This window comes from Medicago truncatula, chromosome 6 (genome assembly GCF_003473485.1).
Source record: "Medicago truncatula cultivar Jemalong A17 chromosome 6, MtrunA17r5.0-ANR, whole genome shotgun sequence".
NCBI classification, from domain to species: Eukaryota; Viridiplantae; Streptophyta; class Magnoliopsida; order Fabales; family Fabaceae; genus Medicago; species Medicago truncatula.
Window position 1 is genome coordinate 1,273,670 of NC_053047.1, and position 60,948 is coordinate 1,334,617.

The window sequence follows — 60,948 nt, forward strand, 5'->3', positions numbered from 1 at the left end:
CTCTCATACCATAGTTCTCTGGAATCTGGAAAAAGGATTAAAAAGAAAGAAAAATATTATTACCTGCAATCTGGAATGGAAATGAATCTGCAAAAAAGGAAAGCAATTTTCATCAACGAAAAATAGAGCATAGAAAAACAAACATGAACATAGGGCATAGGAAAGCAAATTTTGGTGTCCAACACCGTATACGTATATGGTATAGATACAATTTTGTTTTTTAATTAGTTTTTTCTTGGTCTCCAAGTCACATCCATCGTTATAAATGTATTATTATATTGTGTCAAATTTTAGATGTTTAGATAACATCACTCATTGTGAAAATCACTCTAAACAAATACAGTTCAGATCACTCTAAACATATGGATTCACTAGCAGCATAATCACCAGCATGAGAAGCTTGTCATTGCAATTATTACTTCCATTTCTTAATTCAATCACTAACAAATTAAAAACACACGCAACATTTTTCACTCGAAAATCAATCTAGTAACAAAAAGCTTTTAAAATTAACATGGCAATGTTGTAACAAACAAAGGGTTGGCTTATTTTTGAGCTTATGAAAAATAGCTTTTGCAAAGTAATAAATTTTTATTTTAATACATAAATTCTCACTAATGAAAATCGTATCTTCATAAGTTGTTTTTTTCGTAAATTACCTTGACAAGCTTATGAATAATACATAAAAGCTTATTTATTTGAATAAGAAGAAGTTGATGTCAACAATAAACAGCAAAAGAAGTTAAATGCTATAAAATAGTTGATCTAAAGAAGGAAAGATCAAACCTTTAAGCTAAACTTAGTTACCCAGTTCTTGACTAAGTGAATAATGGATAGTAGAATATAGAAACAGAGCAAACAAAAAAAATGAAGAACACAAGATTGAGAAGAAGTGATGTTGTTACCTGCAACTTGGTGAAAAGCCCTAACTTTGAGTAGAAAGAAGGGTACTGAAGAGTAGGAATGGAACAGTGACAGTTGGATGCATAAAAGGACAAAAAAACTAGCTAGCTAACGTTGTTTGAATCAAAAAAGAAAACATTCCAACAATTTGGAATATGAGACAGGTGGCATCAAAGGATGTTACTTTCTGTCTCCTCTCTTCCCACACAACATAAATACTACTCCCTCCGTCCCTGAATAAGTGATCTATTTGTAAAAAATATTTGTCCCACAATACTTGAACTTCTCAGATTTCTAAGCAAAATTTGACAGATTTACCTCTTATAAATACTTTTTGTGGTCCCCATATTAAAGTTTGCAGTGGAACAAAGAAAGTAATCATTACTTAAAATGAAAAAGTTTCAAAATAATGACAAGGGCAACTCAGTAAAAGTATCACTTTCTTTCTTTCATTTTTACATTTTTCTTAATTTGTGTGAAATGATGAAATAGATTACTTATTCAGGGACGGAGGGAGTACTATATTCTTTCTTAAACTTGCTTGTTTTTTATTCTTTTGTTTACATTTATATTTTTTTCCCCCTTTCTCACTCATCTTCATTAATAAGATTAATTTGAATTTATCAACATGTTAATGTCTGGTTTAGAAATTGAAGTTGATTTTGACGTGTGTGTTAGAATGATCATTTATCCTTTGTTTAAATATTCAGAAGTCCTAGCTCAACTGGCAAAATGCCGAAATTGTTAGGCCGGATGTCATGACCGGGGTTCGAACCCCGCTACCTCCACTTGTGTGTGTGAGTTTATAATGGCTTTGCCATTCCGTCTATCTACAAAAAAAAAAAATATATATTTTAATGTATTTGAGAGAGTTGACCCAACAGTGGATCCTCCTATTTTAATTGTAAATGATTGATTCATCTGAACTGCATAGCTTACATGATCACCACAAAATCATATAAGGAAATGATTAAATGGAGGTATTCATGAACATATTACATGTATGTATCGACAATTATAAATCATGTATGTACCCTTACATTGCAATTGAAATTATAAGAATATGAAGGATGGATGTTGTTTTCATCTTTCATGTCTTACAAATTTAACGTTTGGAAATAATTAATTCAGGATCATTAGGATACAAGAAACTGCTGGGACTTGGGAAAGAGTCCCACATCCAGAAACCTAGAAAACAACTGAGTAGATATTAGTATAAAAGAAGTAGAGAGTGATGAGTAGTATTATCAATTGATAGAACTATGAATAGTATTATTTGTTTATCTATCTTCAATTACATTTGATTAATTAGAGAGATTAGTGATGAGTTCCATTAAAGTACTATTGCTGCAATTTATCAATTCATGATAGATGTTACTCAAAAAAAGCATTGAAAATATGTAACAATGTTCCTGGTCAACAAATTAAGTACTATTGCTGGATTATATGTTAGGAAACTATTCTGAATTTTATAACATCTTTAAAAGTTCTGTTGAAACGATTGTTCTGTGAGCAAGTGTATCATACGAAATTGAAGTGTGTAACAAAGAGAGATTGTTCAATTGCAATGCCACAGTTTTAACATGTCAAGTATGGTACAATCGGAATTTGAAGTTCTGAAATGTGCAGAATAATAATTAGAGCTGAGTCATCTATTGGATATATAAAAAGATAAATTTCTCCAATTATGTTACATGTTTTTAATCATTTTGGCAATTGTTTCTATCTCAAGTACCAATGCTAGCTTACAGGATCACAACAAAATCATACAAGGAAATTGAGAATGACTCTCAAGAGATCAGTGAAAGGAAATAGGGGAATACATAATATCATGTGTCCTTGTAATTTAAAAAGCATAGATGATCTTTCTTGATGGCAAACTTAGCATGGTGTGTGACAATTATAAATGAGGATTAGCTTGACTAAAGTACCCCTTACAAGTTACAATTCAAATTATAAAGATTTGAAGTATTTTGTTTTCATCTTTCATTTCTTATAAATTTCACTTTTGGAAATAATTCAACAAGTATTCATGAAGCATATATATATGCTTGGGTAAATTAATAAAAATGATAAGGATACATTAAGATTGACCAAGTGAGTGCCAAGCTGCTGGCCATGAGTCCCACAACGAGGAACCTAGAAAGCAACTTGGGTAATATTTGATATAAAACAAGCTGCGAGTTAAGTGTATCATCATATCATTTCATAAAGTCTCATAAGTTTTCAGGGTTACACATTTCGGAAGTGAAGAAAAGCCGAGGAATATTTAACCATTGCTTGAATATTCCTTTACTTTTCTTTCACTTTTGAAATTTGTTGTTTGGAAATAGTATTGGAATTGTTACCACCAACATTGGTATGGTACTACACCCCATTATTAATTCTAAAGTTTTTTTTTTCATGCCATGCATTTGGCTTAACCGTGAGTCACCCTATCAAAATGTAATATGTTAGTTTAATTATTAAAGAGAGTAATTCAAAAATCTAATACTTCAATTTAAGATGCATTGAATGCATAAATTTTGGTAAAAACTTAATATCTAATGTTCTTAGAGTGTCTTTAAGGCAAGGTGTCTCATGCGCCCCAAGAAAACAACCAAATACGTTTACCTGATTGTCATACCTCAATTTTGCCTTAGTCAAAACTTTCATTCTTTCTTCTTGTTTTCTAATTTTTTACAAAAAAAAAATTAACATTTGACCAAAGTCAACAGTTGACCAAAAATCAACTTTTCTAAACAAAAGTCAATCAATCTATTTTTTTGCATCAAATGCATTAGTTGTGAGTTAGAGTAGATATTATATATGTTGAATTCATAATTAGACAATAGTCATGTCTATAGAGATGTAAAACTTAGTTAGTTTAGTTATGAGTTAGTTGGTCTAAGTAGCTACATAAGTATTAATGTATTACTTGATGTAACAATTCTCTCAAAATCTAAGGTGTATTTTCATTTCACTTTTCTATATTTTTCTCTTATTTATAAGTACTATGAAGAATTGTAATAATGCCCGTTAGTTTTAAATTCAATAGCTTATACAGATCTCTCTCGCATACCAGCTTCTGAATCTCTGGACGTTATTAATGAGAAAGTAAGATTAACTTAATAACTAATACATGTTTCAATGTGGACTGTGACCAAAAACACATTAGTACGTAGGAAAAGTGTGAAAAAACTTCACTAAGTTCATGATAACAAATTTATTGAAAATTCAATACCATAAAAGTTCATGTCTTACAAATTTCAGGTTTGGAAATAATTCTAGAAATATTGATGAGGCATGTCATATGTTGCATAAATTAACTTAAAATAACCATACACACTTATCTTAGTCACTACCATTAAGAAGCTTAAGTCAAAAAAGACGTGTAGAAGAGTAAATTAAAAGGATATGAATACATTAAGATTATTAAGAGTCTGTATTATAATTAGTTGTTTTTTGGATAGGTAAGAAAAATGTTTTGTCTTATGGGTTAAATGTTTTTTCTTGTGGATCCATCAACAATTATTATGGATAGATTCCTTGTTGTAGTAAATTTTGGCTTCGAGGGTTAGATTTTAAAATAAATTTTATACATTAAAACAACACCAAATGTGAACATCTCCCGGAACTCGTCCTATTTATGGACTATTTTTTGTGTATAAATGATTAAAGACAAGGATAATGTTTCATGTACACATTTTTTTTCATACACACATTGTACTACTTCATATGAGAGTGTTCGAGAGACAATACATGTGAGTTTTTTTGTGTGTGGGGGGACCACAAGGACACTTGCCAAAATTGTGTGTGGATGTACAAGTGGTACATGCCACTTAAGGTGGTCTATGTATCACTAAATGGAGTAATATGCATCATAAAATGTATAGAAACCAAGAGAGTACTATAAGACATAAGAATTTCCGTCATTGAAGTTAGGCAAATTCTATGGTACATCCACTATATTTGAGTGTACCGGTACACTCACTCTTTAAATTCATAGTTAAATGAGTTGTTTTTTTGAAGAATTTTTTTTTTTTTTTTATCATTTATAATTATAATAACTAAATCTTATTCATCAAACGTGTCAACGAAATAATTTTTTATTTTCTTAAATTTTTATCATCATAATTGAGAACATTCATTATTTTTTACGATAATATGTAAAAAAAAGTTACTATGATTCTTATAAACAATTAAATGATGTTTTTTTCTTATGAAATGTTGTTCTATGAAATATAAATATTGATAAATAGCTATTTACTACATAAAAAATTATCGTTCATTTATAAAATTAAGAAGGAAGAGTATCGGTACACCTTATTTTGTGAGTGTACCAAGTTCCCTTGAAGTTAAGTTGGAAACTCTACACATATTGCCAGAAATCAACTAACATACCTAAACCATGCCTCTAAAAGTAACTCCCACACTAGACAAATGCCCCCTCCAAAAATTGTTACCATATCTATACACTCAAGTGATGATGTTGAACAAACATTTTAGGAGTACATACAACGTCCCAATAAATAAGGCTTAGAAGCATTATCTTGATCTCCCCATATAAACTTTATGCAAATCCGACCAATATCTTCACACACAGATTGAGGTAAAACACAGTTTGCATAACGATCCTGTGAGCTCTACGGTCTTGCGATTGTCCGACTTCGATCAGCAGCTTCCTTGTCTTATGAGCGAGGTAGTGTGAATTCAAACATTCCGACGATCAAGTAAGAACGCCAAATATGTAGAAAAGGGTGTAACTCGAAGTAGGCAACGAGTTGGCCTTTATAGTTGTGAACTATGGTTATTGGTCCCTCCAAGCTCCAACCATACTCCATATAGCTGTCTAAAGGGGACACTTGTGGACACATTGGAGGAAACGAGCCTCGGATCCGGAATGAGCTGTCGAAATTGGCCTATGTGGCCATGATTTGATGGATTTAGAGGAAGCCCATAGTGTGGTCTGTGTGTGCATTAGTGGCTTGAGGTGATTCGATCGGTTAAGGAAATAGGCCTTGAACATAATTGAAGAATAACAAGTCCAATCAACCCCAAATATCATGCGACAAATATTTCTGAATCGGAAATGCTTAAATGCACGACAGGCTTTGTCGTGTGACTTGCATGACTTTGTATTCCACTTATTGCTTTTTCATATATTTTTATTTATTTTAATTAAAACAATTATAAAAAAGGGAGTGAAGCCACGTATTGGTCGTGTGGTTTCGTGGGCAGGAAATTGTCGTGCCCTTTAGCACCGCTCTTTCTGAATTTCTGCTTAGAAACATTTGATATTGTTCTTGCGTAGCTTCAGCATATTCATAATCATAACCATAAATAGGCTGAGGCTCCACTTTTATGGTATTGAATATTCATTAAATCTGTTACCATGAACTCTGTAAAGCTTTTTGAAACATTTATATATTAATTATTAAGTTAACCTATATAATAACCAACATGATTGTAAAAATATAGTAACCAACATTCTATATATAATAATAACCAAAATGATTGCAAAAATTGTCACAAAATGATTGTAAAAATATCATTTCTTTAATATAATAACCAACATTCTATTTTAATCTTAATTTCAGATCTTTATGCTTCCAATTTTTCTGATAAATGGAATATAGAGTTAAGAACTTATCCTATAGCCTGTATGATTTCCTCTTAAATTGGATCTGTCACTCGTATACAAAAGAAAGTGATGACATTTTCTCAAGATCTGTTGGGAGATACCATCGATCCCCAGATTTCTCTCAATGGAATCAATCCAAAAATGCCTTCCTAATTAGTGGCAGACTTAGCCTATAAATGAGGATTAGTGATGACATTGTCGATATTATTAAGAGCTTATGTCAAAGAATATGTGTAGACGGGTAAATTAAAAGGATAAAGATACATTAAAATTATTCTTTCATTTTTTTTTTCAATTATAAAAACTCGATTTTCGGCCTAGAATCGATTAATTTGAAGGATCTGTCCCACTGTCTACCAGCGGGAGGCGCAATTGAAGCTAGAAACTTTTTTTGTATGGACTAACCCAACATAATAATTGTTGGCACCATGAATTCGAATATGTGAGTTAAAGAGGGGTACACTCTTAAGTCTCAAGTGTTCCCCACCATACAAATCCCTCTTGATTAGTAGATATACAAGTAATGTTATAAAATGGAGTTTTTATGTGCTTATGTTATCCCTTGAAGTCCCACATCGGCTGATGCAACATGTAAGCAAGCTAGTAAGGTTATAAAAAGAAAGAAAGGACTTCTTGAATCTCCACTCATCGATGCATATCTTCAATCACTTGTAGTTGCATATTGCAGCTTATATTAGACTTTCAAATTTGAAAAATTTGCATTTTTCACTATATTTGAATATCTTTTTGTTGGCTTCTTTATGCAACTGCTTAGTTAGTTTATTGTTTTTAATGTTCATTTGTTATATTTTTCTGTTTGTATGTTTTTTTTATTGAATTTTATTATTAAATATATTTATATTTTTTCAATGGAATCAAATCAATAAAATTTACGTAAAAGATAAATTTTAGTTTCGTACTGCGATTGTTATGACATTATACAATAGAAGAACATCGTTAAAATTGGTCACTGAAAAGATTTTTTTCTTTCTTTTTATGATTAAACACCAAAAGGAAAATCTAGCACTAAACATATGAGATAGAATAATTTTTTGATTACATGAGAAATATATATATTAAATAAATTGTCAAAAAACACTAGACAATACAAGTAACTTAAGATTGCAATTGGTTTTAGAGCTTTGTTTTAGAAAATGTGTTTTAAAAATGGTTTGGGGTTGAAAGGAAACAAGACCTACATTGATGCACAACTTATTACGGGAACATTGATTTTACATAAGTCCTACACTAAAAAAGTTAGATCAGAAGACATTATGTTAAACCATTTTAACCAAAAATGCTCTAACAAATCTACCTGGTACTTTGGTAGTGCGGATAGAAGAAGTTTTTCAAATTGAAATTGAGTAACTTTGTTGAGAAAAAGTTACCAAGACTTTCCCTTTATCGCTAGAGTGACTTGAGAGATCTCTCCAAATGCTTTAATGCTCTCCAAAAATGATTTGGAAAAGGGTTTGATGAAGTTACTCAAAAAAGCATTGAAAATATATAACAAAGTACTATTGGTGGAATTGAAGCACAAATGGGAGTTATGTATTATATGTTAGAAAACTAGCTTACAGGATCAACATTAAATCATATAAGGAAATTGAGAATGACTCTATCACAAGAGATAGATGAGGGTAGTTAAAACTTGTACAAATCATTAGCACACTACATTTATTGAATTTTCAAATGAAACCCAATGTGAAGTTAAAAATGACTAACCAAGTAATGCTTTGAACTTTGATCTAGGAGTGTTTCATCATAAATTGAAGAAGTCTGTAACAAAGAGAGATTGTTTTAACATGTCAAACATATTACAATCCGAATTTGAAGTTATTTATTGGGTAAAATAATTATAGCAGAGTCATCAAATTACAGTAACATATTTAATGAAAATTCAATACCATAAAAGTTGATGGCTTACAAATTTCAGGTTTTGAAATAATTCCAAAAACATTCATGAAGCATGTCATATGGTTGGATAAAATAACTTAAAATCACCATACATAATTATCTTAGTCACAGCCATTAAGTAAAAAAAATGTGTAGAAGGGTAAATTAAAAGGATAAGGATACATTAAGATTATTAGATATATGTATGTAGGAAAAGAGAGATCAAATACTCTACCAAGGGAGTCCCACATCGGGGAACCATTGAAATCGACTGAGTATATAGTTGATATAAAAAAAGCAGCGAGTAGCCAATTTAAAGCTACACCAAACTAACTCCCAAACCAAACTGGATTTTAGCTAATAAGCTATGGGTTAAAATTGGTGTGGATTAGACTCGGCGTTAATTTTAATTAAATTTAATTGGTGCCGAATCAAATCAACATCTATTTTAACCCATTGATTAAAATTAAGTTTGGGAGTTATTACTGGAGGGTAGATGCAAAATATTTTTGTCATGGTTAATTGCCATTATTTAATATTTAATAGATGTTTTGCTCCTTTAATTTATTTTTGAATTTTATTTTAGTCTCTTAACTTTAAATCGTCTCAATTTGGTCCTATAATTTTAACTTTAAATCGTCTCAATTTGGTCCTATAATTTTACCTCTGGTTATCTAAGTGGTCTCTTCTATTAGGTGAAGATCCTCTCCATTTGGCAAAATAAATGGAGTTTTGTAAGTTGGAGAGAGACAGACAAAAAATAGATGGTGGGTCCTACCACTAAGTGGGTCCCACCATCATTAATTATATTTTACTTTTTTCAAGATTTTATGTGTCTTTATCTTTCCAAATTGAAGAAATGGAGAAACACATAAATGGAGAGGATCTTAACCCCTTCTATTAAGACAATTTAAAGTTAAGGGATCAAAATAAAATTTAAAAATAAGTTGAGGGACCAAAATATGTATTAAGCCTATTTTGTATTAATTCTCGGAGATTTGTATTCCAGATGTGCCACTTTTCAAGTTCTAAAGATTTGTTAAAAAGCAGAGGCCTATATAAAAGGTTAATGATGTGTCAATTATTTGTGGGACACATAACCCAGATTATTTTGTTTTACTCTTTCCATTCTTTTTTAAATGTCACTTTTGGAGAAATTTTTGTTCCAATTTAACTGAAAGTTCAATTCAATTTTAAATGTTGTTTTATCAATATTACCCTTAGTTATTTATTGCGGAGAGAGAAATATATGAAATGAAATATTAAATGAATGAGACAATTATAGTAAAAATATCAATTATTGTATCAAAAATAGTAACATTTATTGATTGTCTTAGTTTATATAAAATATCATAAAGTGACAATTAAAAAGGAACGAATGTAGTATATGTTTGCTTACATGAACAACATTAAATCACAAGATCCCTCAAAAGGAACTCATGAAATGTAGAAATTAAGCATAGATGATTTTCCTTGATGGCAGACTTAGCATGGTGTGACAATTACAAACGAGGATTAGCTTAACTTTATTTTTTTGACGGAAGGATTAGCTTAATTAGGTACCCTTACAATTGTAATTATAAATATTTGAAGTATGTTGTAAAACAACTGAGTATATATATATATATTAGTTTGTAATTTATCCTTATAAATAAAGGATATTTTTCTTATAAATTGCTTTATAATATCAATAAAACACGATATTTTTCCCTTATACCTTCATTATTTATTACTCTTATTCAGTTCTTTAATTTTATCTTTCACTCTTTAATAATTTTGGCACAAGAAAGGCAGAATACTCTACCAAATAACTCCCAAGCTTATTATAAACCCCATATAAGCTCTTCAGGATTACTTATGATAAGAACTTTTACTATAAACACTTAGTTAAGCTATTTATAGTAACAGTGGTCAAATGTATGGTGTATTCTGATTCTTTTCTTCAGTGTTTGGTTCTTGTTTTCCAATTTAGAAGAACTTCAAAGTGAAAACTGTCCCTTGATTTTGTTAATGAGAGTTGAAACCTTAAACAAGCATTGAATGTAGAGTGAATTTCGATTCTTTTTTCAAGCGTTTAGTTCTTGTTTACCTATTAAGAGCATGTTTGGATTGGTTTATTTTAGTTTATCAATCTCACATAAACCACTGCGAGTCTGTTGGAGAGATCTTATAGAAATAGCTTATGATCATGTTCATAAGTTTATTGTGGCTTATTTGAAGATGGTCAAGATCATGCACAAGCTAAGTTTGCATGGTGCGTGAAATTACATGACACTTATACAATGATGGGAAATATCGAGAATTGTCAAAAGGACTTGAAATTCCAGGTCAGGACTTGGGGGAAACTGATCCTAGATTCGGTGAGACATGTATGCACGTAGCTGAGGCACATGTTCAAGCAGTGCAGATGTCAAAAGGCCCTTTTCCTATACTACGCCTAAGACCTGTAAAATGCTAGGAACGGCCCTGGCAGTTGAAGAGAGTCTAAGAAGCTATGTCAAAAGGCTCTAGATATTCAAAAGACTAAGGCCGATCGGGGATCGGAAGGTGATTATGGAAGTGTTTTAGAAAATTATACGTTGGCATGTATGGTTATAGCAGATAGAGCGCTTCAGTTTAAGGAAACACACATCGGATATTCGGAAAGTTGAAAAGAAAAAACCCTATAGTTTCAGTACACGTGTATTCTGGATATGCCATTTATACAAGTTAGTTTTGTGAACGATGCATTTCACTTTCATAATATCAAAGCTTGGTTAACCACACCTCCGTATAAAGAAGGTAAAATTTGTATTAATGAATGGTATGAGTACATAAATATTCCTTAGTAAAATGGATCTAAAATTTTTGTAGAGGGGTTTTGCAACCAATATGTTGTTTTTCATCAAATAGTAACAATCCACCACAATCCATGACCCCAGCTGCTAAAGCAATATCAGATTTTTCAAAACAAAATACATCAATAATTAGGACCATTTTTTTTTGAGAGATCAATAATTAGGACCATATAACTTACTTTAATATAAAAAGGTAAATTTCTCGCAAATGGAATTTATCATGTGATCAACTAATAGGGGAATACAAGACCACCGCAAAAAGTATAGATGATCTTTCTTAATGGCAGACTTAGCATGTGGATGAGCTTGACTCAAGAATGTACCCCTTACAATTCAAATTATAAAGATTTCAAGTATGTTTTCTTCATCTTTCATTTCTTACAAATTTCAGTTTTGAAATATTTCAAGAAACATTAATAAAGTATATCATATGTTTGGATAAAATAACTTAGAATCACCACCATACTCTCTCTGGTCTCAAATGTAGGAAAAAAAAAAACACGCCAATTAAGAAAATGAATTGATTACATTGAAGTCATGTTAAAAAATGTACAACTTTCCAATTTTGCCCTTGTCATGTTTTAGTAATAATTAATGAAAGTGACTTTTGAACTCATGGAGATAGGGTAACGTGAAACAGTATGGGAGCATGCAGCTTTGAATTATGAGAATATGATTTTTAACAAGGGTAAAATTGGAATAGTAGCATTTATTAGGTTGCTTTTACTATACTTTTTCTTACATTTGAGACCACAATTTTTTTTATGTTTTTTCCCTACATTTGAGACCGAAAGGAGTACATAATTATCTTAGTCAATTCTATTAAGAAAGCTCTAGTAAAAAAAAAGAATGTGTGGATGGGTAAATTAAAAGGATAAGGATACAAAGGAAAATTTGAAACTCCCTCTATTCCTTTTTAAGTGTCATTTTTGGAAAAAAAATTGTTCCTATTTAATTGTCTTTTTCAAAGTTCAATGCAACATTAAATATTGTTTTACCAATATTATCCTTAGTTGTTTTATTACGGAGAGAGAAATATATGAAATAAGATATTAAATGAATAAGGTCATTATAGTAAAAATATAGTTTATTACATCAAAAGTAGTATCAATTGTTGATTGTCTTAGTTTATATAAAATGTCAAAATGTGATAATTAAAAATGAACGGAGATAGTATAAAACAAGCTGCGAGTTAAGTGTATCATTATATAATTTCTTGAAGTCTATGAAGTTTTCGAGGTTACACATTTTGGAAAGCGAAGAAAAGCTGAGAAATATTTAACCATTTCTTAAACATTCCTTTACTTTTCTTTGACTTCTGAAATTTGTTGTTTGAAAAACCGTATTGGAATTATTACCACCAATGTGTTACACTATAACATTGGTATGATACACCTCTATTAGTTCTAAGGTTTTTTTTTCTTCTTCATGCCATGCATTTGGCTTAATCTTGTGTCACCCTATCAAAATGTAAAACTTGAGTTTAATTATTAAAAAGGGTAATGCAAAAGTCTAATACTTCAATTTATGATGCATTGAATGCATTAATTTTGATAAAAACTTAATATCTATTGTTCTTAAATAGTATCTTTAGGGCAAGGTGCATGGCAAGGCGTCTGTTAGTATTTCCTAAAAAATATTATTAAAATAAAAACCGTATAAAAATTCGGTGAATTAAAGGGGGTTCAAGCCCCAACAAAACAACCAAAAACCTTTATTTGGTTAGCCTCTTTTGAGACCAATTAACCTATCTTTATCACGCGTTGGAGAAAATATGGATTTTTCGAACCATTGCACGACTACAATTACTGTTGTTTTTATTCATTTGAAACGGCTGAAGCTGGTTTCGGCTAGACACAATGTTATGAACCATAGGCCATAGCCATTACCTGGTGGAAAATTCCAAGGCAACTCACACCAAAATAAGAGGGCAATGGACTTCATTAACATAACCAAAATTTTTGATATTCAACATAAGCCATTCCTTCCACTCCACATCATCAAAAAACTTCACATCATAAAATTGTTGAAACCTGAGCCAAAAAATCCTAGCTTTCACACAGACCTAGAACATAGTTAAGGAACTAGGCCTAGAACATAATTGAAGAAATTTATCTTTTATCCAATATATGACTCAGCTTTAATTATCAATCTGCACATTTCAGAACTTCATATCCTGATTTGTATTATGCTTGAAATGTTAAAACTGTGGCATTAGAATTGAACAATCTTTTTGTTACAAACTTCAATTTCTGATAAAACACTTTCTCACATATCAAAGCACTACTCAGAAACATTTGATATTGCTGCTTTTGTGTGTAGTATACTTGTTCTTGCGTAGCTTCAGCATATTCAGTAAATCTGTAACACCCCGTTTTTCCATTATAAAAATTTCATAAATTAATTAGAGTAAAACACCTTAAACGGAATGTTACACTTCTTTTTCTTAAAAATCATAAATGGAATAATTAAATAATTATCCTTCAAATTTCAACAACGTAATAATTAAAACTTTGCAGCGGAATTAATTCAACGACAATAGAAGCTCCAACAACATGTTCCAAAATTGATACATAAAGGAATGATAAACATCGTAACAATTTCTCATCCCGTTACGTATCAGAGCCCTAAGACACTTGAGCCACCTCTCCTACTAAGCTTCATTACCTGCAAGTTACCCATACGAAGGGCAACATTTTCAAGTAGAAGGGATGAGATCTCTTAAACAATAATAATAAGCATATAATTCATCAATTACAGTTAACAACATAGACATCATCAAATCCACCCAATAATAATTCTTCTTAACATCCCCTTAGTACTCATGAATAGAAGACAACTTAGCCACTATATATGCATCAACGTTATCAATTCATAACAATAATTATTCATCAACCATCTCATTAACAATACATGAATAAGGAACAACTTATCAACTTAACATAACCATCATCAAGTACATTTAACAACTCATAGTACTTCTAGTTTTGAGCTTTGGAATTATTCCATAAGTTTTGGATTAACTTAGAAACGGTTATACTGAATTTTCATAAGATTTCACTAAGACCTCCTTAGAGTATTTTCATCATATCTCAAAAACCAAAAATCATTTTCAAGTGAAACCAAAGCCATTGGAAAGCTAACAAAATTATCTACAACTTTCATGTTTACACCAAAGGTCAACTCAAAACAGAAATGTGTGAAAAAGACGCAAGATTATGAAACAGGGTAAGCATCAGACATACTGAAATTTACAGATTTTCTGTCAAAATCGCCTCACGATCACTGGGATCGCCTCACGATTTCGACAGCATCATACATGCTGATATTACAGATTTTTCTGCGATTTTCTACCATGGGAGCATCCTTGGCTCCGTTTTTTGACCCTAAACTCTCCAAAATCATCCATAATCATCACCATATGATTACCCTATCATTGAAACATTAATCCATCACTAACCTACCCGATTAACCACTCTTTTCACCGTTCAATTCTATGGTTTCTACACTTTTTCATTCAAAAGTCAATAATCAAAACCTAATCCCAATTCTCAAATTTAACCACAACCCCTTGCTAAATCAAAATCAGAATTATACAAACTATAATCATTGAGAGTTAGCCTCACCCTTACCTTAGATTGATGAACAAAGCTCTACACGATCTTCTCTCGGATACTCTTGGCTCCCTCTTGGTTTTTCTCCCAAAAAGCTGCTTCCACGTGAAAATGTTTTATGACTTCTCTCTTTTCTTTTCTAAACCTAGTTCAACTTCTTCTATTTCCGCTTAATCCCACACAACTCTCCTTATTTCTAAATCAGCCCCTTGAACTCCAAATATTCTAAATTCCCACTTATTCTATTAAATAGTAACATAACTCATTTAATAAAATATAACACACCACATAATCAACAATATTTATTTAAAATCATATATAAAAAGACTTTAAATCAACCAATAATAATTAAATAAAATTGGAGCGTTACAAAATCTGTTACCATGAACTCTGAATCTTTTTGACACTTTTCCTATGTACTAATGTTTATTTTGCATCAGTCCACATTGAAATATTTATATATTAATCATTAAGTTAACCTATATGATTTATTGGACAAAAACCATATGAAGATTTGTTCCAAAAATTGTCACAAACTGTAAAGCACAAACACCTTTAGGACTAGTTGTGCCACGGTGTCCAACACTCATGTGACACTCGTATGACACGTGTCAGACAACTAAAATCGGCGTCTTAAATAAAGTTATTTTTTCTTTAATTCGACACTCCTAGAACTAGTATCTGACACCTATATAACACGCATACGAGCTGTGTAGGGGCAACTCAGACAAATATCAAAACATTATTTTTCTCTCTTGCTTCCACAAATAATAGATACAAGAGCTACATAGGTTTTGAGGAATGTTGATCAATTAGGGGGTTATAGACATTACAGTTGATTATAACATTTTTAGCTTTTTTGATAGCAGATACATAAATAAATGTCAAATACTACGATATCTTGTTTTAGAACTTTTTCTAATAAAATAACTTGCTCAAGTTAAATGCTTATATATGTATTTTGATTTTCATTTTAGACCGTCTACAAATAAATTAACATATATGTAGTAGCGGTGTCGGTGTCCCATATTTTTTACACTAACAGTGTCGAAGTATCTGTGTCAGTATCGTATCAGGTGTCTGTGTTAAAGTCCATACTTTATCACAAATAATTGTACAAATATCATTTCTCTAATATAATAACCAAGAGTGCAATTGCTTTTCGATTTTAATCTTAGTTTCAGATTTTTATGGTTCCAATTTTTCTCATGAATGGAATATATAGTTAAAATCTTATGTTAGCCTATAAAATTTCCTCTTAAATTGGATCTGGTGGCAGATAGATACCATCTAGACTTTTTTTTTTTTTTGGATTCTCCCTAGACTTCACAATGGATTCAATTCAAAGATGTCTTCCTTAATGGCAGACTTAGCATGCTCCTAACCTCAGCCCTAGTATCAGCATATAAAATGTCCAATAATCTGGTCATTAAATTAATCGCACAGTTCCAATCCATTGCCTCGTCGTGGTCCAGCATGCGGTCGTGAAAAGGAATGTATAGGAGATTATGCACATCGTCCAAAGTGATCGTCATCTTCCCCACAGGTAGATGAAAACTACTGGTCTCCGTGTGCCACCTCTCGCACATAGCACATATAATGGCATGGGTCACAGTAGAATACCCCGTGTATATCAAATCATGTAGGCCAGACCCCTCCACAGGCACCTCAAAACCTCCTTCGACTTACCAAACTCTTTCATCTTTTCCCTGCATTTATACACTTGTAATCTGCTTCATCATACCACATATGAAATTCAAATTAATTAAGACATTGTCACTATTTTATATAATTAAAACACTTACGCTACATAATATTAAATAATTAAAACACTTACGCTACATTATTTTAAGGCTTAAATATGTAAATCGTCCTTGTAATTTGGCGTGTTTTTGGTTTTCGTCCCTGTATCTTTTTTTATTCTAAAACAACCCCTATAAGTTAATAACTTTTTACTTTTCGTCCCTCCCGTCAAACTCTGTTACAAAAATGCCTTGCTGACTAACGGTGAGTGACGTGGCAGGTGCTGACTTGGCCAAACACGCTTATGTGGACTGACAGATGATCCCTGACTATATTACAGGGACCAAAACCAAAAACGAAAAGGTACAGAGGGACAAAATTAAAAACACCTAAATAACAAAATATGAAATTTAGGTGGCCTTCCAGAAGATTCCTGACTATATTACAGGGACCAAAACAAAAAACGAAAAGTTACAGAAGGACGAAATTAAAAATCACGAAGTTAAAAATTTAAAATTAAAAACCCTTGTTGTTTCCATCTTCTTCCTCTCTCTTTGACATATTCTTCTTCTTCTTCTTTTGTGCTTCTGAAATCAAATGTCTGGCAACAATGTCTTCATCATCCATTACGTTGTTTTCTTCAATTGAATCATCGTATGGAATGAAATTAAAAATCACGAAGTTAAAAATATCTGCCATCTTATTCATCTTCTCTCTGTTGTATGGATTCCATTCCAACTTGGATTGATTTTGTTACGATAATATGGAAAAAAGATGGATGTACCAATTCATATACCCGATTCCTTTCTTGGTCACCCCACAAGAAATTTAATAATAATAATAATAACAATAATAATAGTAATAATAATAATGTAAAGCACAAGAATGATGTTTCCATTGTTCTTCTTATCCTTACAATTGTAATCTCACCCTTCTCATTTGTCATGTGCTTCAAACTTTGTCATAATTCCACTAACAAGAAAGCAAACACGACGACAACAAAGAATGAGAATTTGTTTGACATATGGAATTATGATGGAAAAATAACATATGATGACATTATTAAAGCAACACTTTGACATTAGATATTGCATCGTGACATAAGCATATGAAAGTGTATACAAGACTCAATTATCATGTGGCCAATTTGCCACCTTAAAGAAACTTCACAAATATGAAGCAGATGTGTCATTTTTTGATGCGAGTTTCAGAATTGAAGTGAGAATATTATCAAAAATAAAGCAGATAAATATTGTTAAACTTTATGAATTTTGTTTGCACAAAAGAATCATGTTTTTAATCTATCAATACATGAAAAAAGAAAGTTTGTTCTCGGTTTTGTATGAGGATTTAGAAGCTGAGGAATTCAATTGCAGAAAAGGACTTAATTGATGATGAAGACATTGTTAGCAGGGCATGCAGTTCAATGGTGCAGAATAAGAAGAATATGGCAGAGAGAGACGAAGAAGATGGAAACAACAAGGGATTTTAATTTCAAATTTTGTAACTTCTTGATTTTTAATTTCGTCCTTCTGTAACTTTTCGTTTTTGGTTTTGGTCCCTGTAATATAGTCAGTGATCTTTTGGAAGGCCACCTAAATTTCATATTTAGGTGTTTTTAATTTCGTCCCTCTGTACCTTTTCGTTTTTGGCTTTGGTCCCTGTAATATGAGGTCAGGGATCATCTGTCAGTCCACATAAGCGTGTTTGGCCAAGTCAGCACCTGCCACGTCACTCACCGTTAGTCAGGAAGGCGTTTTTGTAACAGAGTTTGACGGGAGGGACGAAAAGCAAAAAGTTTATTAACCTATAGGGGTTGTTTTAGAACAAAAAAAGATACAGGGACGAAAACCAAAAACACGCCAAATTACAGGGACGATTTACATATTTAAGCCTTATTTTAAACAATTAAAACACTTACGCTACATAATATTATCTTTTAAATAATTAAAACACTTACGCTACATAATATTAAATAATTAAAACACTTACGCTACATTATTTTAAACAATAAACACACTTACGCTACATAATATTAAATAATTAAAACACTTACGCTATATTCTTTTAAATAATTAAAACACTTACGCTGCATAATATTAAATAATTAAAACATTTACGTTACATTATTTTAAATAATTAAAACACTTACGCTACATTCTTTTAAATAATTAAAACATTTACGTTATATTCTTTTAAATAATCACTTTAAAGCATTTAAAGAATTTTAAAGAATTTAAACACTTACATTATGATGGTTCACCCAAAGAGGGTTCGCCACGTGTCTCGCGTAGTCGGACAACAGTGACGTGGTCTCAGGTCCTCCAGAAAAGGGAGGCCCTCCAACAGGATATGGCGGTATCGTCGGAACACGGCGACGTCGTTGCTGAGTCTGAGGCTCAGGCTCACTCTCAAGAACAACATTTTATGCCTCAAGATAATCCGCCACAACATCCTCTGGCACCTCCTCATCACCTGCCACCTCCTCATCCTCTGCCTCGTCCTGCGGCTGATAAAAAATTCTATCCTCCTCCATCCGATCATATTCAACAAAACCCTCCTCATACACAGCATCATCATGCGCTGGTGTCAGATCAAGCACCTGGGAGGAGTAATCCATATGTACCTGTGAGCTCTATACACCTAGCCTCGCGTCCTTACGCCTCCCAGTCTTTGGGACATACGAGTGTTAATCCACCTTCTCCTTTCGAGCGCTAGCGGTACTCGCCACTTTACCTTTGCGCATCTTATCCTCTCTAATAACCCGTTGCCGCTCATCCTCATCCCTAGCCATATCTGTACAAAACAAATTAAAAATAACATAAATAATTATTACATACCACATTATGTCATTCTTCAAACTTAGGCATATATATAACATACCACATTATGTTATTCTTCAAACTTGGCAAAAAATGTAAAAATTCAAGCTTATAATAATTATAACATATATACATTATAAAATTAAACATATTTGAACAAAAATTACACAAAAAAAGCAACATTTTCTCACTTACGCATTTCATCAAACACCTTATGTGCATTCTAAATTAGGAGCATAATTAGTGTTATTTGAACATCTAAACAACTACATTGTACCTACACTTACTCTAAACAACAATTACAACATAAACAATCCATCAAAGCATCTAAATCATGCATAATTTGCAATTTTCTAACTTAACCTAAAACTATCTAAAACTAACATTTTGCTCAAAATTATAAAAACTAACACCCTAAACAAACTACATTGCATATAAATAGGAAGGAAAGAACTTACTTGTGAATTAATTGAAGAAATTGGGCGCAAATTCGTGGAGTAGAAGTTTGGAGAAATTTGGAAGTTGTGTTTCTGGAAAATGTAAAAGTGAGGGTTCTATTCTTGTTAAAACGCAGAACTCTAATGGTAGTTTACTACCGCTGAGGATAAAAACGTCATTTACTTCTATCAATAGAAAGTATTCATTGTAAAAAAAAAATAAAAAAAAAAACAATTTTCATACCCTTTCCTCATCCACTTAAAAGAAAAAACGAAATCAGAGTTATTTTTCTCTTCGCCCGCGACGCCACAACACCACGGCACCACCGTCTTCTCCGCCGTCAATAGAGCTACCGTTGCTTCCTGAGGTTAGTTCTCTTACCCCTTTGGTTTCAATTGCATAATTTGTGCTTCAGATTTCTCTAATTTTACAAACCTTTTGCTTTCTGTGTGTTTGTGAATTCCTTTCGTAAATAAATTATTTCATAGCAAAAAGTTATTATATGCTAATTGCTATATGGTTCAGTGCATATTACTTCTTAAAAAAAAAATTATTTGCTAATTGCTACTTCCTTCGTTTCAAGATACATATCGCCGCAGTTTTGCAATGTGCATTGTTCAGATAACTTTGACCATATTTTTTAACTAATATATAAATACAATTGTTAGCACGTAAGATTTTGTCCGGTTTGTCTAAATGAATATTTTTTTTTCAAGATATCAAATTTTTATGATTTTTTGTCATAGATAGTTAAAGATATTAATGATCAAAGTTGTGTGACTGCGGCATGTAGTTTAGAAAGGAGGGAGTAATTATCTCTTAATTTTAGAAAGTTGTGTATTAGCTCTATTAAATGGTGAGAAATATGATAGAGATTGGCTTGTTTATTCAAAAGAACTTGATAGAATATTTTGTTTTTGTTGTAAAGTTTTTAAAAGAGGGATTGGTAGAAGTCAATTAGCAACTGAGGGTTTTAGTGATCGGTCACATGTTGGTGTAGCATGAGACAAGCATGGAGCATGTTAAGAGCATGACTACTTGGATTATATTTGTGTTACTTACAATGATGGCTAATCTTTATGTTTACTGATGTTATTTTTAAATAGAAGATTGCTTGTTTAAAAAAAATTACATTTTTAGTTTATCAGGCCCCATCTTTACTTTGAGAGTCAAGCCTCCAATTTGATTGGGACGACCCTGGTTGAGAGTCCTACATCAACCAGAGATGTGGCCTAGTAGTGCTTATGGTTTGGCGTGGGCAGTCCTTATCTTATAAGCCGATTTTGTGCGGTTGAGTTTGGTTATAAGCTATTCCTTACCTATTTTAGATTTGTTATTGGGACAAGATGTTTGTTATTCCATCCTCATCTGTACATATTCTAGATAGTCTGTCTTGGGCTTTGATATATTTCTTGTTCTACCTGCATTAGTTTTGGACACGTGGGTGTATGTATGTTCGCATGTCGAGAGTTCCACGCCGACTAAAGTTTTGGTCTAGGTAGTGTTTATAAGGTTTGAACATTCCTCACTTTACAAGCTGAGTTTGTAGGGTTTAGTTAGGCCCTAAGCCTAAACACTAAGAATGACTTTGCAACTCAGAAAGATCCAGTATTGTTCTTCCTTATTCAGCACCTTAAGGTGTATAGGTAGTATCAATTTCTTAATTAAACACATGTATTGAGTAATTTCATGCTTTTTAACTATAGCAGAAGAATGGTCTTCTATAAACACCTTTAGGTTTTCTTTACCAGTTGTAGGGAAAAATGTTATCATGTTATTTGTAGTCTAAATATCAAGAATTTATCGTTTTAGTCTTTTATGCATCGTTTGTTGCCTTGTTTTTATCTTTTCCTTACCTTGTTCTGTATAAGTTATACATGCTGGTTTTCAATCTGACAGGGTATAAAGGTTGATGATTCATGATCTTGAGACAATCATTTTGTCCTTGTGCAGGAGGAGGCTTCGAGGCCTGGTGTTAGAACGTTATAATACTTCTTCAAGAAAGTGGTTATAACATAGCTGGAGTTCATCCATTTGATACAAACTACATTACAAGTCTCTAAGAATGACATTCCAGTAACTTGGCTGAAGAAATTCTGAAGGTACAGAAGTGCTGATTTTATTAGTTTCTGATTTTGTAACTAATGAGCTGTTCTATTCTATCTTTATTATATATCTCATCCGGCTATGTTTGATTATTTCAACGGGGGAGATAGGATGAAATGACATCTTTTCAAACATATGTTTCTTATAAATCAACAGTGGTTAGTGATTAGTGATTACTTCACTAAAGTCTAATACTTTTCATTTGAGGGAGCATAGATAGAAAGTATAGGATGTTATTAACGTACATAGCATATACTGGTTTGAGAAGCACGAGTTCACGATTCTATTCTCCATCGTAGTTTCATTTGGCACATAGAAGTTGGTTTTTCATTCTGATTCCTTTTTCAAATATGCGATGGAGTATTACTGAAAAAGAGTTGAAAGTACTTTTTGCTTCCACTGTTAAGGACACAAAATCTTAGACTGCTAAATGCCTTAGTTGTGTTATTTTATTTAAATACTTTGGCTTTAATATTTGGATTCTTGTCACACATGCCTCAAAGATCTACCTGCCAAAGGTATCATAAGACTATAAATACCTGGGAAGAGGGGGAGTTGGTTAAGCTTATATGGTTTGATATAATTATGTTTTCATCGATCATAATTGTAACATCCCCAATGTTTATATAGTATTAGTAGTTATAGTATAAATGTCCCTCCTTATTTTATCAGGAGCTTACACACCAATTAAAATAGAATGAAAATGAGAAAAGGGGTAAAATAGTAATTGTATCCTAGTCATATAAGTAGGAAATCTCACTAAAATAAATAAATAAATTACATCTTCTCTCTCAAACGAAAGAAGAGGGGAAGAATTTCTTCTCCCAATTCTTCTCATTCCTCCATTAAATCTTTCAACTAGGTGAGTTTTCTTCTTAAATTTTCAATTCAAACCTAGAAATTTCTTTTGAAAATGAGAAATGGATGTTGAAATTGGGGTTTAGAGATTCTTATGGGTAAGGGAATAGAGATGAGTTATGGGCTGAAAATTCATAAGTTTAGAATTGTTATTAGTAATTGCATGTGTAGGAAAAGTGATGGGTATGATGAATATTGCTATGCTCATAAGTTTAAATTTTAGAAGAGTTGAAATTCCATAATTTCGGTAATTGAATGATGATTTTAGGGACCTCAATAGATTTAATGATTAAACTATGTTTTATACCTTTGATTGAACACTACCCTTGACTCTTGATTGATGATGGTAAATTGATTTGGGACTGAAATTGAATTGTGGAAACTGTTGGGACTGTTTTGGATGTGTTATGCAGAAAAATAGTGAAGAGCCTGCAGATTTGCATGTGGGCATCGATGTCAACACTGGTGGCTTCGATGCCCAGGCTCTGACTGCTCATTTTTGTTGTTTTGATCCGGTTTATGGTGTTCAATGATCTGTTATAGTTCTGATGAGTCTGAAACATTTCTAGTGCTTGTTAAAATCACCTTTATTCTTTTAAAAATGTAGGAATGGACATTGGTTATGTGATGTACTGATGATGAATGAGAATTATTATGTTCCTATTAAATCTTAGGTTAATTAGATAGTAATAGAAGATATATAATACACAAAAATCATGGATTAGGTACACACACACAAAGTATGAATGATTTTCATAGATTAACTCAAGAGGTGTGGAGTCTTATATTGATATGAATGAGTTTTATAGATTAACTCAAGAGGCGCATTTTCATAGTTAATATGTATGAGCTTTCTAGATTAATTTACGAGGAATAGGTTCATATATTCATGTGTGTATATATATAAAAGTTATGGCAGATTGTGATGTTCTACACTATAGCATTGTTCAAGCATTTGATTATATGTTGTTAAGTAATTATTAACTTATGAATTGGAGATGTATGGTAACTGTTTGATGTTGATGCTTAGCCTAGGACTAGGATATTAGTCTTGTTTTTAGTACTTCTGTAGACTTTATGGGAACGCACTTTATGCAATCCCTTAATGTTGTTGTACATATGACTTAATCAAGTATATAACCTTCAAGTATGTGTATTATCCTTTGGTATCCATTATCGATGTGTAACAACTTAAATAGTATTTTAGATTATTGTTTGGGTGTTTTATTAATATTCTCTAAACTTAAGGATTTCATGCACAAAAAGTATTTATAATTTATTCTCATCGACAGGTATTTTTTTCTTGCTTAAACTTCAGGTGAGAAGTGAGGAAAAGGAACTTAGTGGTAGGAGAATGGTGATCTCTAGTACCAATCCCCACTATAAGGAGATAGCCATCAGGAAGAGAATCGCTAGCATGTATATTTTTCTTTCTCACATTGTATCTTGCTTGTTTTGTGTATGTGACACAAGAAATACTAGATGAATCATGTCTTTGAAGTTTCTAGATTCTACTCGTAGTATGGATATAATGCAAAAACATTCAATTTAGAGTCATAAAATCCTGCAGAATTTGATTGATAGATTATTACATTTTGTTCTGGATGAAAACATTATTGAAGTTGGGTCAAGAAAAAAAACATTATTTAAGTTGCAATAGTTAGCAAAATTTGTGTAGTAAAGAAATAGGTATCATATTCTAAACTCTGGACTCTCACTTTTTGGGGTCCATGTTATATTGAATTCATTCAAGTAATTAATTTATGCTTGATTGTAAATATATAGATTCAATAAACGGGAAGATGATTTTCCATCTTTGAAAGAGTACAATGATTACTTGGAGGAAGTAGAGGACATGAGTAAGCTTCTATAGTGACGCTGACTTAAATTTCCGTTGGTAATTTTTGCTTTATTTTGATGAAATTCCTCCCCTTTTCCCTGCAGCGTTTAACTTGATTGAAGGAATAGATGTAGCTGCTATTGAAGCTAGGATTGCTAAATACCAGGAAGAAAATTCTGAACAAATAATGATTAATCGAGCCCGAAAGGTACTTATAATAGTCTCCATTGGTTCAGTCTCTTCTATCTGCCCTGTATCAATTTGTTATGCAAGTGCTAGTTTCATGCTATATATTTTGATGTGTTGTTGTGCTTGTAATAATTAATTAGGCTGAGGAATTAGCTGCAGCTATGGCAACAAGCAAGGGACAACCTGCCCAAACTGATAATGATGTAAGTATTGGATTTTTTTCTTATATGTATTCATTAAGATTACATTTTTGGCACATATCGTCGAACCTAATTAAGTTTGGCCTATAATTTGAGATTGAAATGTATTTAAGTGATTGACCTCTTCTGAGTGATACTTCCAATTAAGCGTTTTTTTTTTTTTTTTTTTGGTTTGAACATCTATTCTGTGTCGCCTAGCCTATTTATAAGACAAATTTATGCAATAGATTATTAACTTTGTTCATTCTCGAAACAGGATGCAAACCCAAATTCTCAAGCAGGGTTTGGTGCTGTTCCTCAAGGGCAATATGCACCTACAATTGCAGGAGGACAGCCTAGACCCACAGGCATGGGACCACAACCTTTACCGCTTGGTGGAGGTGACGCGGGCTACGTAGTTGAGAACGAGGAAACATTGCGGCGACAAGCAAGGGCTGGAGGATGGAGTATAGAAATAAGCAGGAAGAGGGCACTTGAAGAAGCCTTTGGAAGCATTTGGATTTCTTAGAGACACATTCATTCTGATACATGGGATGCCTTGGAAGGTGTCACATGGTCATTCTGATACAAATGGTGTAGAATGTAAGATTTGTCACAATTTTGTTAAGTTAGCACAAATTTATAATGGGATGCCTTGGTTCATCTTTCTTTTGGATTGTTAGTTGTATTTATTTGTAAAATTATTCCTCAATTTTCCTTGTTGTAGGTCTAATCTTGTTTAGTTGATATTTGTCAACGCAAACACAACTCAAACTGAGATTTATTTGGAGGAATAGAGACTTTTTGAAGTCTAGGTGAAGAAAAAATATTCTAAAACAATGTAGTTTCTCATTTTATTTTTTTTGGTAATCATGTTCAATCCCTTGAATCACATGTGCTTGTTGGTTTTATTCGATTCTCTGGGTTTTTTTTTCTTCTAGATATTGGCACATCTGAGATTGCTTTTAACAACTAAATAATGTTGGGAGCAACTTTCTCCGCCAAACTACAAGTTCTTTCGATCTAGATCGAACTGTTAATAGTCAAGCTCAGTAAATAAAAAGTAAAATCTGATTTTCTTTGAATAGTCTGATCAAAATCGGACGGTCATTGTTTTGAATGCGCAATCCACCTGTGAATCCGATTTCAAACTACACATATCTTTAGAAGTGTATTATTTTAGTTGATATATTCTGCTAATTTGATATCTCATTTAGATCTAAAATCTTTTGATATCTCACACCTACAACTAAATTAAACTAATTCATTTCATTCTAATTATCGAAAAACGAAGATGATATATTCTGCTTTAAAATGTACTTTCAGATGTACAAAATTCACATTTTTTTAAATGTGTACATCTAAAATGATGTAGATGTTTGTTTACATAATTAAAGTCTTGTATGCATCAGTTTTATTTTCTAGGAAAATATATAGTGCTTGCGTATAGGTAAAATTACATTTGAGAGAGAAAAATGGAGTCATACTTCTTTAAGTTAACGTGGTAAATCACACTTTTACGAGGTGATTTTATGCTTTTTAAGTATTGATGACTAACAATTTCTTTCATGACAATTCTTTTCCTCATTAGAAAATGAAGTTGAGTTTAGTTCTCAACCAAACTTGAGACTGACCCAAGTTAAATTCCACATCTTCTAGACTATATATAAGTCTCACATTCTCATGTCTCTTTGCTTCATTTTTTTTAATAGATGAGATGGCAAAACTATCATAAACTCACACACACAAAATGGAGGTACTGAGGTCCGAACCCCGATCATGACGTCCGGCCTAACAATTTCGGCATTTTTACCGGTTGAGTTAGGACTTCTGGGACTGCTTCATTTTATTTATACTACGTGTATGCTTCATTTCAAGCATTATTTTTGATTTAGTGATTTGGATGACGCACAAGTGAAACTTAATAATAAAGTATATACTAGATTAGTAGATTCCTTTATTCAAAGCTGCAAAATAATGAACTATGCAAAACTCTGCCACAAAAGCTACCGCAAAAGTGTTAGCAAAATAATTGGAAGGTGATGTATCAAAGTCAAGTTTTTTGTACAGCTTTCTCTTAAAAGTTCACAACCAAATAAATATATTATCTTTATATACACTAAACTAAAATAATATCAACTAGCCAAAACCTATCCCAAAAAACATAACAATGCTCTTATTTAATTTGATCCTTTAATTCAAGTTTTTATAGCAGTTTAAATGGAATAATATAAGCAATTTTATTAAAACCTTGATGCTAGCCTGAGCCTGATCATAAGATACTCACACACGAAATTCTCTTTAAGCTTAGGTTGTTAACAAACACATGAAACGTTTTGTGTCAGTTTTAAGAGAGGAGTGTGGAACTTATATATAATTTGTTTGTCATTTGTGGGGTTGCGTCAAGGGTGTGGTACTTGTGTCTAGATAGTTAGGATGAGAGTGGGTTTTACGGGAGTTTGTTGGAGTTATTCCATATTGTTAGGAGGTAGGGATGGCAATTAGATCAAAATCTAATGGTTACCTGCAAAAAATATCTACAATGGGTAAGTTAAACCACGCTATGATGAGTCCAGACTTAAGTTCGAGTAATTACCCACAAATTTAGATGGGTACGGACACGGACACGGATAAGGGTGAGACTTTGTGAAATCAAAGTTCCCTAAATGAGTTGCGCATCAATGTAGGTCTTCTTTCCTTTTATCCCCAACACAACTAATTCACTATCCATTTTTAAGATAATTTATCTCATACGGCATTGTTATATTGATCGGGTGTACCACGCCAATGCTTTAGTGCAACACTCGTGGTTACATTTCCCATTCGCTTATCCAGGGAACAAACTTCCAACCGAAAATGAGAGCAATATTCAAGCAATGAGTAAATATTACTTTCCTTTTCAAATTGGAAATGATGGGGATGCCTTGGTTCATCTTTCTTTTGGATTGTTAATTGTATTTATTTGTTAAATTATTCCTTAATTTTCCATGTTTGTAGGTCTAATCTTGTTTAGTTGATATTTGTCAACGCAAACACAACTCAAATTGAGATTTATTTGTGGGAAGAGAGACTTTTTAAAGTCTTAGGTGAAGGAAAAAATATTCTAAAACAATGTAGTTTCTCATTTTATTTTTTTGGTAATCATGTTCAATCCCTCATTCCCTTGAATCATATATGCCTGTAGATTTTATTGGTTTTTTTGGTTTCCTCTGGATTTTGGCACATCTGATTTTGCTTTTAACAACTCAACAATGTTGGGAGTAATTTTCTCTGCCAAACTACATGTTTGTTCGATCTTCGAACGATTTATAATCAAGCTCAATATTTTAAATGATAAAATAAAAAGTAAAGTATGATTTTCTTTGAACGATCTCTTATCAAGATCCCACAGTCAATATGTGAATGTATGATCATGTTGACGGTTGGAAATGCAATTTCAAACTACACATTTCTTTAGTAGTGAATTATTAGATGATCTATATATTTTATTTAAAAATGTACATTCAGATGGTACAAAAGTCACATTTTTGTGGATGTGTACATCTAAAATGATGTAGATGTATGTTTCCACAATTAAAGTCTTGTTTGCGTATTGGTAAAATTACATTTGTGAGTGAAAAATTGGAATCATACTTATTGAAGTGTTATCGTGGTAAATCACACTTTTATTTTATGCTTTTTAAGCGTTCATGACTAACAAATTCTTCATTGTAATTCTTTTCCTCATTGGAAAGAAAATGAAGTTGAGTTTAGTTCTCAACCAAACTTGAGACTGACCCAAGTTCAAATCCACATCTTTTAGACTATATATATAAGCCTCACATTCCCATCTTTGTATGCTTAGTTATAAACCCTAATATCCACCTCAAGCATACATTATTAATATAAAACATATACATTTTGTTTTAAGAATAATATAAAACATATACATCATTTACATAAAATACAACAAGTCAATAGTATAATGCAGTGGTGAAATATAATTAAATAATTACATGAATGTTATACTTAAATGTTAACATTAGAAGGTGTGTGATCGGCCTAAGTGGACATAATATCGAAAGAAATAATATTATACAATTATTTTATGATAATTTGTGGAACAACTCTCTCATAGTCTATTTATCATATTTTCATTATATTTTTACTCTCTTTCTATTGCTTTAATTTTTCATATCAAATAACTATATATATATTTTTTTATATATATATTTGGTTGTCGGATAAATCATTTCAAAAATAATTGGTCTATAACATTTTTTTGGGCAAGTTGTTTTTTTTTTTAAGATTTTTTTGGACAAGTTGTTCAAATAAATTACTGTCTTTATTAAAAAAAATATATATTTCTATCTATCATCTAGGATAGATTTTATGACAAAAGGTTGTGGTCACATTGTACACGTGTAGTACCACCATTATTCTATTTTTGGCTGACATGGACCCACCCTCTTAGTTGGACCCAGCACCTACACGTGGTTCCTTTGAAACCACATTTTACACTACCATGTACCATATGATCATATTTATTATTGAACTAATCTTTTTCGTTTTTTTGTTAAAATCATTAATCTAATCTAATTGCTCTAACCAACGTCGTTTTTTCAAAAAAGGAAAAAAGCATGTCGTTTATTACATAGCTGCAGCCGACAACAACTATTATCCGTTTACAATTTAATACTTATTATTATTTTTTTCAAATTGAGTTTATCAACTTATTATTATTTTTATTGTAAAAAAAGCTTATTATTATTTACTATATGTGAAGGAAAAAAAAAGTATAAAAGAGCACAAATATGTTGATCTTTTCAGGTGGGCATTAATTTTTTTAAAATGACAAAATTTAGTTATTAATGGTAATTTATTTTAAGGCGAACGAAAATTAGATTAATAAGAATGAAAGCGTACAAAAACGAGGGATATAGGACCTGATTCAAACGGATAATAATATAATATACTAGTGGTCTAACTACTAGCTCATCGTAACAAACGAAACGAATACTAGTGGTCTAACCCTTAGTTCATCCTAACAAACGAACCATGATCACGAGCACAAACGAACGCAAAATTAGATTGAAAAAAATGTGTTGTGAGAACATTTGAAGCACTTATCAGAGGTTAAAACAAATATTACTGGTAAAATTAACAGCTAACTAATGTATAATATTTATATTTCATCAGAAAGATATTTAAAAGAATCTAAAATTAATTTTATCCTTTCAAGCTCATTATGTTTATGTTTACCTTATCATTTCTTATATTACTGTTCTTTTCTTCTTTCCTTTTTTATTTCGAGTACAAGTAATAAACTATGTAGCCACAAAAAAAAACAAGAAAAAGAAAAACAAAGCAAAACTACCTTATGATTTTGCACTAATCTTGGCTAAATAATCTGCACATTACACATAATATGGTTTTTGAAATATATATTTATTATTTTCATATATAATATAAATTTTCATTTCAAGCATTATTTTTGTTTTAGTAGTTTGGATTACATACAAGTGAAACTCAATAATAGAGTATATACTAGACTCCTTTATTCAAAGCTGCAAAAGTGTTAACAAAATGATTGGTAGGTGACATATCAAATTCAAAAAAATTGTATAGTTTTCTCTTAAAAGTTCACAACCAAATATATTATTATCTTTATATACACTAAGCTAAAAAAAATCTCAACAAGCTAAAACCTATCCCAAAAAACGTCTTCGAAAAGATTTCAAATAGTAAATCAAAATCAAACTCTACTACTTAGTTCTTTAAGGATATTTGTGCACATAACTTCTTTTTTTTTTTTTTTTTTTTTTGTCAATTTGTACACATAACTTATAAAGTAATATCAACAATTTTTTTATTGTTCTTTCAAAAAAATTATTGTTGTTGGGTAAGTTGAGAGAAATTTTCAAAATAAAAATTATTAAAACATTATTTTTGATATACTGTATTACAAGGTAAATTAAATATCGTATTTTAATTTCTATAAAAAATTATATTTTAATAACTTTAATTATGATCAAACTATTAATAGTTTAGCAAATGCAAAGAAGATAATATACAAATTTTGAGGGACTAATATACAAATTCTAGGAACTAGGTTCTCTCTCTTACTTGGCACTAACTTTCTACTCATTCTAAACTTCATCCTTTTGCATGTCCATTTCCAAATTATTTATGGATAGGATGTGACATCTTTACTTGTTTCTTACGGTTTGGAATCAAAATGCATCTTCATTCAAACATGTCCAAATAAATGTACTTGTCTTTTATTTCAAACGTGAATATGAGGTTTTTTATGACAACTTTCTCTCTTATACTTATATTATATTTTCATTTTCTCTTTCCATTGTTTTGATTTTTGTGCCTAAATTCACATTTTTTTGTATATTATGGTTGTCCCACAAATTGTCCCATAAAATAATTGTTCAAATAACACTCATCCTTTTATAAATAGATTAGACATGACGAGAATATAGTGACACATCTTTCAAAAAAAGAAGTCACACACACAAGTCCAATATTTGATACATAAACTTAAATGACCGAATTTAATTTAATTTAATTTTTTTTTTACAAAAGATCACTGAATTTAATTTGTTTTTATTTTATTTTATATATTGTACATAAAAAACATCAAACAAATCATTTATTAAAAGGATTTAATTATATGAACATATACTTTCTTACGGTTAGTTCATATGAACAAATGTTGTTGACGGTGTAATGAGTAAAAACAAAGTTGTTGACGGTAAAGTGTTTTTGCACATTTATTTAATCACATCTTACTAGTATTAAATACTCACTGTATTTTATTATATGTGTCTCATTTGATGTACGATTCTTATAAAATGAATTTTATTTACTAAAATATTATTATTTAATTTTTTTTATCAGAAATGTAAAATCAAATTATCAAAAATAGAAAAGAACTTTGAAATCAAAATTCATTCTTCTTGATTGTCAAAGTATATTTAAGACTAATTGTATGTTTTTAATTATATCTTTAAGAAAAGATGACTTTTTGGTAAACTCACAAGTTGAGGTAATCCACTTGCATGAGTAATCAAGCTTTTAAGCAAACAAAAAAAAAAATCAACAGTTGTTAGAGGTAATCCACTTGCATACGTTGTGTTTTGGATCTCTACAATTGGAATACTAATTGGAGATGTAGAAGTATCTTCAATTTTTTTGGACATGGTATAATTTTGTAATTTCAATTTGGTCTCAATCCGTAGTTTTTAACTCTAAAAATGATCCCTCAAAAAAAAAAAAACTCTAAAAATGATAATTTTCATCGCCATAATCGGCTTATAAGGTAAGAAATACCACTATTTATAAAGACATTTCAAAACATATCTCATTCAATTTGGGTAATTTTAAAACTTCCATCTGTAAAATTGAACATCTAAAATATGACACAAGTGGTTCGACTAACAGTTAATCCAATAAATTTAAGATAGACTATGATGCCATTTTAAAATTTTCGTTGAATCTAATTTAATCTTACAAAATCAACTTATAAAAGGTGAATCATTGCTAAAAATCATAATTTTTAGGATGAAAAACCTGAGTTGGTCCTAAAGTGCAAAAAAATGTCAAAGTTTGGGGACCAAAAATTTTGATTTTAATAAAGGAGAACTATGAACCAAAAATACAATTATGCTCTATAAGAATCATGAGTTATGACATATGTATATCATGATTCACGGTAAAATAAAATGGACTAGCATGTATTTTTGGGACAGGATATAAGTACCATGTTATGTGTTCCAAAAGGGACAGTCTCTTTTATTTGGATCTATGCCTCCAAAATGTGGAAAAAGGGACCCTTAAAAGCAAAAGATATTAAAACCCAAAAAAGGGTGACGCATCTAGTGGCAAGTATAATACTAGACGTTTCTATCTATCTGTATATTATATCTACATCTATATGTATGTATCAATCAAGCTTTGCTGTTGTCAGTGTAACAAACACGTGTTACATAAACATGACAACAAAGTGAAAATAATCAAACCTCAAAAAAGTGTTGGAGGATTTTGGATTGGAGTGTAGTGTGTGTGCAAGTGATAGATGCACCAACTTTCATATCATATGTAGTCCAACCTTTACTTCATGCAACCATAGTATATACACTGTTATATTCCTAAAAGAATTTGTATATTCTATTTATTTTACTTTATTAGAGAATTTTATAGAATTGTATATACTATTTATCCATACATGTAGAATATAGGTAACGAAAGAGACATTGATCATTCTTGGTTGATATATAGTTATAATCATCATAATTTTATAACATATTTTGACCTCTATGTTGATTTATCAACAAAAAAAATTGTTAAAAGAACTCAAAACAAGTAATAACTTTATATAATAACCAATATTTCAAGAGCACCTTTAGTAAATTATTTTATAATGCGGAGTGATTCAATCTCTTCTTTCCAATCACATCATTCTTAGAAAAACCGCAATTTTTAAATTTGGTTAAGTGACAAATCTCAAATTAAGAAGTCCAACATAATCCTGAGTCGGCTCTTATACATATCCATTGATATACTACAATCATATCTTGCCTTTTTTTGTGTCATCCATCAATCTTAAAATAAGTGTTTGTGTATATCCGTAAAGTATCTCATACGTATCCAATAAAAAAGAGTATAATACGTTAGAAAGAAAGAGATAGAAAAAAACAAGATGTTTGATTGTCCGTATAAATTTAGAGGTGATTATTTATTAGATCTAATCACTAGAGATGACTGCATAATAAAAAATAAATTTACAAAAATACCCTCTAATCATACTTCCTTCATTTCATATATTTTGGTGAAATATTAATTTGTTTTAAATTATTTATTATTATTATTTTAATAACAACAATAAACTATTAAAGGTGTGTTTCCAATAATATAATATCTTTGTCCCTTAGTACATATTTGTCTTTGCATCTCAATAAACTCTATATAAAATAATCTTTATATTATTGACCTTATTGATTGCATTGATTACATTCACCTGTATAGTACCTTTTTCCTGTTTTGGTCTCTTTCTCTCACTTTGATGAATTCATAGAAATTATTATGATGAAGTGAAAATAGTACTAACCATCTTAATAGTATAGTACTAGTATCTGTTATTTCTAATCTATCAATGTTTTTTATGTCTCTTTCATTCATTTTATTCACTTGCTTACACAAACGGCAACCTTAACTACTATACTTACTCACACCAACTTATTCTTCTCTCTCTCTCTACACAATTCTCTTCATCAACCATCAAGTAAGAGACACCTTCACCCTTCATTTAGAGCAAGGAATTCTTTTAATCCCATTATACCCTTTACAACTCATAGTTCTTAGTTCTTACCTTTGTGTTTTGTTTTTTAGTTGGAATTTATATAAGGTTTATGTTTTAGTAGGGATCATAGGTTTATGTTTGGTTTTTTTCACATTAATTATATGTACAAATTTTTAGGTGGAGGGGTTGGCCTAATTTTGTTTCTTTTTTCTTTTTGACTTTGGTGTTGAAAATTTGATCTTTGTGATTAGTGTTTCTTTGATGATTCCAATGAAAATTAGAAGATCATTTAGAATTTTTAGTTGAAAAAAAAAGAAGGAAAAAAATGCCTCAAGGTGGAAAAAAGAGGATACATTTTAGCAAACTATATTCATTTTCATGTTTCAAATCATCATATAGAGATGGTCATTCACAAATTGGAAAAAAAGGGTATTCAAGAGTTGTTCATTGCAATGATGCTGATAATTTTGAAGCAATTCAGTTGAAATATGGTGGAAATTATGTTTCAACTACCAAGTATACAGCATTTAATTTTATACCTAAGTCTTTGTTTGAACAATTCAGAAGAGTTGCAAATATCTACTTTCTTGTTGTTGCTTGTGTTTCTTTTAGTCCTTTAGCACCTTATACAGCTTTAAGTATTGCTGCACCTTTGGTGGCTGTTATTGGTGCTACTATGGCTAAAGAAGCTGTGGAAGATTGGAGAAGGAGAACACAGGTACTGTTTCAATTTTTCTTTTCTTTAATGCCCTTAGGTCTTGTTTGGATAAACAATTTATTTAACTGCTTATCATATAAGGGCTTATCTGTTTTCATATAAGCTATAAGCTGTTTTCATATGTTATCCTGGAGAGCTTATGGAAATAAGCTGAAAAACAACGTAAGGACATGTCATAAGCTGTTTTAAGAAGTCCTCCCAAACAATCTCATAAGTAGTAATGTCTGTAGATAAGCTTAAATAAGTCAATTCAAACAGATTCTTAATTGACCCTCCTCCTAGTGGTAGTTTCTGTAAAGGTTTACATTTGAATATGTCCTATAAAATTGTAGTATATACTCAATTGGTGAAATCATGCCTTTATGAACTAGTTTGCAGTTGTGGCTTTAAGTAGAAAGTTATGAGTAGGTAGGTAGTATTGCTGATGTAATTTGTTGGTACTAATGCAGTTTTCAATGTTAATTATTTTGTATGGTGGAATCAAGCTTTTATTAAGAATATCAATTATGATCTTGATGCTTCTTATGGAATATTAGGTTGGAAACTAGGCTTAATATCTTTATTATCTTACAATGCAGAAAAGTTCAAAAATGATTCTAGGAAACTAATTAAGTGTTGCTTTATGCCGAAGTAACTTATGCGTACCATATTTATGTGTCTTTTTGTTTTCATTTTCTGTTGATAATTTGCTTTGGATATGCTTCAACTTTGTCCTGTTACGAGTCACAATTTTCAATCGTATCTTTCAATCTTTAGTTCTAGACAGTTTTCTTTTTCATTGATAAATGCCATTTTCGATCGGTTCTTCAGGATATAGAGGCGAACAACAGAAAGGTTCAGGTATATGGGAAAAACCATACATTTGTGGAGACAAGATGGAAGAAACTTCGTGTCGGTGATGTGATTAAAGTGTACAAGGATGAATACTTTCCTTCTGATCTTCTTCTGCTTTCGTCAAGCTATGAGGACGGTGTTTGCTACGTTGAAACAATGAATCTTGATGGAGAAACTAATCTAAAACTAAAGCAAGCCTTGGAAGCGACAACTCGTCTTAACGATGAAAAATCTCTGCAAAGGTTTAGGGCTATGGTCAAATGTGAGGATCCTAATGAAAATCTATACTCATTTATTGGAACTTTTGAGTATGAAGGTGAAGAACATCCTCTTTCGTTGCAACAGATCCTTTTAAGAGATTCTAAGCTGAGAAATACAGAATATATATGTGGTGTTGTCATCTTCACCGGTCATGACACGAAAGTGATGCAGAATTCTGTTGATCCTCCATCAAAAAGGAGCAAAATTGAGAGAAAAATGGATAAGATAATTTACATTCTCTTTAGTACCTTGGTTTTGATATCCTTTATCGGATCTATGTTTTTCGGTGTCGATACCGAAAATGATATTAATAATGATGGAAGTTACAGAAGATGGTATCTTCATCCGGACGAAACAACCGTATATTACGATCCTAAAAGGGCAGGCCTTGCTTCGATTCTTCATTTTTTGACTGCCCTTATGTTGTATGGATATCTGATTCCAATATCACTTTATGTGTCGATAGAAATTGTGAAAGTTCTTCAGACTATTTTCATCAACCAAGATCAAGAAATGTATTATGAAGAATCAGATAGGCCGGCTCATGCGCGGACATCTAATTTGAATGAAGAACTTGGTCAAGTTGATACCATATTGTCTGACAAGACCGGTACGTTGACATGTAACTCCATGGAGTTTGTCAAATGTTCAATAGGGGGTGTTCAGTATGGCCGTGGTATTACGGAAGTGGAGAAGGCACTTGCTAGGAGAGCGAAAAACGGGGAATCTGAAGGTGATGCTTATTCATCTGATTTCGTGAATGAGAGTAGCGATGTTGTGGACTCTCAGAAGACAGTTAAGGGCTTTAACTTTAAAGATGAACGAATAATGAATGGACAATGGATTAATGAACCACATCCGGACATCATAGAGAAATTCTTTCGAGTTTTAGCCATATGTCATACAGCTATTCCTGATGTAGATAAATCGTCGGGAGAAATTTCCTATGAAGCCGAGTCACCGGATGAAGCCGCATTTGTCATAGCTGCAAGGGAGCTTGGTTTTGAGTTTTTCGTTAGGACACAAACAAGTATTTCGTTGCATGAATTGAATCATGAAAGCGGAAAAAAGGTTGACAGGTTGGCTAAATCCTTTTACCATGTTTGATATAACATCACTGATAAGCCTGCGTTATGTTAACTTCTATCAATAGGCTTGAACTTTGAACCTGTTTGATATTTTGATCCATAATCTGGCATACTAAGAAAAAATAATTTAAAATATTTTTGAAAATCTTTTATGTATCTATATTGTAATTTTTGCACATGCTCATTCTTTTTGAATTTTTTGTTTAATTATTTATTGTTGACTTCTTTGATGAGTAGAGTGTACCAGCTTCTGCATGTCTTAGAGTTCAGCAGTTCGCGCAAAAGAATGTCAGTGATAGTGAGGAACGAGGAAAATAAGATATTGCTCCTATGCAAGGGTGCAGACAGGTTTCAATTGCTATCCACATTTTTTTATTGGGTTAAATATATTTTGAGTCAATAATTTTCCTCCCTCTAAACATTTTGTTCAGTTTTCGTCCCTATTTTTATTAGTCCATAAAAAAGTAGTACTTTAGTCCCTGGTCGATGAAGTTTCAACAATTTTTGTGTAGGGACTAAACTTGAAATATTCTGAATTTTATAGGGACTAAAAATATATTTAACCAATATTTTGATATGACGGAATTGTTAAGTGTAAGTTGCACGTTATGATTGCAAATTCTGTATTTCCATGCAGTGTGATGTTTGAAAGGCTCTCACAATACGGAAGAGAGTTTGAAGCCGAAACTAATAATCATATCAAAAGATATTCCGAGGCAGGTTTAAGAACTCTTGTAATCACGTACCGTGAACTTGGCGAAGAAGAGTATAAGCAGTGGGAAAAGGAGTTCTCGAAGGCCAAAACCTCTTTAGCAGCAGACCGAGATGCACTTGTGGATGCAGCTGCTGACAAGATGGAAAGAGATTTGATACTTCTTGGAGCTACAGCAGTTGAGGATAGACTTCAAAAAGGGGTTAGTATAAAATTTCATTCGAGTATTTTTACCTCGGGATGATGAAATATGATTGAACGTCTAATTAAAACTTACTTGCATTATCAATGTCAATATATAGTTATTAAACTCAGTTTATGCATTGCGATAATTAAATAGAAGTTTCTTACACACACACACACGAAAGAACTCAAGATTCAGGCATAGATAATAACAGAAAATATTAGTATAGCAGATCCAGTTCTAAAGAAAACAAATAAGTAAACCGCACAGAAGACCACAAGCGGTTGATCACGGAGTTTGGCCAATTGTGCCTACGTCCCTGACAACAAAGTGTCTGCTTTAGTTTTTCGGTTATGCAACTGCCTTAATATAAAATATGAGTCATACTCAACAAAATAAATCCAATATTACTTAACAACGTTAATTATGTGCTTGATTAGTCAATGAAGTTAGCTTTGTTTACTTAAAAATACAGGTTCCTGAATGTATCGAAAAGCTTGCTAAGGCAGGAATCAAGTTATGGGTATTGACTGGGGACAAAATGGAAACTGCCGTCAACATAGGGTACTTCAACAAGGCTTATTCTGCTTTCTATTTCTAATAAATGTTGTCAAATAGAGGCTATAGTGACACTACAATGTAGCGGAATTTCAACAAATTGCTATTGTTCTGCTTCTGCCATACGTGATTTAGTGCAAAGTACTACTCTCCGATAGCAGCTACAACAGAACTATAGTATTGTAACATAGCAAAATTTGAACAAGCCGCTGTTTGTTGCGATCTGTGATTGACAACACTGGAACTTTCTAGGGAAGTTTATTAAGTTGATACTAATTGCCCCTCCCTTTTGACAGGTATGCTTGTAGTTTACTTAGACAAGATATGAAACAAATAGTGATCACTCTTGATTCATCTGATATCATATCAATAGAGAAACAAGGGGACAAGGAGGCTCTAGCGAAGGTACACAACCTTGCGGGTTTTTGCATCCAATTTTCTCTCATTATTTTCGATCTTTGATACAATGATTGCTTAGGCCTCTCGTGAAAGCATCGAGAAGCAAATTAATGAGGGAATCTTACAAATCGAGTCAACAAAAGAGAGTTCCGACACAGCAAAGGAAATTTCTTCACTTGCCTTGATAATTGATGGGAGGTCATTGGAGTACTCCCTCAACAACGCTTTGGAGAAACCATTCTTTAAGTTGGCTAGTAATTGTGCTTCTGTCATATGTTGCCGGTCTTCACCAAAACAGAAAGCTCGTGTGAGTATTTAGGATGTGCTATTTGAATTTTTTTCCGTAAAAATAATGGAAATTTCTTGTATATAATCACATCAGCCAAAAAAATATGCAGGTTACAAAATTGGTGAAGTTGGAAACCGGGAAAACAACTTTATCTATTGGTGATGGTGCAAATGACGTTGGTATGCTTCAGGAAGCTGATATTGGAGTTGGAATTAGTGGTGCTGAAGGGATGCAGGTCAAACATATATTTTCTTGAATTTATTTCGATTGTTCTATTTGAGTATAAATAGTCCTTTAGGTCCTTAAATGTTTCACATGCTGTCACTATAGTGACACTACCTCACACATTTGAGGATCAAGATGACTACTTACTCCGTCTCTGTGATATTTATCGGTTCTTGAAATAGTCATATCCCCCATGTCTACAGAAAGTTAAGAAGTTGAAAATCATTTTTAACTTAACTCAATCTACCATGTCCTCACGCACATATGTTCTTAACTCTTTTGTGATCTTCTACGTGTCGTCTTCTTAATATGTAAAATTAGTGAAAAATTTCAATCATACATAATCAACCTAGTCATCAAACTTATGAGTTCAACATATAAACTAGTTTTAGACTAATTTCGAATCATACTCTACCATTTTGATGCTCTAGATTCTAGATGGATGTACGTGTAAAACTAGTTCAAACTGTCCGTGTGTAGCTATTAAACTCTGATTATCATCAAGTAACAAATAGAATTGTTAAGTGGTTCAGCTGATCCATCTAAATCATCAAATGTTTTATTTCTCAATTATGTTCTTCTTTTCTTAAATAAAACCTTAACATAGTAAGTATATTATTTTGAAAAAAATACTATTTGTTGTCTACAGGCTGTAATGGCAAGTGATTATTCAATCGGACAATTCCGTTTTCTAGAGCGTTTGTTGTTGGTGCATGGCCATTGGTGTTATAGAAGAATATCAATGATGGTAAAATCATGCATCCAAATAAATCTGTGTTTGTGAATATATCATGTATGTTATTATTTAGGAAACTTGATCCGCAAGAAACTTGGTCACTGATATCTTGTTTTATTTGCTGATGCAGATATGTTACTTTTTCTATAAAAACATTGCATTTGGATTTACCCTTTTTTGGTTTGAAGCATATGCTTCATTCTCCGGTCAAGCCGCTTACAACGATTGGTATATGTCATGTTACAATGTGTTCTTTACCTCACTACCAGTAATCGCTCTAGGTGTTTTTGATCAGGATGTTTCTGCCAGACTTTGCCAAAAGGTACTAAATTTTCATTCTTTAATTTTCATTCCATAATTAAGGAACCCTTGGTAGATATGTACAATTTTTATTTCCGTAAGTCAAGAGCATTTAGTACTAAAAATGTCATTAAATAATGATATAGGTAAATTTTAATCAATCTGAAATTTGTTTCTCACACATTTAACTTGTTCGGATTTTACTTGTTTGAGTTTATTTACTGACATAAACACTTGCGATATGTCCATAAGCTGTTTTCTTCTTATTTTGGTAAGCTTCCTAGGATAGTTTATCAAATCAACTAATAACTTATATGAAAATAGCTTTACTTTATTTTATCTATTGTTGAAATAAGATATATATATATATATATATATATATATATATATATATATATATATATATATATAAGCACTTACATGATATGCGTTTATAGCATAAAACACTTAATTGTGTTGTTTATCCAAATAAAAGATACATATGATTGAACGTCCCTTATATAACATTTTTACATTGTCAATGTGTAGTTATTAAATTTCGTAATTACTTGAAATCCAAGAAACCTTGTGCTAATCAAACTATTTTTATATACAGCACCCGTTTCTATATCTAGAAGGTGTAGAGAACACCCTCTTCAGCTGGACTCGGATTATCGGCTGGATGTTGAACGGATTCCTTAGTTCCTTGCTAATCTTCTTCTTAACCACAAATTCCGTCTTAAATCAAGCCTTCAGAAAAGACGGTCAAGTGGTAGATTTCGAAATACTCGGTGTCATAATGTATACTTGCGCAATTTGGGTTGTGAATTGCCAAATGGCACTTTCAATCAACTACTTCACTTGGATCCAACATTTTTTCATTTGGGGTAGTATTGTCCTTTGGTATGTGTTCTTGGTGGTTTATGGTTATATATCTCCAACCATATCTACAACAGCTTATAGGGTATTTGTGGAAGCATGTGCTCCTAGTCTTTTATATTGGTTAGTTACCCTTTTTATTGTTGTTTGTGTTCTTTTACCATATTTTTCTTATAGAGCTTTTCAAAGTAGGTTTCTACCAATGTATCATGATATAATACAAAGAAAACAAGTAGAAGGGTCTGAATTTGAGATTTCTGATGAGTTACCTAGACAAGTTCAAGGTAAACTAATACATTTGAGAGAAAGATTGAAGCAAAGGGAACCTTGAAATATGTAAAATGTAAATATGGTTTGAAACTTACATTCTTGGAAGTGGAATTGTATTTGGTTTGTTGCTTAGTTTGAAAGTGATATTCATTTAGTGAGCATTGGAAATAGCTTTTTTTAGAGTTTATTTCATTATTTTTATTTATTTTTACATTTGACGTAGATTAGCTATGTAAAGGTTGTATATATTGTTGGAATTTGTTAATGGAAGCAGATATACATAGTTTGATTTATGCTTTGTGTGTGTGTGTGTGTGTGTGATCTTATCATGTGGAGGAAGTTTTGTAAACAACTTTTTTTTTCTTAACCATTCGGTTCACAAAGAATACGGTTATGATAATTCAAAGTTTGACCGAGAAGTAAGTAAAGTCTTATTAAATATTGTACCAGTAAATTATCGTAGGAGATAACAATGATAATGAGCTTTCTTCAATATAAAATGATAAGAGAAATAAAAATTATGATTAGTTTATCTAATAAGAAATAGAGTGAAATTAAAATTTTGGAAGCAGAACCTATGGTTATTTAAGTTGGGTAGAAATAGGCAAATAGCAATGAAGTTAGGTTAAAAGAGAATAATAAACATTTTTTTTTACTTGGTTGTGGAAAGAAAATAGAAAGACAAAAAATAATAATGTGGGCTTTAGAGTGAAGCTCCGGTGTAGTGCTACCCACACCCCTCTTTTGCTATCAACATCCATTCCTTTAATGTAATTTATATAATCCAAAGTGCTCATCCGTCTACACTAAGTAAACACATCTCTTATCAACAAGTAATACATTTGAAATTTATGAGTTTGTTTATTTTGTAAAAATATTTTCTATTTTCATTAAGAAACTCTTGATGTGATCAATTGCCTGCATTTTCTAGACATAATGAAATTTTCTAAACTATTTTTATTATTTATAGAAATGCACCATTCGCAAATAGCATTTTATCTTTTCTCTATCAAATTTATCATAAATTTCTTCTAAAGTGAACAATTTATAGAGGGCGGAATATGTTCATCGTATACATTTAATTATCATTTTTTGTTCTGAGGAACATACCAGCATTACTCACACACATACACACTTAGTGTTGAGAAATGAGAAATTAAAAATTTGAGTTGTACTTATGAGACTAAGTTTAATCTTATAATCCACACATCTAATCTTTTATATAATTTGAGATGTACTTGCCGGACCAAGTTTAATCTTCTTTACTAATTTTTTCATCAATTTGGACTCCAACTATTCCAAGTTTCTAGAGCTGGTCCTCGTGACGTGGTTTGCACTAAGTGAAAAAATCATGTGGAAATTAATGCTTGCATTTTCATTTGTTCTTTTAGCAAAAAATGACCACTAGGATCATATCTAGAGAGTGAGAGAAAAAAACTAGGATAAAATATAGTAAAAATTGAACATAAATGTTTTGCGAGAGGAAAAGCAAATTCAACCCTAAAATTAAATGGTGATTTTAGATTTCTAATTGGATAATTAATTATATATTTAATTAATTGATAATTAATCAAATATTTAGTTCAACAATTTCAAAAGGGCTTTTGCTGCAGTTAAGTTTGATATTGCAATTTAAGAAACACAAAGTTTATGGAGACTATACCTTTGGCCATGATGCACTATTAAGAGACAAATTACAAACCCTGTTATTTTATGTTTGTAGTACTTTTATAAGAAGAATTTCATTTTTTTTCTCAGTTGTATGGATCTAAAATGGCCTTGTATAAGTGAGGAATTGACTATATTATAGCCATCTTTATATGTTTTACTAATGATCACTAAATGTTTCAGTAAAATATCTAGTTCTGAACTATGAAAATGAATTGTTTTGTTGTAAATGTTCTATGATAAGTGTTGTGGTTATGTTTTTGGATTTACAGGTCACAATAATGTATCTTTCTAACCTTCTCAAATCTCCTCGCCTTGCTCGGATATTCTATGTTGCTTCATACCGAGCAATTCTTCCCAAGACCCAACAATCACATGTAGTAGATATTTCATTCCTTGCTACACTTTGGTTTAATATTTTGTGCATAGATAATATGCTATTAGGGGTTTGTTTTTAATTTCATCATCATTTGATTTGTTTTTTTGAATTAAAAATGACCCTAGTTGTGCTTTTCTGTTTAGCTTAAGCCTTTTATTTTCTCCATTAACGTGTTGGGTTACATTTCTCTAATGTTTTCACCTTAATATTGCCTTTCTTTTTAGCTTTAGCCTTTTGCTCTCTCTATTAACTTGTTGGGTTACATTTCTCTTATGTTTTCATCCAAATTATAGAAAATTGAAAAAACCACAAAAATTTAAAGATGACAAATAAAAAAAATTGTCTTTCGTTTCGTTTTAAATCTGACGATCAATTTTATTTTTGGTCTTTAATTTCCGTATTTATTTCAACTTTTTCTCAGAGTGTAAAGGAAACTAATAATGTTAATATCTCCTTAAAAAAAATAATGTTATATCATTCCATAGTATGGTAGCTCAATTAAGAGGTATTTTTATTTGAAAAGGTCAAAATAAAATATATTACTAAAAACAAACAAACTCTCCAACACAAGATGTATTCGAAGAGAATGTCTCAAAAGAGTTTAACTTACAATAGAATCTCAATGTGCTATTAGGTAATATGTGTCAGTGATGAAGTTTTTAACTTTTGATGCCACAAATTCATGAGGCTGATAGTGGGTTAGTGAGGTTAACAAACAATATGGGGAGGCTGCATGGGAAAATTCTACCATATGCCCACTATGACAAATCCAGCCATCATATTACATTAATTATATACTAATATTAATAATTTGCAATGAGCAATAGGGTGGCTAGCTAATGTTAATAAACATTTATTTAGTTTATAATGAGGGTTTATGCTCGTATACATATAGAAATGGAGCTCTTTTTTAAAGATTTGGGGGTTGAACAAATATTTGTGATTTATCATTATTCAGTAGTTTTGTGATCATTACTAGTTTACTAGAGTGTAAGGCGGCTGCATGCACGTGCAGAGTCCCACCATTGATTTTTTTTGGGTACATTTTTATTTTATTTATAACCTATTGAAATTAGAGTGTTTGATGAATCGTTTCAACGTATTTCCAAAGAAAAATATCGAATATATGTACTTGATAAATAACTTTTTGTTAGAACAGTTTCTGTATATAATGTAATGATTTTATTTGAAGAATTTTTTTTTTTATTAAAGGAAAAGAAAGTACTAAAAACAAGCAAACTAGTCACTTCTAAAGAGTTAGCCTACGAAGTTCGGGAGAACTAATTGCGTGGGAGGAGAACTCCACATTTCTATTGCCCCAAACTTAACTAGACAATCTTAATTAAAAAGCTCTGCATTTTCTACAATTTGTTTCCTCGTAGTCTCTACATTTTTTACCCTAACAATGACTTAATTAATTTCCCTTACAAAAATATGTCTTCATTAATTTCTAAACCAATAATAATAGTTTTCAAATATTACTAATGAATCTCCAAAATTTTGACTATAAATATCAGTGTCCTACATCAGAAGGGTAGAAAGTCGTCACCAATTAGGTGTGCAATAAGTTGATAGAGTAACAAAATAACAATCAACCAATAAATAAATAAAATTAGGATGTTTATTTTATCCATAGGCAACTCGTTATGTGAATCAATCAGCACTGTCGTCACATAAAATTATTTTAATACATAGCTAGTTTATGGTTTATATAATATATAGTTGATTATTATTATATAGATGATCAACATGTCTGTGTCAGCATTCTAATTAGGGTCTCCTCTAAGTTTGCTGTCCAAGCAATGTTGCATTATATATTGAATTATTAATTGTTTTTCTTCCCCAAGAAATATCATGTTTCAATCAAAAGTTATTCTCTTAAACGTGACAAATCCACTAAAATATATCTACGTCTGCGTATTTAATATTTGATATCTTAAATTAAGATAATATTTTGAAAACTAAATAAAATAATCTATTTTTCTTTTAGACAGGCTGATAATATTTTTTCTTAAACAAGTTAATATGGAAGAGACTATGTTTCATTCAAGTGTTTTTTTTAAATGGTTTAAGTGAGCTGGATTTCAAGAACTCATTTGAACTGTAACGTATTTTAACATTCAACAAACGTTAACAAAAATTCTAATATATCATTCATTAAAGAGTGCATCACGTTTGTAACAAAAGTTGAATCCACACTATCTTACAAATGACAAATATTTTATCAACAAAATTATTGTTTGATTACTTCATTCAAGTACTTTTTGATAAAGAGTAATAATCTAAAACTTTCATTATTATAACTCAAAAATATAATATTCATGCAATTTGTCTCATTCATTCACGTCAACCCTGGCGTTTTTTTAATATATAAAATATATTGATACAACATGAACTGGATTTTTGCTTCTAGAAAATATCCATGATTTGGGCCATAAGCAAGCATGCATTATTAATGTGGATTCTAGAATGAGTCGATCAAGACTTAAAATCAAATACTTTTTAATGGTGTAACAAAACAAAAAAAAAAAAAAAACATTTTAATGGAAGCTGCCAGGAAAAAATTGGTGGATTAATCGGTTGTTAGTGGAACTATACTTTATTTTTTCATCATTACATTTAGCTAAATTCTTTGGACTTACTTTCCGACTTAACGCTTGACATGTTTTTTTTTTACAATATTATTGTACTTAGTTTTTCATTTGTTAGAGAAAAATTTACGTGATTCAATTTTAGATAGTTTATTAGGATATGAAGAGATTTTAAGATTCAGAGAGCGTTTACAACTAAAGAGACTTTCACATTGATCACGAAAGTTAAACTCAAGTCATTATGAGGTATGGATCGACGCCCCATACATACCAATTAAATAAACTTTGGTTTGGCCTAATATTAATTAGAGATGCTGTTTTACAAGAATGGCTCCACGAAGTTCTTATGGGTAGGTACCATGCCCATGAATCGTGGGACGTGCTATACACTGTACGTAATATACACACTCATATAATCCACAAAAGAAGGGATTTTTGTTTTTTCTTTTGATTTATGTGGGTAGCATGGGATGGAATATAGATTATAAAACTTAGATATAGTGCAAAAAGTATATTTTAGGTATGAGAAATGATATTTGAACAATTATTTTTTGACAACTTTCTCTCCGATATTTACATTATCTTTTTATTTTCTCTCTCTCGATTACTTTGATTTTTGTGTCACTATCTAAATTCTTTTGTATAATTTAGTTGTATAAGAAGTTGTCACAATAAAGGATTGTTCAAATAACATTGCTCTTTAGATATTGTAAACTTAAAGCATACCAAATTTAATTCTTAGTACTGAATTCAAGAATAATTGTGCGTTTTAAATTAATAGAGAGGAAGAAAAAGAAAAACGTTGGCCCTTGGTGATCAATCTCATGACTCCTATTATGCAGTGAGTTAAAAAAAAAAACACAAGTTACTGCTATCAAACCACTCCGATTATGATCAAAATATCCAATTTTATGTGACTGATGTGCGTTAAAAGTTTAACATTGAATGCAATAATATCCGTACATAAGTTATGCTCGATCCAAATTCTAAGATTAGGTCCCAATAAATTTGATACTAGAATCAACATGCCATGAACATATGATGTTAAGCTATCATATGACATGTGAAAAAGATGTTATTACATGGAAGATTTAATTTAAATGTACTTTATTAATTGTTTATACTAACCGTAAATCAAATTTAATATATTTACTAAACAGTATTTTTCTCTTCTCTTTCCCTAAAAAAAAAAGTATTTTTCTATTCTATATATTTTTTTCATGGGTCAAAGACAAATTTGTTATCTTTCAAAGTATTCAAGTAATTAATTATACGTTCAATTCATTTTCCCATTCTTTTGTTTACTAGTAGTATTATTATGGGTAAAAGAATGACTGGATAGAGAAAGAACCTACATACATTTATGAGTAAAGACTTCCATTACATGAAGTCAAGATTGTAAACTACTTAGATGCAACTTTTCTAGATGTGACATGGCTGCGAAAGTGATAATTAAATCCTAATATATGCACTTCAAATGTATGCACTTCATAACTAGATTTATTTATTGTGGTAGTTGTGGATATTTTAGTTTTTTTTTTTTTTTTTTTCGTTTGGTTCAAGTTTGAGTATGAATATATTAGATTTGATAGAATGATATGGATGTAAACAAGGCATGCTTGTCCGCCAGAAGTCCATAGTTAAGCTAACTAAATGTTTGAGTATGAATATATTAGATTTGAGCTTATGAATTATAATTTATAATTTATAAGTTCTTATAATTAAAAAGGAAATGCTAATTTGTGCACTTAGGATACAAAATAAAGATTTTAAAATAGAATTAAATTATAAATATTGTATTGAAAATATAAGTTTTTAAGGTTATAAATGCACAATTTTCAATGCTAAATTTTTTTATTTAAATTCTTATGTTGTGCCCTTAGGACACAATTTTCATTTTTACACGAGTTCATAGCTTATTCTCATGAGCTTATAATGTTTTTTGATAAGTTAATTCAAGTATCTTATTACTTGTCACTTTTTATCTTCATTTTACCCGCTACAATCTTAATTGAAAATATATTAATTAAATTAATATTTTATGTCATTTCATATTTATAAGTTATTTCAACCGTTAATTTTATCAAACACTACAAAATCAATAAGTTAGTTTGTTTGTAATCAATTATAAATTAGCTTATAAGTCACATATTATAAACTCTTATGCTATAAGCTAGTTTACCAAATATCAACTATTTTTTTTACCAAACAAAGCCTAAAACAATTTGTAAATAAACAATATCAATAAAAAAATAATTTAGATAAATAATACACCCTCGTAAATACAATTCAAATAGCTAACAAATAATGTTAGGAAAGAAAGAAAAAGAAAAAAAAAAAGATAATTTATAATATAGGCTATAGTAAGAAGTATATGACACATGTGATTGATCATCCAAACAATAAGGTAATTTCATGTCTAATACTTCACATAGTTGTTAAAGTAGTACTAGTCATGTCGTCAAACGCTAACATGGACGAGTTGTACACGTGAAGGCTATAGGCATGAACCAGCTATGTCTATCTTCACGTGTATTTCTCCATGTTAGCAGCTCCATTAAGTCGGATACGAAGTTGAGAGACTGACCAAAATCGAGCAAATTGAATTAGTTTACATAGAATTCATTATACATACAAATTTACAGTCGAGGTCTTAAGTTTATAGAAACTTATCCACCAGTGCCAACAGTTGTTTCATCATATAGATATTCAAAGTACGTACCCCCCCATCCACCAATGTCCATCCAATTAATTTAAACGTACTGTAGTAATCAAATCTAGAAACAATATGTAGCGTTACATATTATGGTAGATGTATCACACATATACACAAGAATATAACCTAAAATTTATATCACATTGCTATTGGTTGAGACTTTCCATTACCCTAAAAAGCCATAGCCATTTATTTTCCAACAACTGTTTCTTCCCATCTTATAAACCACAACTTTCACAAAGTAAAACGTTTTTTTTGTTCTTGATAATAATACAGTAAAACGTTATTTTCATAATTATGCCTTTCCATTTGTCAAAAAATAATAATGTCTTTTTCAAGTGCAAGACACTTTGCACCAAATTAGTATACAAGCAAAACGAAATATTTGTTTGAACAAAAAAAGGGCTTTGTTGGTGTGTGTGACAAGTCAATGCAAAATGTGTCAACATAAATCAAACACAAATGGTTGAAGATAAAGAAAAAAGGAAAAAAAAAACCTAAAATAAGAAGGGTTCACTTTGCCACATGTACGTACAATTGCATGTGCAAACAAGATTTACACATTTGTCATCAAGTGGTGTGAACCAAATAGGCAAGAAAAAAAATACTTAATTATTGAATTAAATAATAATAATTGGATATTAAATATAAATGTACAGAGAATCCCCAATTAATGAAGTATCTCATAACATATTAAGTGCTAATATATGCACTTCATAACCAAATTTTTATTTATTGTGGTAGTTGTGGATATTTTAGTTTTTTTTTTTTTTTTTTTTTTTTTTTCCATTTGGTTCAAGTTTGAGAAGGATTCTATTAAATTTGATAGAATGATAGGGATGTAAACAAGGCATGCTGTCCACCAGAAGTCCATAGTTAAGCAAACTAAATGTTTGTTTAGTAAGACATATGATTAAGCTTATGACTTATAATTTATAAGTTCGTATGATTAAAAACAACTTGTTTTTAATAATACAGTAAAACGTTATTTTCATAATAATGCCTTTTCATTTGTCAAAAAATAATTAAGTATTATTTCCATCTTCTAGATATAACAGCCACTTTCTTCTTTTATTATTATTTCTCCTTAGATGGAGTACCTCATAAGTCATAACATTTTTAATGGTACTCACTTTTTTTCATGTTCATTGGGATCACCCAATCCGATATGTTCTGGGGAAAAATTGGTTAGCCAGTAATTATTTCATTCTAGATGAATATAACTATGTGCTGACCAAAAAAAAAAAAAAAAAGAATATAACTATGTGTTTGGTAAAATAAATAAGTTAGCTTATAGCTTGTTAGAATAGCTTATAAGCTTATTATGATAGAATAAGTTGTGTTTGGTAAAAAGTTTTTTCAATTAATTTATAGCGTTTTTTGAAAAGCTATTTCAAGTAGATTTTGAGTTTATAGCTGGTAATTTTTTATATTTTCTTCCAATTTTAACCTTTGATATCCTTTTTTATTTTAAAAAAAAACTACCCACTCAAGAAAAAGAAACTACCCACGTTGTGCTTATATTTTTTACGGTTGTTGCGTTATTTGATTTTTTTTTTCTTTAATATTCCTTTTTTTTTTTGAAAGAATTTAATGTTCCTGTTTGTTTTTATTTTTGAAGGATAATGTTCATGTTTGTTGAAATATTGTTTTAGGTTTGAATTTTTTATACGGTCTCATTCAATCAAATTCATATATACATTTTTTCATTATTTTTTATTTAAAAATGTTTACCAATTTACACAAAAAGAAATAAATATCCATACAAAGATCCCCTAAATAAATGATAAAGAAGTGATTTTTTTTTTTATTAAAGATAATCTCAATTAGATTCATATATCACATTTATCATTTTAAAGATAAAAAAAACTTTGAAATAAATTAAAATTGTTATAATAAATAATATTAGTTAAAAATGTTTATAAATATAATTTATAACATATTAAATATATGTCCTTAAAAAAATATTAAACATATGTGTACTTTTATGTCATTTTATATTTATCAGTTATTTCAAAAGCTAATTTTACCAAATACTTTTATTTCAACTGATTAGTTTTTCAGTTATAAGCTTTCAGTTATCAGTCATCAGCTAACTTATAACTTAATTTTACCAAACACACAAAAAAAAATGTATTTATGTTGGAACAAAAAAGATTAAAAAATAATTTTAATATGTTGGAACAAAAAAAGGGTTTTGTTGGTGTGTGCGACAAGTCAAAGACAAATGGTTGATATATGAACGATTCTTATATGGGCACAAATCAAAATCAAATTTATTTGGACACAAAACAAATTGTTGAAGATCAAGAAGGAAGAAAAAAAAACTAAAATAAGAAGGGTTCACTTTGCCACAAGTACAATGGCATGTGCAAACAAGATTTACACATTTTTCATCAAGTGATGTGAACCAATTAATAGGCAAGAAAAAAAATACTTAATTGACAATTAAATAATAATAATTGGATATTAAATATAAACGTACAGAGAATCTCCAATATATATTTTCCACCTTCTAGATATAACAGCCACTTTATTCTTTTATTATTATTTCTCCTTAAATGGAGTACCTCATAACATTTTTAATGGTACTCACTTTTTTTTTTTCCTGTCCATTGGGATCACCCAATCCCATATGTTCTGGAAAACAAATTTGTTAGCTAGTAATTAACTCATTCTAGATGAATCTTATTTTAATATACAGGTCATTTAAATATCAAAATGGAAAATAAAATAAAAAAAAGTATTTAAACATAAAAAAGCCATTTCCAAATTTTAAAGAGTATAATATAAGTATCAAAACCGAATCTATTTATGTTCGTGTACAAAGTACAAAAGAAACAAAATTAAACCAAAATTGGTTGGTTCGATTAATAAAGAGTTGATTCATGTTTTTCAAAGAAGAAATAGTTCAACTTTCACTGTCCATCTCAAGATTTAGTTAGTAGATGATATATAAATATGATAGTCAATAGTTTATGAGCCTTCAAGTTTACCTTGACTCCGATGAAACTTTTGAACTAAATTTTCTACCGTTACATCGGGATATTGTAACAAATATGAACGGTCTAGCCTCAAACAGAAAATCAAGATCTTCGACGGCAAGAAACGTATGAAATTCCTGTAAGCCTCCTAGAACTCTAGAACACAACTCCTTTTAAACTTATTTTTACTTAATATATTTTAGTTACCAAATTTTTCACTTGCGTGTAACATTGATAAACACGCACAAAAATTTTCATTAACGATTAACACTAACCGATATTCGTCATGTATATAAGAAACACGGAACCATTAATTGTATACTTATAAACCCATATCCCGCATCACTTTGATTATACATTTTAAATAAGTAAAGAATTTGAGGTTCAAACTCTTATCATCAACTTATTGTAATGTGGTGGTGTAAACCACATAGACTACTCTTTAATGTTTGGCTTAATTACTCTTTTGGTCCCTTAACTTATTTTTTGGTTTCGTTTTGATTCCTTAACTATTAAAAGTTTCGTTTCAGTCCCATAACTTATTTTTGGGTTTTCTTTTGGTCCCTTAACTATTAAAAGTTTCGTTTTGGCCTCTTAACTTATTTTTTGGTTACGTTTTGGTCCCTTAACTTATTTTTTTGTTTCATTTTGGTCCCTTAACTCTAATACATTCATCCTAACATAAAGGACCAAAGTGGTTGACGGAGGAAGAGTTAAGGGACCAAAACGAAACCAAAAAGTAAGTTAAAGGACCAAAATGAAACTTTTAATAGTTAAGAGACCAAAACGAAACCAAAAAATAAGTTAAAAGACCAAAAGAGTAATTAAGCCTTAATGTTTTTATTTATTGAAAAAGAAATACAAAGTGTCATGCCGTCATCCATGATATGATAGTATGATTATTTAATTAATAAAACTATAATGTATTTTTAATTGTATAATGTTCAAGTCACATCACACGTTGGCTGCTCTTTCTAACTTCCTTCATACACTCAACCTCGTATACTATAAATACCACAAACCAAGTCAAATTTTCATAAACAAAAAACAAAAACTCATCAAAACATAACAAAAAACAAAAATGCAAAATCAACAACAGAACGAAGAAACTTCTTCAACAATGGACTCATTTTTGTGTCCAAGTTTCAGTACTTATTCTTCAAATAACATAAACGACGTCGTTCAAAAAGTCACTAATGAAAACGACACTTCAAACACTCAAAACGACAACGACGATTTCGAATTCGTCGCTTTTCACAATCACCGCCGCAACGACGTTTTCCCGATCTTCAACCACGACGGCAACGAGAGAAGAAACTCTGACGCGGCGGAGATTTCTAATTCATTGAAGAAATTACTGATCGGAGATGAGAAACAACGAAATCATGACGGCGGCGGAAGAAGAAGAAACTCTGATGTGGCGGAGATTTCGAATTCGTTGAAGAAACTGTTTATCGGAAATGAGAAAGAGGAACGGAACCGTGTACCTTCGTCAGAGTTGGAAGACGATCTGGATTCGATTCCAGCGGAGACGTATTGTTTGTGGACACCGAATTCATCTCCGATGAATTCTCCGAAATCGCCGATTACTTCTCCGGTGGCCTCACCAATGAATTCTCTCTGCAAGTGCAAGAAAAGCAATTCAACTGGTTCATCTTCGAGTTCTTCATCATCTTCTCGATGGAAGTTTCTGAGCTTACTCCGGCGAAGCAAAAGCGACGGAAAAGAGTCTTTGAATTTATTAACTCCGGTGAAAAAGGAGAATTTAAAGAAGCTGAATAGTGGTGAAAAAAACGTTGCCGGAAAAAAGATTCCGGTAACGGAGAAGAAAACTCCGGCGACAGTGTCGGCGATGGAAGTGTTTTATAGAAGAAAGAAAGAGTCGAGGGTAAAATCGTATTTACCATATAAGAAAGAGTTAATTGGGTTTAGTGTTGGTTTTAATGCTAATATTGGAAGAGGTTTTCCTCTTCATGTTTGATTAATTATTAAATCTGATTTGTAACTATTCCTAGATTAGGACTATAGGTTAATTTTGAGGTTTTAATTTGTAATATAATTTAAGTTTTGGAGTAGGAAAAAGTTTGAATAGTTTTATTTTTGGATTTTGATATTAGATTTTTAGTAAATTCTATGATGTTTAAGTGAGACAAATTTTGTATTATGTTGTTTCTACCATTGAATCTAATATAATATGATGAGTCTTATCGAACGAATAATTAGGGTGTAGGTCAAAATTAACATTACGATCGTAGAATGAAATATAATAGTTTTAAGGTGAAGTGTTACATTACATGTCTTGCATCATGTAGATATTGTGCAAGATTTGCGATTGAATCAAATGTAATACGGTGTGTTTATTGATTGAGTAATTTGTGCGTAGTACAAAATTAACATTATGATAAGAGAGTGAACATAATGTTTGTGTGTGCTGCAGATTGTGGGTATCTCTGATGTGTGTTTTTAAGGTGTTGTGTGGCTGCATTTAAGGGAGGAGCTCATTCTGTTAAAGGCAAATTTTCTGATGTTTATACTTTTGAATTTGTGATGGGGTTGAATTGAAGCTTTGTAACTAGTGTAGTAGTGTTTGGTGTAATCATGTGTGATCATTTTGTTGACTGTAACTTGGCAAACAATGACCCCATTAGTCATTCGATTGGAATTACCCCGTTTGGCGCAATTTGATCAATTTGAATTACAGGCATCAAATGACAGTTTTTTACTTTGAGGTTGTTTTGTGCAGAAGGCATCAAATGGTGTTTTTGGGATTTAAATCGCAGTTTTGCTCTTTCATGAGGTAGGATGGTATCATAACTATAGCTCGGGTTGGTTTTGAGTAGATTCTGATGCGATACTTCAAGAGGATGCATGTGATTTAAACAACTGCTCCTATTTTGTTACATATATACAATTTTGTTTTTATATGGGTGTCAAATATGTTGTCGATTTTTATTTGTTCAAATAACATTCCTCCCCAAGGAGGCATGCCGGATCATCATTTTGAAAGCTATTGTGGTGTGGATCATACTTTGTTTGTCTTTCAAAACTGTGGTGGTAGGATTCTTTATGCCTTAGTACAGGACTGATGTTTGATTAGGGTGTGTGTATTGCTTGTAATGTTCTCACTTGGTTAGTTCAATTTGTATTACTACCTGGTGCTTTAAATTGTTGGTTTTTTCTTTTTTCGGAGAGAATTGTTGGTTCTATGAGGTGGGTTATGGTGTTACTTCTTGTAGTTTTGTCTCGTTTCTTGCATTTATTTGCACCTACAAAGTATACATAGTACTTGTGGTGTGAGGCAGGATTCTCTTCATTTAAAATATCAAAATTTGTTTATATTAAAAAAGGGAGTAAGTTTTTAAACAACAGAAAATAAAGAGAATCTTGCCTAGCAATGTGTATTATTTTAATAATTTTGTTTTTGCCTCTCTAAGAAATTTGTGGTTGCTGCTCCATAAAAAAAGGAGTGATAACATATAAAATAAAAATCTTTTTTCTTTAACAAATAAAAATAAAAATCTTTGGTAGTATTATCATTTTTTTATGATACTTGAATATCTTCATTCCTTTTAGATAAGTCAAAGTAATGAATTGGGACCAAGGGAAAAATAGACTCCAGAGCTAAGGAGAAGGGAATTAATTAATGAAAAATGAAAGAGAAGGTAAAACTTTTGAATGTAGCTTGAAATGATGAAAATGTTGACGAGGACTATAATATTACTACCTCATTTCTTTTTTAATTAGTTTTGGTTTAAAATTGTTTCCTCCGATCAAATAACACATAAAAAGTATTTCTATTTTTGATAAATTTATTTATATGTATGTTTTCAACCATAGGCGGAGTCACCACCCGGCGAGTCCGGATACTCGCCTGGACTCAATCAATATTTTTCTTATACTAGGCTCAATCCAATATCTCATTAATCCACTTAAAAAAATGAACAAATGAACAAATTCTAATATTTTTCTATTACGCGCACAACACATCAAAAGTCAGAAACGCTCTTCAGCTCTGCCTCTTCTCCGTTCTTCAGCTCCCTCTCTTTTCTTCTTCAATCTCAGTTGTTATTTGGTTCATAATCTCTCATTTCTCACTCGCCTTAAAGGTAAGCCAATTAATTTTCTAATTTCTCATTCCTTCCTTCTATGTTTTGGAGTTTTAGAATTGATAATTGTATTAATTGAAAAATTGGATGCGTAAATTGAATATTTATTTGATTGTTTCTGATATGAGGTGTGTATTTGAATTTGGGTATAAATTTATAATCATCACCATATTAGCTAGAACTGAATTTGTGTTCTAACTAGTTAGTGCTCAAAATGAAGTGTGTTCCATTCCATCCATCATTAGCTAGTAGAACTGAATTTGATTTATTTGCAATTTGTTCTTGTTTAGACATTTGTTTATTCCTTTACAGAACATTATTTTTGCAAAGAGGTCTCAGAAAATTATTCCGAGCGGGAGATATTCAAGTCACTTGATGATATTAATATTATTCAAATATTCACAATAAAGAGGTCTCGGAAAGGCCATTTACCTCCTTATTTTATTTACCACACTATCGGCAGGTTATATTTCATCTATCTTATTTCAAATTGTACTTTTGTGACAAAATGACGAACCACTTTTATTTTAATTTATGACTATTTATATATATTATGTCACATTTGAATTTGCGATAAATTTTTTGCTCAGACTTTAAAAAATTTCTAACCCCGCCACACTATTTTCAACGATAACCTAGAATGATTATTATTTAAAAAGTCTATAATAATTAGTGAAATGAATTGTTAATGAAAAATCGCGAATATAATATTTAACTTAGAAAATAACAGCTAAATAATAGCATCAAATGTTCTATAAAACAGACACTTAAAAGAAAAATAGAGTAATAAATAAGAGATATGTTAACATCAAATGACTGAGAATAAAGCTCATACAGTCATACTAGAGATTGTTTTTGCACAATTTGTTGAGAATCATCCTTTCCAATTTCCTTTTTTGGAATGACTAACCTATGTGGTTTATTTACATTTTCTTGCTGGCTAGAATCATCCCATCACCTATTGTTGAAGATAGTAATCTGTCATAAAGAACGAAATTTAGCCTACCAAAGTTCTTTGGATACAAATGGTGGAGTTTATTAGATTTAACTATTCCTTTATCTAACGGCAGCCACATGATTTTTTTTTGGTTACAAAAGAGCTAACAGCAGCAAACAAGAAAAGGAAAAGGAAAGATAACAGAAACAGAAAGCAGAGAAACAAACAGCTAGCTCCTAACAAAATAAATGCCTAGCGCATCAGCTCTAAGCATGGGGAGGAGATCAGCTGGAGGCGAATGATGGACGACAAGATCAACATCTGAATTAGCACCAAATTTAGCAGAGAAGTCCGCACATTGATTCCCTTCTCTTAAAGTGTGGTGGAGGGAAATGTTCCGATCATTTAGCAGGTCTTCGATATTCTCGATAAGAACGGCGTAGATGTGGTATCTAGGAGTGTCATTCGCAATAAGATTAACAGCTAGAAGGGAATCCGAGTAGCACATTATCTCATTCACATTCAAATCCATAACCAATTTCATTCCTTGGTGAATAGCTGTTAGCTCCGCTAGCAAAATATATGTTGAATTAGGAATGAAACCGGAAAAGCCTGAGATTAAAAAACCGGCACTATTGCGAAGGACACCACCGTAATCGTTGCGGGGAGGGGTCCTAATGCAGCTTTTTTTTTTTTTTTGATGCATTCAGCACCGGGGTTTGAGTTAACGGCAGCCACATGATAGTACCAATGAAGTATTAATGTAATAAAAGGTTTATCTTGGTCTCGATTCATTTCTATGGAAAGTTAAAAAAAAATTACTAAATTTTTTCCGATTGGTGGATTAATCCACTATCTTGTCTTTGAAATATTTGAATTTTTACCGTTTTATAATTGGTTGAGTAACCTTTCTATTCTATTTAATGATTAAAAGAATTAAGTAAAAAAAAATATCCTTGCTTATAAAAGAATATATAAATAATATAAGTAGCATTCCATTAGTATAAGGTGGCTCAAATAGGGATAAGAAAATAAGCAAAAAGTGTAACTAGATGAAGTTTCTTACTTTTGATTTCACAAACTCATGAGGTTGAGAGTGGGTTAGCGAGGGCAACGAATAACATGGGTTAAATCCGGCCATCTTTTTTTATGGTGTTCGAACCTTTTATATATTTGCTAACTGAGTTAAGCTTACGGGATCAAATTTAACCATTTTATTATACTCATTGTGCATTAATATAATAAGGAAAATATGAAAGTGTCCTTTTTGTCTTGGAAAATAGTGTATTCAACATAAGTCAACCTTTTAAAAGTTCAATATTTATTATTTTCAATATTAATTTTTCAATTTTTGCTTTCTAAACAAGTACTCTTAAAATACTTAATAACTTGATTCATATATAATAATTATATGCAATGAGTTATAATGGGAAGAAAAGCACAAGGTGGCTAATGTTAGCAATCATTTATTTACTTACTATTGTGTACATATATCCACAATTTTACTAATTTAAAATGAGGAGTTTATGCTCGTGTTCGTGTGCATACAAAAAGAAGCCCCCTTTTCAAGAAGATTTGGGGTTGAACAATTTCTTTGTGATTATCATTGTTCATTGTTCTGTGATCATTACTTCCAGATGAGTGCATGGCTGTATCCACGTGCAGAGTCCCACCATTCATATTTTATCATTTATGTATAAGTTTATTTTTCTTATTAGAATTTAAGGTCGAATAAGTTTTTTTTTAAGGAAGGTTGAATAAGTTTTTGGTTTACAAATTTACCATTTTGTATTTTTAGTTCCTCTAATTTTTTTTCTTATTTCTTTATTTATTTTATCACTTATAAACTAAAATATAAATAACATATTATTATTTTAAAAGGCGTCAAAATGGATGGAATATACTATATATATATATATATATATATATATATATATATATATCATTTTTTTGATAAGATATACTATATATCATTATCATCTAAAATTACGTTTTAAGCCCTATAATACATATGGGTGGAGCAGCCGTCGTTAAGAGTTTTACAATAGAACATATATGATTTGAAAATATGTTTATAAGTGGCTAAACCCTCATGTTTAAAAAAAAGTGGTGGTCTCTCTCTTGTCCAAATTAAAGGTCGACAATTTTTACCATAAAAATTATCTTTGTAAAAGTTGACCTTTTGTAGGCCAAATTCAAAGTCCTAAGACTTAATATTATCTTTTTATGTCTTAATTAATTTCTTAGGCGAGAATAATAGTTTCAATATTTAGTCAAACAAAATAAATAATAGTTTTTTCAATGGTGTTAAATCTTTCGAGGGCGAGTTACATCATCTACTAGGGTCCTATCAAGATTGAAGGATTAATTAATTTATATAACTAGGCGCAGAAAATATTCAGCTAAAAAAAAAAAGTTTTCATATTAACATTACCAATGAAACTAGAAAAACTTCAACTAAGGGATAAATAGTCGTCAGCAGTTAGCTAGGTGTGTGCAAGTACAATAAGTTGATAGAGTAACATAATAACAATCAACCATAAAAATATAAGTATTTCATATGAGAAATGATAATTGAACAATTACTTTTAAACAATTTTTATGACAATTTTCTCTCACATATTCTCATTATACTTTTATTCTTTCTCCTTCCTTTTCTCTCTGTATCGTTACTATCCAATCAAAAGAGAGAAAAAAAGATTGTCAATAAAGTTGTTTGATTTTGATTGTTCAAATATCACTCATCATTTCATATTAACATTTGTAATGTGATTCAATAAGCACTGTCGTCACTTAAAATTATTTTAATAAAGATAGTTTATGCACTACTACTTGGTTCTTATTATATAAATAAATAATCAACATGTCTGTGTCACGTCTCCTCTAAGTTTATTGTCCAAGGAAAAAGGGTATTATTGAATTATTATCAATTTTCTTGCCAAGAACGTTGCATGATGGAATTTTGCTTCTAGAAAATATCCAAGGTTTGGGCCATAAGCAAGCAATATTCATCATATTTATTCTAGAATGAGTAAATGCAGACTAAAAATCAAACACTTTTTAATTGAAGCAATGGTGGATCGGTAGTTGGTGGAAATTTCGTATATTTTATTTTTTCATCATTACGTTCAGCCAAATTCTTTGGACTTACTTTCCGACTTAGGGGTGTTCATAGTCACGGAGATTAATTGTTGAATGCAAATAATATTAAAGAATCTCTACATTATATTATTGTATTATATTATTTTTAACAAAATGTTATTGTGTTGATTGTATTGATCATTTACCAATAAAGGTTAATTACAAATGTTGTTTTATACGAGTTGCGTGACGAAACTCTTATGCGAAGGTGCCATGAATCATGGAATGTGCTATACATTGTACGAAAATTAGGGCATAAAACTCACAAAAGAAATGATAATGTTTTCTCTCTTGATTTATGTGTGTTGAGTATGTTCAATAAACAATGTTGGAAACTCTTAGGGTGTGTTTGGATTGAGGGTTTAGGAGGGGAGGGTTTACTTTATGTTTTTAAATTACGGATTATATAACATATTTTTTTCAAGATAAATTAAGTGTGATTGAAGTATTATATGATTGTTTATCAGGTTAATATGTTAACTTTTTATAAAATATTTCATATTGTCCGTAATTTAAAAATGAAAAGTAAACCCTCCCCTCCATTCATCTTCCAAACCCTCCATCCAAACACACCCTTAATTGACATTGCCTCCTTACTCACTCTCAAAACTAGATATTTTTCCTAACATAATTTCTTGGAAGCTGGCAAAAAGAAGG

At 30.9% G+C, this 60,948-nt stretch overlaps 4 protein-coding genes across 7 annotated transcripts in view; 3 read left to right on the forward strand and 1 right to left on the reverse strand.

The window, feature by feature from the left end:
* The window catches only part of LOC11424089 (mitochondrial metalloendopeptidase OMA1), a 3,480-nt gene extending 2,474 nt beyond the window's left edge, over nt 1-1,006 (reverse strand). The window contains exons 1-2 of the mRNA XM_003618221.3: nt 906-1,006; nt 64-87 (exon numbers count right to left, since the gene is read on the reverse strand). The gene's annotated coding sequence lies outside the window, so the exon portion shown is untranslated. The remainder of the gene's footprint in view (nt 1-63; nt 88-905) is intronic.
* Nucleotides 1,007-20,090: 19,084 nt separating this feature from the next.
* LOC11434892 (CDK-activating kinase assembly factor MAT1) lies at nt 20,091-25,888 on the forward strand. 4 transcript variants are annotated; one of them, XM_024785370.2, is made up of 7 exons: nt 20,091-20,243; nt 21,776-21,978; nt 24,133-24,259; nt 24,626-24,699; nt 24,785-24,888; nt 25,010-25,072; nt 25,326-25,888. In XM_024785370.2, exons 3-7 carry the CDS (start codon nt 24,195-24,197, stop codon nt 25,575-25,577), a joined length of 558 nt encoding a protein of 185 aa, XP_024641138.1. In that variant the 5' UTR covers nt 20,091-20,243; nt 21,776-21,978; nt 24,133-24,194; the 3' UTR covers nt 25,578-25,888. The 4 variants fall into 4 exon arrangements, with proteins under 4 accessions (XP_024641138.1, XP_024641140.1, XP_013450792.1 ...); XM_024785372.2 differs by having other exon boundaries at nt 24,159-24,259; XM_003618225.4 differs by having other exon boundaries at nt 20,092-20,243; nt 21,830-21,978.
* Nucleotides 25,889-34,071: 8,183 nt separating this feature from the next.
* On the forward strand, nt 34,072-42,052 carry LOC11434893 (probable phospholipid-transporting ATPase 8). Its single transcript, XM_003618226.4, has 11 exons — nt 34,072-35,055; nt 35,866-37,229; nt 37,476-37,586; nt 37,876-38,152; nt 38,610-38,698; nt 38,989-39,097; nt 39,171-39,398; nt 39,490-39,615; nt 40,255-40,353; nt 40,472-40,663; nt 41,237-42,052. The coding sequence occupies exons 1-11, from the start codon at nt 34,663-34,665 to the stop codon at nt 41,828-41,830; spliced, it is 3,582 nt and encodes a 1,193-aa protein (XP_003618274.1). The 5' UTR covers nt 34,072-34,662; the 3' UTR covers nt 41,831-42,052.
* An 11,083-nt stretch (nt 42,053-53,135) lies between these two features.
* LOC11425315 (uncharacterized) lies at nt 53,136-54,319 on the forward strand. Its single transcript, XM_003618228.4, has one exon. The coding sequence runs from the start codon at nt 53,189-53,191 to the stop codon at nt 54,086-54,088; it is 900 nt and encodes a 299-aa protein (XP_003618276.1). The 5' UTR covers nt 53,136-53,188; the 3' UTR covers nt 54,089-54,319.
* Nucleotides 54,320-60,948: the final 6,629 nt, after the last annotated feature.

What these genes read in the sequence shown, in the direction of transcription:
- LOC11434893 (XM_003618226.4), top strand. Translation starts at nt 34,663, where the DNA reads ATGCCTCAAGGTGGAAAAAAGAGGATACATTTTAGCAAACTATATTCA. An exon ending in ATTGGAGAAGGAGAACACAG is followed by an intron (nt 35,056 to 35,865) that starts GTACTGTTTCAA and finishes TCGGTTCTTCAG; the next exon opens with GATATAGAGGCGAACAACAG. An exon ending in ACAAGGAGGCTCTAGCGAAG is followed by an intron (nt 39,098 to 39,170) that starts GTACACAACCTT and finishes ATGATTGCTTAG; the next exon opens with GCCTCTCGTGAAAGCATCGA.
- LOC11434892 (XM_024785370.2), top strand. Translation starts at nt 24,195, where the DNA reads ATGGTGATCTCTAGTACCAATCCCCACTATAAGGAGATAGCCATCAGG. An exon ending in AGGAAGAGAATCGCTAGCAT is followed by an intron (nt 24,260 to 24,625) that starts GTATATTTTTCT and finishes GTAAATATATAG; the next exon opens with ATTCAATAAACGGGAAGATG. An exon ending in GGAGGAAGTAGAGGACATGA is followed by an intron (nt 24,700 to 24,784) that starts GTAAGCTTCTAT and finishes TTTTCCCTGCAG; the next exon opens with CGTTTAACTTGATTGAAGGA.
- LOC11425315 (XM_003618228.4), top strand. Translation starts at nt 53,189, where the DNA reads ATGCAAAATCAACAACAGAACGAAGAAACTTCTTCAACAATGGACTCA.